Raw genomic sequence first — 72089 nt, 5'->3', positions numbered from 1 at the left:
AGTTGTCAAGTACAATCTGTCAAATTAACCCACATCTCTTCTGGGTGATAGGTCTTGGGAGTAAGGAAGAAACAGAAGCTATGCATCCACAATTCAGCAAGCTTTCCTCTGTCTTGTATGATGTTTTCACTGGCAGAACAGGGAAACACGGACGAGATGAAACTATGACTACAAGGTGCAAAAATAATTAGATTATGTACCAGACTGCAATTATCAAGGATTAACTCAGCAAATGAGAGTATATATTGACTGGAGTACATCTGCTGCCTGTCCTGAGCTTAAGTCCATCGTGTACTTCTGTTAGTAACCCGACAGCGGCACTGAGCACTCACCCAGCAAACCTGTCTGGTACAAAAGGCAGGTTGCAGTTGTTTGATGCCTGTCAGGGTGTGGCATCAGTACTGCTGATCCTGCCATTCCTGGAGTGGGGAGATGAGCTAGACCTGCTCTTGGGTAACTACAATAGCTCACCTCTTTGTTAATGGTTCTTTCCCAATGCTTGTGTTCTCTGCAGCGAGCGCTGGCTGTGTCAGTTTTTCTTTGCTTTTACCAGTGGTAAAGCTGTCAATGACTTCAAGGGGAGTGATGGTGCACTGCTCTTGTCACCATTGCTGGTGGAGATCCTGGGCTCAATTCAGAGGTCAAAACATAGAGATCATAGGGCATGTGAGATATGTGGAGTTGGCAGATGTTACACAGCACTCAAAATCCTTCTGCAGGAGCAGCTAGACACTAACTGGGGTGCTCAGGTGTGTGAGCTGACACAGGCAGGATGCAGGAACAACCACAAAACTATGGATGAAATGCAAAGAGTAAATATATTCTCACTACCTCATAACCTGGGAGATTTCCTCAGCAGCACCCAGGCAGGGGGATGCAAGTGGGGACACAGGCACTGCAGAGCATGGTCCTTGCTAGCCAGAAAGAAGAGAAGAAAGAAAAGATCTCAAACCTGCTGCTTTTGCCTGTATATATCAGGATTTTTACAGGCGTAGTTTTCCACTGTGCTTTGATCTTGCCAACAGCAGGGCAGGAATCTCAAGGATGTTCGATAAGGTGCCTCTGAGTCTACCACAGGCCTGTGTTATCTAAACGCAGACATTCTACTTGTCAAGCACACAAAGCTAAACAACAATTAGTATGATATATGTTTTTCAACACCCCAGCTGCAAGTCACTTGAGGGTGTTTATAATCCTCCTTGCCAATCTTCTGTTGTATTCCCACACCAGGGCATCTCAAACAGCACTGGATGCCTATGTTGAGGCGACACATCCAGTGGGTCCTAGGCAGGCACCTCCATTTGATCAGTTGCATCACTCTCTAGACTATGCTGATGGTACCAAATAACCTCCATTGACTGTAATAATAACTGAGATTCCTGTCTCACATATAGACCCCTACATTTTTTCTTAGTCAACAGCTGAATTGTACTTCAACTACTTTTTATAGAAGTTTTGTTGGACATTCAGTAGTGTAGGTCCAATACCAAACCATTAAAGAGAGTAAGAGTTTTGCCCATAAATGTAAGAAGCCATCAAGTCTTGGGCATGAAGTTCCTTCATTGACTTCATTTTATGTTTCTACTGTTATTGACAAATGGAGAAAATTAGATTCTATTAACAGTTTTCTCCCCATTATCACCAAGCACTTTACAGACAGGGATGGGTAATCCTGCCTTTCTCCAGACACAGAAATAGAGACACAAGACTTGCTCCCAGATACATGGAAAATCAATGCAAAACTGAGAACAAGATCGTATGATTCTCAGCATATCCACCCACTAAGTCTTGCTGACCTGTGACAAATTTTAATTGCAAATTAAACTTTTTGCTGATCTAATAGAAATCTGCATTAAATTTCCATACACCAAAACCCAGAAGCAATAAAGAAAAAAAGATGGAGAAAAAGGAGAAGTTTTAACCTACTGCATATGTATTCGAAGTATCATTGCTGTCTTGTGCTTCTCATCAAGGATTCCAGCTCTGGACACCACTCACATATGTTTGTGATCATATCATGTTAAATGGAAAACCCTTGGTGTCTCCTTTCCCTCTTTCATTACGTGAGATTTGATCACATTGTGCGAATGTTTGACCTCCAAGTGGAGCAGAATCAAGCAAGAAGAAACCAGTCCTTCATCCATGCTTAAAGCATTCATGTTCATTAAGATCACAGTGGGGCAAAAGTACAGAAGTGGAGACTTCCAGCCAAGAAAAATATATTATAGAATATTGAGAAATTTTGAGTAATGAGATGTATGATCCAGCATCACTCAGCTTTCTCATTTCCAAATTGCAATGAGATCTGAAATTGCCCACTTTCACGTCATTTACCGAGGGTTAACAAAAAGATCCATTCTTTCCCACACTGTGCTCCCTAGAGAATTTCTAAATCATGTGATTTTGTCATTGTGGTCCTTTTCTGCTTTCAGAAGTGTCTCTGTAAAAATGTCTATTGTCCCCAAATGTCTGTTAATTGTGCTCAGTTTACTATGAAATGATTGTTTTTTCTTCTAATGGCTTATCCTGCAAATCAAACAGAGATCAGCTCATCTGTCTGAGTTCACACTTTCTTGCACATTAACAACAGTGCAGAAGAAAGCTAAATTATGCCCACAGTTATTGCAGGCAGTCATGGTCTTCCAGCTGATCTCAGAGTAATGTCACTGGAATCCCGTTATCTTCAGCAGTAGAGATTAGACTGAATTAAGTGGCTATTTTCCACAAAGTTCCTCCTCCACCATTTACTGAATTTGCAGGCCTAATATACAGTCTTAACAACTTTCCAACAGTCTGAATTTAGTGCTTCAATGAAGCACACATTTGCTTGGCTACATTTACAGTGTACATGTGTATTCAAAAAGTGGGGTGTTGAGGGCAGTGCAAGCAGACAAAATTCATCTGCATGTAACTTCAGCAGTACAGAACTTTTTGGTTTAAAGATGGCAAATATAAGCCATCACTGAACAGATCAAAAATGATCATGAACAAGGGCAGAAGTTTGAGCTCTTACCATCAGAACAATGAGGTCTTGGAACAGTTTTCTTCTAGAAATAGTAGGTGTTAAGGTGGGAGTAGCCCAAATGTAACCCTGGTCCTTCATGAGGGCTGCAAGAGTGCAGTGCTCCAGCCTGCCCAGCAGCGGACAACCTCTGGAGGTGACTCCAGATACAAAGGATGCCTGTGCACACACGGAGACTGCAGGCTTCCCACCCACCCACCACCTGCCTGCAACTCCCAGCCTCTGGGCACAGGGCTCCTGGGACAGTGTTCGAGCTGCCACAGGGAAACATATGCTGCTCATCACTAGATAGAATCACAGAACCATAGAATGGTTTGGGTTGGAAGGGACCTTCAAGATCATCTAGATCCAACCCCCCTGCCACAGGCAGGGACACCTTCCACTAGACCAGGTTGCTCAAAGCCCCGTACAACCTGGCCTTGAACACTTCCAGGGAGGGAGCAGCCACAGCTTCTCTGGACAACCTGTTCCAGTGCCTCACCACCCTCAGAGTGAAGAACTTCTTCTTTATATCTAATCTGAATCTACCCTCTTCCAGTTTAAAACTGTTACCCCTTGTCCTGTCACTACACTCCCTGACAGAGTCCCTCTCCATCTTTCCTGTAGGCCCCCTTTAAGTACTGGAAGGCTGCTATAAGGTCTCCCTGGAGCCTTCTTTTCTCTGGGCTGAACAACCCCAACTCTCTCAACCTGTCCTCATAAGGGAGGTGCTCCAGCCCCATGATCATCTTCGTGGCCTCCTCTGGACTCACTCAAGCAGGTCCATGTCTGTCTTATGCTGGACTGAGCTGGACACAGCATTCCAGGTGGGGTCTTACGAGAGCAGAGTAGAGGGGGACAATCACCTCCCTCCAGCTGCTAACCACACTTCTCTTGATGCAGCCCAGGATACAGCTGGCTTTCTGGGCTGCGAGCACACATTGTTGGGTCATGCTGAGCTTCTTATCAACCAGCACCTCCAAGTCCTCCTTCACAGGCCGGCTCTCAATCCACTCATCGCCCAGCCTGTATTTGTGTTTGGGATTGCCCTGACCCATGTGCAGGACCTTGCACTTGGCCTCGTTGAATTTCATGAGATTTGCATGGGCCCACCTCTCAAGCCTATCAAGGTCCCTCTGGATGACATCCCTTCCCTCCAGTGTATCGACTGCACCACACATCTTGGCGTTGTTGGCAAACTCCTTTTTTGATTAAACTGCTGTTTGATCTGAGCTGATAATCTGCACTCCTCGAATATAGATTCCAATTAAATTAAAAAGGAAAACTAAAATAACTACAAATTGATGTGAAAACAAAAAGGATCTGATCAGTGGAACCCAAAACATATGATACGTTTTTAACATTTCAGCATGCACACAAAACATGTAAAAGTATCTAAAAAACTCCAACTGCTGCTGTAACAGAAACATGTTCGTAAATGATCAAGAAAGCTGTAATTGGGTATTTAGGCATTTGCAGACTAATTTTCCCCCAGAGCACTCCATTTCCTCTCCTTTTCCCATAATTTTCTTTAACTGTAATTTCATTTCAGTTCCTACTGACTGTAAGACCCACCAGGTTGTATGGCATTAGCTATAGTTGTACTCAGGGCACCTGCCAGTTTGCTAAAGGCTCTTCTGAAGTTGGTTACAACACGCTTTGTGCTAAGGCATGTTCAATAGCTCAGTTAATCTCTCAGTCATATTAAATTGAAGTACCTGAGCACAAATGGTTGGATGTTTCAAGAACAGCACTGGCACTTCTGTATCTGAATAAATATAACCATAATTTAGTTTTCCTGAAGTTAAAATTCTCCATTTGTTCTTATTACATATGGAAAAACTCAAATGTATTCTGAGTTTAAAATGTCACCTCTGCTACTGTTATCACAGATCAAAATTGCACTTGCTTGAATAGTACATGGGAAACCTCTGGCATCAGGGAGGTTGTGTGAAAGGGAAGAAAAAAACCTGAAAGGCTCCAAGACGGCAGAAGTTTGTAAGCTGGGAAATCCATGTCTCTGTGAAAGCTCAGAAAGCTCCTTCTCAAATTAATTTTGCATACTTCTAGAGGCCACTAAAGGATGTGAACAGTGATGTTTTGTCTGGCAATTGCAAATAGAGGATCATGCATGAAGTCCTACTGGAGCCGGCTACAGGCCATGTGGTCTAGCTGAGCAATTAAAATACCTGGATGGTGCGCTCAGTGCAGTGTGTACAATTACCGCATCTTCTTACCAGCTCGTAATCTTGAGACTTTCCAACAACAGAACCTTTGTTCTGGCTTTTGAACACAACCAAATAGCAGCAATTCATTAAAAACTTGTTAAGTTGCCTAGAATAGCTTCAGTGTTGTGGTATTGCTTTCACGCTGAGAGATCAATGAAGGCTTTCCAAATACCCATAAATCGCCTTGAAATATTTCTTAATAATTTAAATTCCTGCCCAACCCTGCTGAAGTGAACAGCATTAAACAGGCCTGGTTGTATGACAGAGCTCAGCAAAGAAGGAGTCAGACAAGGGGGAGATTTGGGAAGAATGACAGAGGTCTGAGTAGGGTTCCCAAGCAAAGTAGCGCACAGTGGCCCTGGGACTCCTCCAGCAGAAGAGAAACATTTTTTAAAAATCACTTGAAATTTTACCAGTAGAGGGAAACAGAGCACCTTGGCTGCGACCTGCTCAGAGATGCAGGGCTGTCACTGGTATCATGAGTGTCCCTCTTCTTTGATGATGAGCTGTTCTCCTGTCTCTTTTCCTGGTGAGCATGCAGGTTGACCCCTTGCTTCCTGCAGCCATATACTTGCATGAGGCAGCCCCATGGCTAGGAGCAGGCGAGGGCCCTGCAGGGGCCACCTCATCCGCTCAGCTCAGGGAATGAGCAATATCTTCAATGTCTTGCTGTACAGGCTTGTCTCTTCCCGTAAATGGGATAGCATTTGCCCCTGGTATGTAAATCTTCAAAGTTGGTTTCACGAAGCTAGGCTGCTAAATCTCCCTTAAAGCTCTTAAATACAAGTAGCTTAATCTTCAAAGCTGTTACATACCTCTGACTTAATGGAATTTGTGGCTTCTTCACACTTTGAAAATCAGGCCCCTAAAGATGTGCTTCAGCACTTATGCTTGGCATTAAGATCCTGGCTAGAGGGATGGAGTTGTTGTTGGAGGGGTTTGATTTGTTTTCCTCAATCTGTTAAGAAATATCTGAACACTTTTATGTGCAACCTCAGACTCTGCCTTTTTCATAGATGCGACTTTGGTGTACAAGTTCAGATAAAGACGGTATATCTGTATCTTGCATGGTACAAATACAGCACCAGTTCCTTGAAAGCAGTAAGATCATAAACTTTTGAAGGAAAAAAAAAATCCTTGCTTTCCCTGGGGTGGATCCTATCTTTGGCAGCTGGAGAGCAATAGCATGGTGGGAGAGATTTTCTACTCATGCAAACATATGTGCAACTTGTCCTTCATCACCCATCCAAGCTTTCTCTTCTCTGTCCCACATCTTTCAGTGACACCTTCATGTTCCAAAAAATTACTCCTGTTAGCAGTGGTAAAGGAGGGAGGCTGGCAGGCTGTGTTTTAAATCTGCCATTATTAGTCCAGCAGACATACAGAGTGGTACCAGGCCCGTGGTTGTCACTGACAACAATGAATGAGCAGTAACTTTTTAAATGGATTTAATTCCCAGAAGTCATGTCGTGGGGAGGAAGAGTGCTCTGAGATCTGGGTCTCCCATCATCAAAGTCAAGGACTTGTGGTGAGGTGCCATGGTGCCTTCGGCCAGGACTTGTGGGCAGGCAACAGGACTCGCTCCAGCATGGAGCCAGAATGCAATTGCGATGGGCACCTGAGCCTGAAAGGCACTCCTGGATCCTGCAGCTGAGAGCATCCCTTGAACAGACCTAAACATGCAACCTATTATCTGCTCATACAGATGCAACAGTTTAAATTGATATTTTAATTCCAGAAAACCACAGACTCACAGCAAAGTAGCCAAGAAGTGTGAACTATAATTAGTGGAGTTTTTACAGGCTCAGTTTCCCTGTTGAGTAGCCCCATACCCATTAATATGCTCTTCTTAAAGCAGTCAATAGATTCATTCAAAAGTAATTTAAAAAAAAAAAAGTGTGTCTCATCAAGAGGGTTATCCTTCCCTACATGAGATCAATAGGCAAAGCTAATTTTTCCAAGAATCAAGGTTATTTTTAGGTTTAGTCTTGCCACTGAAAAATTTTCTTGCATTGGAAAATTGGTCTTACAGAGAAATGATGGAGAATTACTGAAAATGAGACAGTCTGAAAGTGTTGCACAGGAAGTGTGTATCTTTTCGGTTGTACTTTTACAAGTTTATCAATGAAAGGTGTAGATGTAGCACCACATCTGTATTTTATGGGTAAGAATCTTTATTTTACCTCTTTCATATAAACCATACCATTATAATAATCACTGCTTATCATGAAAAGTTTGTACATGGATGGAAAAACGTTGAACAAATGATACAGGATAATAAATTTTCATTATCATTTGTTTCAAAGTGAGAGCACACAGAACATTATAGAAGTGACATTTTTTACAAGCTTTCTCCGTGTTTTTGTTCCATTTGGTTTTAATACCAGTCTGTGAAGGAGTGATAGAGATAAATTGTTACAAGATTTTTTCAGAGTGGACATAAGCTACAAGTAAAATGCAACAGAGAGTATTATATTAAATTGCCTCAGTCATCAGGCATTTTCTTCTTCCTGTTATCTTTTACGGTAACAACATTGCTTTCTTGACTCATTTTTGCACCTTGTTTGTGGGGAGGGGGAAAAGAGAAAGTTTTCTTATGCTTTACTCATTTCAGCTGATTTTCTTTTTTGCAAAGAATGATAGGATTATCTAAAAATAAATCTGATATTGACATTGTTAGCTGTTCCATAACATAAATTAGCTTCCAAAAATCATAATATTGGATCAAAAATAATTTCTTCTAAATCATTGAATCTGAAAATCTATTTCCTTCTTAAATAATCTGGATCATGCTTTCAGGTTTTTCCTTGTAAGTACAAGGACAAGGCACTTGCTTTCTAATGAAAGAAGAATTTTTTCCATTTTCCTTTGACTCTAGAGGATAAATAACTAATACATTACATCTCAATAAGATCCTGAGATTGGGAACACAAATTAACAGTATTGTCAAGATTTTCAGAGGCTGGTGAATAAAGCTGGACAATAGCTTCATCAAATGTCTTTTATTCAGCTACCTAGCTCTTGTAATGAAAGCTGGAAAGAATCGTGCTGTATCCTTAAATGATTTCTTAAGTCTCTCCATTTCTGTGTAACTTTGGCTGAAGGATGGATTGAGTAACAGAAACTCAATTATATGTTGTTTTCCTTCTCATAAAATATGCTCCCCTTGTTTAAAAAAAACACTCAAAACCAGAAAAAATATTCTGTTCCAAAATAATAACTGAAAGCAGTACTAATGATGTTTTGTTTAATAGGGCTCTAATACTCACCACCCATGGTGATATGAAGTCTACAGAGAATTCAACTTAAGCCGACCATCAGTATTCTCTACAAAGTTCAAAATAAACAAATGTCTCCTTAAGCAATATGTATTTTCTATTCTGTCTTTTTTCTCCTCGTATTTAAAACTCTTTCGATTAAAATTAAAGAGCTCAGTTGGTGCTGTCCCAGTAAGAGTGTGTTGTGTTGATCATCTGGCTGCAGTAATGCGTTCCCCTCCAATGCTAGAGCCATTTGCTGGTAGTTGACGTGAATGCTGACTGCTTGACCTGAAATTATTTTACACAGTTTTTGCTAACTAGTTTTCCTGTGTTCTTAAGATCTAAGTAAATCTTAAGTAAAATTTGGAGATCCAAATAAAACATAAAAATACACTTCATATTTCATTAAACTGATTTATATTTGAAGTAGCTGTTCATTGGAGGATGTACTTTCCCACAGAAATAAGCTTCAACAGAAAAGTACCTTGCAATGGCCTAGTGAAACACATCTTTGCATCTGCATCTTTGTAAATGTTGTCATACCCTTGTTGAGTGCTTTTAGTTTGTAAATTATTCAGATGGAAACATTATGCTGCATATGATCACACTGAAAAGCTGTGAAATGAAGAGTGATGCACAGGGACTGAAGGAAAGTGTGTAGAAGAGACTTTGTATGTAGCCTCTATTCCTCAATAACCAAAATCTGCGAGGACTTCTGATGTCTACAAGAGAAGAAATTGCTTTCAGGTGCTTTAGCAGTCCCATTATTGCTATACAAAGCAATGTCTTATTGTACTGAAATCTCTTTCTTCCTCTATTTGCTGCTATAGTAATTCATGTGATTTTATTATAATCTGAATTTTAGCAAAAATTGGATATTTGATGATTTCTCCTAAAAACCAGTTCCGGACAGTTTGAGGCTGGCCTCTTCACTAATACTGCCTAACCCATGATCACTCTTGGAGCTAATTTCCAGCTCTTTTTCCAGTAATGTTTTCTTTGTCAGTAGTCAGGTTTCTTACAAGTGAAACATGAAGCCCAGGCCTGATCCTTGCAAAGACTTCAGTGAGTAAGCATTTAGAGATAATGTGCACCATGTCCCAGGCTGACTTCTAAGAAGAAAGCTCCTTATAAAGACGGTAGAAAGTTAGGAAGTAGGTTTGTTCATCATCTGCACCAAGTTAACTTGATTTTTTGGAAGCTCATCAAAGTTTGCCTACTCGTAATTTGTATTATTTGCTGAGACACCTGACAAGGGACTCTATCCCGTTCTTGGTTCAGTTGAAAGTTAAACAAGCTACCATCAGTAAGGATTATAAGGAAATTACCTGCACTATACTTGAGTCTTATATGAATGGGGTGATCTGACAAAGGCAGCTAAATGATCTTCTACTAACAAGAGGAAGGCTTAAGTTTGTATGATGGAGGTTGTTCTTAGTCATAGTTACATCGTACAGCCAAAGAGCAGTTAAATGGGTGTTACCTGCATTATAAGGGCATAAATGAAAAAGGATTTCACCCTGGAATGCCTGGTCTTATTCTGGTGCCCCTAAGGCTTCAGAGAGGATGCTATCAAGGCTGTGAACTGTAAAGCAGGTAAATGTGCCCGAAAAGCACTCCTCTCTCCCCTTTATGTGCTGCTGCCCCAGCTTCCCTATGGCACAGCACGCATGGAGGGACCCCTGAAATGCACAGGTGGCCTGACCAGGAGATCCAGCCCCACAGGGCCACATGAGGCTGCTGGTCTGCTCTTGCCCTCAGCCCATGGTAACAGAGTAATTAGTGATGACATTTTAAGAAAAGTCTTCTCCAGAAGCCATCCGGTTTGGGAATAACCAAATGATGGCTGGGGCTAATTCAACAAAGAGGTGTTTCTGAGCCAACAGCAAAATAATAGTCTTTTCAGATACCCTCCATGCAGAGGCTTTCTGGAGCCTCTAGCTCTTTCCTGATCAATGAATTATGGGAGATGTAATAATACAGCTAGCAGTCACAGAGGAACTAGGCCAGGCTTGAATTTAGCGCCGATAACTTAAAGGAAGAATTTTGAAAATAAAATAATAATTTTTTCATTTCGTGGTGAGAGAAGTAAAACTCTGCTCAAGTTATATGCGGTTACTGAAAACTGAAAACCCCTATTCCTTCACTTGCATTTATGTGCTAAAGGCAGAGGTCATGAAATTGCACCCTATATGTTGTCACCAGAAAGAGGAGCCACCATTCAGTTTATGCAGAGCAGAGTCCTCTTCCTGATCCAGAAACTGCTACAATACATTTCGGTTTACTTTTTTCTTTTGTGGAAAGAAAATTTTACATATCTGCTCTTCCTTAATTGAAATAAATCACCCTGAATAAACATACTGTCTGCTTCTGCATACAGCAACACGCAAGTTTACAGCAAGTTTAGCTCTCGATTCCCTAAACTAGCAACCCTCACAACTTGTGTCTTTTCTATTTTTATTTTGCTATTTATTCAGTTAAAATAAATTATCTCCCCCAGGTTATAACTTTAAAATAAAATAAAATCATAGAAGTATGCATGTTGGAAGGGGCCTCTGGAGGTCATCCAGTTTGATCCCTGATCAGAGCAGGTCCAATTACGGCAAGTTGATCAGGGACGCATTCTGTCAAGTATTGAGTATCTCCAAGAACAGCAATTCTACAGCTTTTTTGAGCAACCTGTACCAGTGTTTGGCCACCTTCAGGGTGAAATATTCTTCCATATAACTAAAGTAGTTCATGAAGTATTTTGCAGCAAAAAAGCACAGTTGCTCATTAACAGTATAAATGGTCCTGCACCAGACTAAGTCACACATTAAAACAGAAATGTTTGATAACCATCAGCAAATGAGTGATGACAGCATATAGTAGAATAAATGTTAAGTATAAGGTAGTGAATCTGTTTTGAAGATTTTTGTAGTTATTCTTTTAACAAAGAAAATAGTTAAACCATAGGTAGTCAACACACTTGCAAACTCAGGCTGGGATTTATCAAGGCACAAAAACTCTCTGAATGCAGAATGATTATATTAAAAGTTGAAGAATTCAAGCAAATAAACATATATTTGTATATAGAGAAGTATATATTAATAGAAAACACCAGGCAACTCTCTAGAGCACTTGCACTGCTTTCCCATCTAGACTAGACACATGAATAAGTAGCTACAGAATATCCTTTTAACACAGTCGCTCTGTTACAGGTCCCCTAGAGAATTTAACACACCCCACCCCCCCACCCACCCCCCCATTAATTCCCATGAGAGCAAGTTGTACTCAGTTTCTTTTGCAATTTGTGTTCCCTGGCATAGATCTGTGGGTTACAGCTTTTCTTTTGTTATACTGAGAGCGTCAGAGCTGCAAGAAGAGCCTTGTACTCCTTCACACCATGTTCCCCAATCCCAGGATCAGAAATGCTCAGCCCCACAGCAGGATTGGGGTGCCATGCCGGAGGCAGAGAGATGTCCGTGGTTGGGTGGTGCTGCCCTGCCACCTGCGTCCTCTGTACCCCATGCATCTCCACCTTCCTGCGAGATGCCAAGAGAGGAGGGAGGTGCGGGGAGATGCACGGTTGGAGCTGTGGCAAAGACCTGCACCACACGTTTACCTCCACCTGCTAGAGCTGGAGGCCTAGCAGGCAGCACCTGCAGCCTCAAATTTCCAGAGACTGGCAGCTCAGGTCTTAAAGTTGCTCAGGGACATTTCAGGACACCATATCTCTAAGGAAGAAAGTGAGACCTTGCATGTTCACCTCTCAGTATGTGTATTTTTGCACATAAATGCAGATTCTGTATCAAATTACATTTTTGGATTGTTTTTTTTTTTTTTTTAGACCAGCTGTTGCTTTGGAGCTCCTTTTCTTGCAATTAGTCTCTCCCTGGAGCATTGGTTGCAACATCAAAGTTTATTCTGGTTTCTAATAAAAAGTACTGAAAAGTTGCACACTGCTCATGGCCAAGGGAGGAGATTTTAAAGGAAGGAGTAAACACTTGGCAAGGATAAGTGGTGGCAAGTAGTTTACAGAGCCTGAATTCGTCCTTGTGACCGATTCCTCATCTGTGGTACCAGTTCCTTATAGAAGGCTTGTCCAATTTTGCATATTCAGAAAAATTCTAAATGTTAGAATAATTCATGCTAGCAACATTCAAATAAGAGATTAATGCTTGTTTGGTAATAATTGTAAACTCTGGTCACCCTTAGTAATTAGAAGCACTTGGAGAATTGTGTCCTTATCCAAAACCTCATCCATGGGCAATGTGCTGCCATGTGCCCCCACTACCTTTGTGTTCATCGGAACCTGACCAAGATCAGTCGAGCTGTGACAGGCTCCATGCCACAGATCATATCCTGTGTCACCCAAGTGCCATGTTCCTCTGACTGTGACACTCACCAGAGGTGATTGGTTACAGAGAGGCCAACATGTATTGGTGCATAATGTTCTTCCCTCTTCCATACCATGGCCATTCGTTCCTGTCACGGCCGGAAATGGAGCAGGTTTCTACTGCTTGTGACCAAACTGATCTTGCATCATTCAGCAGTATGTGTCCCTGCATCCACTGGGCTGTCCTGGACCAGCTGTGACACAGTGTAGCTCAGGAAGGATATTTCTGCTAGAAAAGTTGTGACTGGCAAGCCACTGTTTCTTCCTCCCAAACATGCTATTTTTCACTGGGCAACAGAAACAGCCAAGAAAGGAGTTTTAGAGGTCAGAACTGCACAACTTCTTTGAAAGCAGAAGAAACCAATGACAAACATTTTAAATATGTTTTGTTGTTGATTTGTTTGTTCTCCATGTGTCTGAACAGGCTTAGCGAAATGTATCTGCTGGAGATGCAGGAAGGGCTGCCTGCCTCCTGATTCTGCAACATCTGGTTGCATCCATGTTGCAAAATGAGACCGTTAGAGCACCTGACCATCTGCAGCAGTGAATGATAGCTTATACCCTGGCTCTCTTTGGGACTACTCCAGCTACCCCTTTCCAAGAAGAATCTGTAGATAGAGCTAGCCCTAAGCCAGAGTGGCCAAAAACCAAACTGTGTCACCTAGTCTCAGGGCTAGGGGTTGGGTTTTGGTCCTTTATCATGCAGTTGTCTTGAGAAATCTTTGGCTGAGAAGTCCAACTCTTCATGAGGGAGTGAAGAAGATAAGGAAGTCTTTATAAATCCGTAATAGCCTGTCAAGCAGGACAGTACATGTAGTTCCTAAGTGAAGAAGTTCCCCACTACACAACATCTGGAACAAGGAAGACTTCTTGGACAGCCACACTGTGGCTATGGTTTCCAGGGAAGTGAACAGAATCAAAACAAAAGAAACATCTAAACTGTGAGTGAGAAAAATGGGAAGAGGAACCAAAAGCTTTGGACTGAAGTAGGAATAGATAGTGTGGGTGTGTTTGTGTGTCCTAAATGGGCAGAGATTAGATAGGATTGAAAACATCATAGAAAATGTAAACTGATGTAAGTTAGAAGCTCTCAAGTGAAGGGAATTGATAAATACAGTAAAAAGAACTGTGGTTCAGTGGCTCAGGGACATAAGGAAGAGTATAGAAACAAAAGCACTGTAATAACAGTGTAGGTTAGTAGCTAGTTAGTAAGATAAAATTGTTGAAAATGATATGGTGGTGGTACAGGCATCATTTTGTCCCAGAAGTTACTTAATCTCTGGCTCGCTGGGTCTCAGTAATGTCATATGGTGACACGACAAACAGAAATGTTTTGCCATTTTGCCATCCATCACAAGCCAGTTGTTTATCTGAACAGCACTGTGATTGCCCAGGAATGCAGCTCCATGGCAGGGAGGGACAGCTCTTCAGGACAATTGCAGTGTCACAAAACCAGGGTGTCAACATGCCTTGAGAAGTTGGGTCTTCCCTTGAACTATGGAGAGCAGACCTAGTTATGAACATGCATGGTTGCTAATGTATTTTTTTTATAGTGGGCATATTTATTTAAGTCTTTCTTTAATCAAATATTGACCTTTTAATGAAGAGTTCAAAACTAGACATGAAATACCAGGAAGAAAAAATCAACTTCACAAGAACAGGTCTTTGTTTTGGTTCTTTCTTCTTTGTAGATCAGATGGAGACTCAAGTAATGGCAATTTAACAAATTACAAGCCATTAACTAATATGTTGTAGCTGTGCATTTCCATTCTCATAGCCTATTCCACATGTGTTCAGATGTCTCGCTGAGAGTGGCTTAGGCTAAGTTACCTTGTCTAGCAATTGGGGAGTGTAAACAGGGGGAATTCAGCTCCACAGTCCCACAAGTGGAGTTGGGCTTGAATGGTTGAGTGCAGGTGACTCCATGTGAGCTGGATGTTGAAGCTCTCTTTACAGCCCTTGGAGACCGCCTCGATCTAACCAGCCCTGTCTGAAGGGGGCTCAGCTGGTCAGCAGGGGTGCCCACTTTGGGGCAAGCTGAATCGTTCCTTGGTTTCACTGCCTGCACTGACAGGGACTTGATTCAGGTCTGCTGTTACACCTACCTTCCCAAACAAATGTCTGGGATACCCCAGGGGATCTCAGGTGGCGTTAGGGACCTGTAACTGGGCACATGATAAACCCTACAGGAAGTGGAGTGATGCACTGGGTACAGGGCATGGTGGTATTGACTAAGCTGTAGGAGGAGGTCAGACACCCAGCTCATATTGTACATCCACAAAACCAAAGTGTCCAAATCTGGAGCTGAATTTGGCCCTATCCAACTGCTTCTGTGACTTGACTGACTTACCAAGCCACAGTGGCTGGATTGTGTGGCCAAACTGTCCTTAGCAGCTGCCAGCAGAGATTTTCCCTGTTCTCCTGTTTTTATCTTTCTCATCCACAGCAAGGCACTTGTCCATACTCTCTTGCTTTGTTTTTATCTTGTAAGCTCTTTGTAGCACTAAGGCAGTGGAATAATACAGACTGTCAAAGATAAAATACAAACACCTGTGTCATGGTTTAACTCCAGCCAGCAACTCAGCACCTTGCAGCCACTTGCTCACTCCTCCCCTCTGCAGTGGGATGGGGAGGAGAATCAAAAAAAAAGGAAAACTTGTGAATTGAGATAAGAACAGTTTAATAATTGAAATAAAATAAAATATAACAACAATAATAATAATAGTAGCAATGAAAAGGGAGATAACAAAAAGAGAAAGAAATAAAAACCTAAGAAAGACAAATGATGCACCATGTAATTTCTCAGCACCTGCAGACCAATGCCTAGCCAGTTCCCCAGCAATCATCAGTCCCTCCTAGCCAACTCCTCTCAGTTTATATACTGAGCAAGATGTCCTATGGTATGGAATATGCCTTTGGCTAGTTCAGGCCAGCTGTCAGTCCTCTCTGTGTTCCCTGCCAGCTTCTTGTGCACCTCCTTGCTGTCAGAGCATGGGAACCTGCAAAGTCCTTGACTTAGGATAAGCAACTAAAACATCAGTGTATTATCAACATTATTCTCATACTAAATCCAAAACACAGCACTGTGCCAGCTGCTAGGAAGAAAATTAACTCTATCCCAGCTGAATCCAGGACAACCTGGAACCACTCATTTGTGATTACAGCAGTCTCTGGTAACTGACTTCTGCATGAACATGACACAAATTCCACCCTGATGTGAAAAGAGCTTAGGCTTCAATAATTTTTGGCCTTCTTGCAGCTTTATGCATTCATTTCATGCTAACAGCTCAATGTGGCAGTCACGTACAGCCTTCCCCCACCTCCTCCCCCGCTGCTGTTGTGTTAGGAGAAATAATTCTCGCTCTGTGGCTGCAAAAGATAACAAAAAAATCTCAGTAATGCATGAACCAGGCACCCGCTTATCATTTAAAGCTCAGCTATGCTAACAAGCCATGACATTGTGCTGCAGGATGGTCTCACAGGTGTCCTGGAGCACCACTTGCCATATGGACCACTGCTCCATCGCACGATTTCATAAGGATGCTCACAGGAGGCAGGGATCGTTAGTGTTCTGCCAGTTGAAATCTCTGCTCAAGTGTGTATCAGTGATGGGGAGTTTTTTTCTGCATGCTGAAGCCTGGAAGAAACAAGCTGGTTTCTGATTACAGGGATCTGAGCTACATGCATATTGTTCTCAGTTACGCAGCATGTTTGATTATAGCATTTGGGAAATCGCAGGCTCTTCTTCTGGCAAAACCGATTCTTTTCTGCAATCTCACAGCATGAGCATCATTGTCACTTGAAAATCACTTTTTCAGGATTGTGTTTTATACTGCAGTTTTCTTCTTCCCTTAAATTAGCTTTCATCTGTGTTTTCCACATATGTAGCTAGAGCACGTGCTGGAAAGCACCAACCAGGGCATCATTTGGTTGCTTTCAGTATTAAGCATGTTCCTGTTAACAGTAGCTGCTGTGATAGGTGGAAGCCCTGACTCTAGAGCAAGTTCCCACTGAGCTAGTGACTCCACAAACCCAGAAAGTGATGAGCTACACCATGGGAGTTTTACAGCTGAAGTATATATAATAGATATATATGAAGGACATGAGTACAAGGAAGTCTGTGTAATACAGTAAAGGAGGAAATACAATCTTAGTGAACATGGCAGAGAGTGTTCTTGGAACACGAGCAGCCTAATGTTTTTGGTCAAGGTTTTTTAAGTGGGGCAAGGCCATAGTGGGAAGGTAATATTGATTTGTAAAGCTGAGCAAAAAGATGTGAGCTCTTTGGACATACTGACTTTTTTTGTGCCTGTGTTGTATAGCCACATTTGCTAACAAGTGGAAAGAAAAGCATGGAAGTAGTTCCACAGATGGTAACAGGGAGCTTCCCTCCCATGACAAGGGCAGCAAAGAGGAGGTAGATGGATGAAGACAGTTGGTATCTAAGTAACAGCTGCAGGATAATGTTCAGTATTATCCAATTTGAGGCCTCCCAGTTCAGAAGAGCTATGGAACAACTGGAGAAAGTCCAGCAGAGGGTTGCCAAGGTGGTCGGGACCTAAAGTACACAACCCAGGAGGACAGCTTGAACAACCTGAACTGATTTACTCTAGAGAAGGGGAGGCTAAGGGCTGATTTAACAGCTGTCTAGTACTGCCTGAAGGGCTACTGCAAAGGCCTTGGAGTCAAACTCTTCCTAGTAATGCCAGTCAAACTCTTCCTAGTAATGACAGACAATAAAACAGGGGCAACAGCCATGAGTTGTGGCCCAAGAATTTTAGGTAAGATATAAAAGGTTTACCAGAAGAGTAAGCTTTTTACTGGAGCAGTTACCCAGAGAGGGGACTCCCCATCCTTGGAAATCTTCAAGACTTGGCTAGATGACACAAAGCTGGCCTGATCTAGCTTTGGTAATAGTCTTGCTTTGAGCAGGAGGTTGGACCAGACACCTTCAGATGTCCTTTCCAGCCAGCATCTCCAGACCTTCAGCCATGCTCTGCTTGCATCCAGAGATTCTAAGTAACTTTGTTGTCGAAACATGACCACAGCACAGCAGCACCTGCTGCTCATGTGAGGTATGATCTGCCCCACCATACCCTTCCCAAAGAGGTGTGTTCACATTTTCTATCTCTTCTCTCAGATTATATCTCTATTGCTAAATAAAGGAAGGGTAGGTGTCCTGGTTTAACCAGGATAGGGTTAAGTTTCCCCAGCAGTGGGGGGGAGCTCTAGCCGGGTTATTCAGATACCATGTGGACATCACATCCTGGCAGGTCACATTTTCCTGGCTCGGAGCGCGGTGCACTCGTGGTTTTGTACATCGTGCTTCAAACTGCTGTATTTGGTAGCTATTTTGCTCTTTCATTGCTATCACTATTACTGTTATTGTTATTGCTATTGTTTGTTGTGTTGCTATTGCACTGTTGTATTAAACCTTTCCTTATTTCAGTCTTGGGGCTTTGTATTTCACTCCCTTTGTGGGGGAGGGGCAGCGGCCGCGTGGTCTCAGACCCCGGCAGGGGCTAAACCACCACAGTAGGGACCGAGCCACACGCTCTCCTGCAGCCAACTCTGGCAGGGTGCTGATCAAGCTCCATGCGCCACTGGCCACAGGCCACCCTGCGCCTCAAAGTGCCCCTGCTTGGCTAGGAGTCCTTGGGCTGCAAGCTGCATCTCCTTCTGCCAGCATCTTCCCAGAAGCAGCCCAGGAGGATGGCTCTCCCCTCCCCAAATGGCTATCAAAGGAGGTGTGGAGAGGGCAGCGAAGGGATAACTCTCTCAGGTTTATGGTAAAGGTATCAGACAGTGCAAGTGCTCAGCATCACTTCAACCCTGCAAAGAGCCTCTGGAAAGAAAAGGTGTGAAGAACACCACAGACTGCATCTCTCAACTTCTAAATGTCTCTTCTGTGACTAGGTTTTGGCAAAGAGGAGCCAGGCAGCCAGACACAGAGCTGTCAGTAGTGGTTTGGGAGACCCTAATTATCCAGTAATGTGGAAAAAAACCCTGTTTATGGCATGCTGAATTACACAGGTAGCTGTTCAGGTGGAAGGTAGAGTATGAGCCAGCCAAAACCAAATCTGAGTGGCTATGCAATTCAAACTTCTAATAATCCTAGCTACTGGCTCTGCAACAAGCAGCTCTGATCTGGCAGAGAAATCCAACCTTTCGTCTTCATAGCGTGAGCTGCCCAAACCTAAGTTTGCTGCTCAGGCAAGCCATTCCCAGCCACCTGTCTGTGTTATCTGGGCCACAAGCAGACAGTCAACCCTACCAAGTGTGGAGGTGAGGGAAAACTCTGTTTTTTCAGACTGAGCTCAGCCTCCAAGTGATGGAAGAGAAAATAAAAGAATACGTGGGTGGGAGACAACACTTTGAGAAGGAGAAGTTGGGATGCTGGACCCTACAGGACTGCCTGAAGAAAAGAAAAGCTAATGGGATGTGAAACCTCTGGCAGCAGATACAGATAGACAGGCATAGGATAAACACAGGATTCAATTAACTGGAGGAAATTTCTGTCTGTGAATATTGACTGATTTGTCTTCTGACTAGGGCTGGGTCTCTGAGAGGACACAGCAACATGAACTGCTTCTTGGGGAATGACATTGCTGAGGCTGTGTGCAGGACCTGAGCATGCATGGCGTGAATAACAGATTTCCATAAGCCAAATCACTCTGAATAAAGAAATGCCTTCTTTCTCATCAGCCAGTTATTTATTCACTTTCAGGAAGGCAGGATGGGGAGAGAGAGAGACTAGCAGCAGATATTGGTATTCAAGAGCAGAATTAGAATTTTAATCTATGTCTGCTTCTAGGGAGGCAAAATTCTCAATATAAATGCTAAGTATTGCATGCTTTTATTATGATGACTGCATGAATATGCATTGTCGCTGCTGGTGTGGGGAGTCTGTCTGGTTGTCCTTTGGCTTTGCCCTGGGTGTGCAAGAAAGAGCAGTAAGGAAGCCAGCCAGCGGCTCCACCTGAGCGCATTAGCAAGAGAAGGAGCCAAGGCTGGAATGGCTATAACATGGGGTTAAAATGGATTTAAAGTCAAGTCTGGCTGAGATCTCCCACTGCAGGGGAGATTCCTATCCCTGCCCATGCTCTGGGAAATGGAAACCCAGGGATCACCTCCTTCCTCTCTCCTCACATGCAGTGGTGGGGATAAAAACAGGAAGCCAGCTAGAGATCCCCACTAACTGGAGCAGCAGCTGGAGCTGCCAGGGCTGGGCTCCCCGGTCACTCAGAGATGTCTGTACAACCCTGCCTGGGACAGCCTCGGGAAGGGGGACAGCTGGTAACAGAATTGCACCACTTCCAGTATTACCCCTCTTACCTCCTGCTCTCCTCAACTCCCTTCCCAAAGTTTTCCTGTGCTTAATACAAACACGTCTGCTGTGGCTGTCCATCTGCTGCTCTCTCACTACTGCTTCTCTTGTAGGATCTGCCCAGTGTCCAGTTCAGCAGTCAAACCTTGATTCTAGGCTGTTTGTACAGTGCTAATAGTGGGACAGCATGGCTCTGGATCGATCCCTGGCTGATACCATCAGGAGTACGTATACTGATAAGGAAGCGAAGTGCTGCTCTGTCCCATCGCTTACCATCTCAGGATCTTGTTAATTACTGCTGCTGAAGGACCATTATTTATGCAGTAAATTATTGATGATGCAGCTCTCTGAAAATTTGATACTGTTGTCTGTCATTCTGCTGAATGAATAATAGTGCTCAGAGCACTCACAGCAAACATTGTGTCTCCCTGATCAGAGGAAACGGAGGGGAAAAATAGACAAATGCAATTTCCTTGGATGACTGCAAAGGTACAGAAAATATTTTACTTCTCCATCACCATATTCGATTTTACTAGGGACTATATGCGAACTAAGCAACATAGTGAGCTCCCAGCTTGCATGAGAAGAAATGTGTCTGCTAATTAATCGAGACCTGCCCCTTCTAGAATCATGCACTCCAGGCACCTAGGCAATTCACTGCACAGAATTACTGTGAGTGTGACTAATAGCACTGTGGGTGACTTTTCTTTAACACCTGCTTTCTTTTGTTACTTTGCCACATTGAACAACAAATTACTCTTGAAGAACTTCAGAGGCTGAATTCTGCATTTCAGGTATGGGTTTGCCAGGAAAATTGTATCTACACACAAGCATGGGAAAAAATGCCCAGAGTGAGCCAAAAGCGATGTTCTCAGTGACTGGATCGACTAAGCCAACAGGACTGTGCCACGTGGTTGCAAGAGACGTGACCCCTTGATCTCCTTAACAGGCACAAAGTTTAGGTGGAGGGAGAAAAGGGTCCCCAGCACAGAGCAGTTGCCCAGCCTGTGGGTGCTGGGAGCATGTGCACTTTGCTGGTGATAAATTTACTCTCTTTCAGTCTGATTTCCTGCTTTCTGGCTCTGGAGGAGGAAACAGTTTAGGAAGAGGAAGAGAAAAGGGACCTGTGCTCTGGGATTAGTCCCCAGCTGCTTTTGGGAGCTTGCAATAGGGAAGGAGCCAAGAGATGTCAGAAGAGAAAGATCTTTTCTGCCTGAAGAGAAAACCTGGTGCCCACTTAGAAAGACAGCTGTAGACTGGGCAGCCTACACAAAGGGGGCTGCAGCACAGTGAAAGAGGCAGCGCAATTCCTTTGCTCACCCTCCAAAATGTTTGTAATCAGGCAGCTAAATACATCCTTTCTCCTGCTGCTGTTCATGAGATGAGAGGCTGGAGTCATGCCAGGAGGTGCTCGGCACAGCCACAGGTGGTGGGGAGCAGGGGCGACTGAGGTCTCTGCCCGTGGTCCCGGCTGGGCTCCAGCTCAGGATGCTGATCCAGCATGGGAATTTTGGCAGTAGTGAAAAGAGCAGGTGTTTTAGGTTGGCAAATTGCTTGCTGTGGAGTCAAGGGTGCAGCTGCAGAAGGAGGGAGACTCTGCAGATTTATCACCCTGCCAGCAGTGCAAAACTTCCTGGCTGGGTTCAAGTCCTGGAAACAGTGCTGCAACCCTTTAATAATAAATAGGCAGCCCTGGTTTCTAGATGACCTGACGTGATCATACCTCCCAAAACTGGCCCACTGAGTCATGGCTCAGACTGCCCTGATGGACACAAGGGACAGCAAAGAAAGGAGGAGACAAGGGATGTGTGAGGACATGACATGGTTTGGGCAGAGGGCAGGGCTGTGGGAAGGGGAAGCAGCACTTGCCCAGCTTCTCCACTTTTTCCATGGGAATTGCTCTGTGGGCTGGAGTCTGCAACAGGCTGAGCCTCAGGAAGGAGAAGAGAGGGCAAATGAGGACCTGAACAGGAAAAAAGTGGAACAGAGGGGTCAGGGAAAGGAGCAAGCCCAAACAGCCAGGGAAAAGGAGGTGTCAGAGGCCAGGGAAGATGTGCAAGAAGGAAGAAAATCAGCTCAGCTCAGACAGCAAGCTTCAGAGTTGGCAGGAGAGAGAGAAAAAGCATGAACAAGTTGGCCACTCTCAGGTTAGAATCTCCTGGCAAGCACATTTTCACATTTTCAAAGGAGTGGGGGGGCTGCAGTGGGGACACTGGTCTGCCCTCCCAGATGGCTTACCTGCCAGCCACTGCATGAAAACTGCTTTCCACCTTCACCTTGCAAGCCCCAGGATGCCAAAGGGGATATCCATCTCTGCAGAGGCTTCAGGGGAATTTCTGTCCTGCCACCCCATCCACTGCCCAGGCAGGTGGTAAATACCACCAGCCACCTCCGTCCTGGTCCCCTTTGCCATCCTCTGCTGTTCAGACAGGCCACCCAAACATGTTATACTTTTCTCAAGACCAGGGAATGGATGATCAGTATGTCTTAATCCAACTCTATAGCAAAAATCTTGACCTTCTGGGCCTGAGTGCTGTTCAGATAGATCCACTCTGGCCCGTCAGAAAGGAGTGATGGAGGTCTCCGTTCTGGAGATGGCAAGAGAACCTCTTTTGGGTATCCAGAAAAAATAGTTCAACAGCTGTACTTGGTATATACAAGATCCATGATTTAACCTGATCCATAACATATTTAAAGCACTTTCCCATACTTACACAGACTTTTCACAAGCTGCAATTATGCTTTTCTCAACAACGTATTTCTAAGAAGCTTGAAATTACCATAATTTGTTTTGTAGTGCAGAGAAAGCCCTGGGCTTATTTCCTGGCTCTTGTTTTCCTTCATTATTTAACAATAATTATACCACTGTATCCAGGTGGCTAAGAAGTAGTCAAACAGGTTTTCATTTTATTAAATAGTATAGCCAGGCTGCAAAAAAACACAAGAGATTTAAGCCCAGTTGTCATGATTTGCTGGAGTCAGGTGACATGATCCATCCCAAGGTGCTAATGCAAAGCTAGATTTTCTCTACTGCTGGAATAATGAACTCATGCTAGATTTAAGAAAATAATTGTACTGCTAGACAAAATTGTCCAGAAGTGTAGGCTCATATTAACACACTCAGTAATTAATGATCTTTAAGCAAACCAAATATAATCTTTCTCAGCAATGTTATGTTGTTTCTTCCACTTCCAAGAGCTGGAAAAGAAGGGCTATAAAACAGTGTGTGCAGATAATGAAGAAGTGCATGAGTCCACATAGCACAGTACGTGAACTTTGAAAGCAAGACTATATTTTGTTAAAGCGTAGTTCTGCTCTGTGGACCTAATCCTGCAGACAAGAGATCCTTCAACAGCCTCTGTGCTATTGTAGCCACTGAATTTCCCAGAATATTCTGAAACTCAGAATATTACAAATTTTAAAATATGTAATATGGAAAAGCTGTATTTTAAACAGTGTGGTTCTTGTTTATGGTTATGGAAAGAGGGAGGAAGGGTTGTTTGCCTTAAGTGAAAACTGTAGGATTGTAGGATAACTCTGCAAACAGAACTGAGCAATATTTGGGCCACATTCATTTTTGCTTAGTCATGATAGGTTTGGCATTTTTATGTAAAATGAACCCTTAATTGGATTAATCTTATCTGTATTTGGAAAAAAAAGTTATTCCTGAAGTTCTGATACTTGCCCAGAAACCAATGTAGAAACCAACACTGCAAAACGTTATTATTTCCAGTTGAGTAAAAATCTGTTGTGAAAATAAAGCATACTAATTCAGTTACTCTTCATATAACATGTTTGTCTCAAAGTCATATCATACACACTTTTCAGAGTCATGAGCAAGTTGAAAAACTTTTCATGAAAAAAGTGTGTGTTGCAACAGGTAGAATTCAGTGGGTGAGGGTGCATGGGGGACAGGTTTGGGGTCTTTTAATTTGTTTTGTCTCACTTGGAGAACAAGCCTTCTGGCCAAAAACAGGAGTAAGAACTGCAGCCTCAGAAGTTCATCAATAGGATTTAAGTCATGGTTTATGTTATATTAAAGAGAGGAAGTATTAAATGAGATTAAAATTTTCACATTAAAATTCTTCTGTAAAATGCACTTTTTTTGTTCTATTTTAGACAACGGTTTGCTTGCTACAGGATCCAGGCTTCCTTCTTGGGTTTTGTACAAATTGAGCAAGAAGCTAGGAAAACAATCCTAATATCCTAACTCTGTTGAAGCTGACCCAAAGGCAGACTCCACACTGCTGTCCCTGCTCCTCTCCCTGCGCAGCAGTAAGCACGTGCTGGACACTCTTCCAAAAACCACCTGAGCCTCACCATGCCACTCCCAAATGCGGCCATACATTGTGAAGACATGAGGCAAGGGCCAGCCCCACAGACAAAAAAGGGTGTTCTGGCATAAGTGATTTATCAGTGCTATAGGTGATGAGCAAGGGCCTCATCCTGGGTGGGATTTGATGGTTCTTCATTCTCCATTATATTTAATGGAATGCAATCTACACTGCACTCAGTCTGGTGAGAGTCACATAATATCTGCCTTCGATCTCTGCAAGGTGTCTGAGGTCCTTGGAGGCATCAGAGGGTAGCCATGCATGGAGACCAAACCTGACAGCAGCACCTTATCTTCTCGAGGAGTGTGGGGATGGCAACGTCCTTGCTTGCTTTTTAGAAGTTGATCAAGGAGAAGCCTAAATTTCACTGTCATGACACAGTACAACAAAATTCCCCTGGGAAGAGCATGAGTGGTTCCTGCTTGCACTGTTGGATCCCTCTGGCCTTGAAAGCAATTAGAGTCTCATGTGATGTTTCTCCACAATATCCTGTTGGATGTACAAAATGATATCATTAAATAGGTCACTTTGTCTCTCTTCATTATAATCTTAATTTTATATCTCTACCCACTACCCCCTATGTGCCTGGGTGTTTATTTGGCTTGAAGTCAGACATAAATAGTAGTATATGGGTGCATCCTACCCTTGATGGTGAGTGAATGTGAAGGGCAGCTAATGCCTGTTGAGGATCTGCCTCTGAAATATTTGGTATTAAGAAATGTTCAGTACAAATGGGAGATGACGCTGACTGATAATGCCATGCAGTCACCAGCTTAGCCAGTGACCCCAACTCTTCCTCATACCTAGCCATTCCCTGCTTTAGACTGGAGATGGGGGGAAATATATTAACCTCCCAGAGAAAGGCATTTTGCCTTCTGCTACAGGAGTTAGGGCCTGTTTGCCCGAGGAAAGCACTCGGCGAACAGTTTTCATCCTGCTCCCTTCCAAGTCACAAAATGCAGGGTTGGACCCAATGCAGCAAAATGTCCTTGTTAACTACTGTGTAGCGTACCAAACAGCCTGCTGTTGCAATGAAATATTTATAACTAATCATTTTGTTAAATGAAACATGTACTTTAGGGCACCTTTTATAATTAACAAGCCATGTTCCAGTTAATTTTGCACATGATGTTTCACAGTTTATTACCAGGTACTACAAGGATACATAATAAGTACCTACAAATAACTGCCCGTTTTAAGCAGTAGCATTGCAAACAAAAGCAATTAAGCTCCTGGGAAGCTTAGTATTATCTGTTTGTAAACAAGTATAAGGGTAGGACCTTTGCCAAATAAAAGGTCGGGTTAGTGGGATGATAAAGCAATAAACCTTGCAATGCATGAACATGTTATTGTGGAGCTACAGTAATGGAGTAATGAGGATGTTTTAGCAGAGATTTTGGTGAAGGTGGCCTTTGCTGACAGATAATGTTCAAAGATACTGGTAGGGTCAAGCTGTACTTAATGATGCATTTAGATGATCTGAGTGCTGGCATTAACATTGAAATAACAGCTCATGATCTGAGTAAAGTATTCCCAGTGGATTATGGCAACATGAACTTACCCAGCATTTACCATTAGGTTGTCTAAATTGCAGATTAGAGACTAAAAGAAGATGTTTGAGGGATTTGTGCTGAAGTGAAACCTCCAGCACCTGCCATTCCTCTTGTTCTCAACAATCCAGAGGTTGTGGGTGTATGGAACGCTTAGAGATTTGTTCTAATCTAACCAGAGAGCAGAGATGTTGCACTCTTAGTTCACTGACTTGATCACACCAATGCAGAGTGCTAAGCCATCTCCTATTTGTTTCTGCTGTACAAGCATAGAAGAGCCACTACCACCATTTCCCATGGATGTCTGGCAGGGCAAACCTAGTCAGGAAGAGGTTACTCACTGGGTTTCATCTTGCAGTCAAAATCAAGAGTAGGCTTAAAACAACTAAACCTCAGCATTTTCCTATTGTAGATGTAGTCTGAGGAGACAGCTCCAAATGCTTATTGAAGCATCTTTTGAGGGAGAATTATCCCTTCATTAGAGCTAGCAAAAGGGTATCTTGCCCCTTTTATCCCTGCCTGAAAGAACAAGCAGGGTTTACAGTGCTCAGGCTGATCAAGGGAGGAGGAAGCCTGGTCTGGTGCAGCTGAGCAAGCCTCCGTCCCTCCATCAGTTCTTCCTAGCACAAATCCCAGTGCTCCCTGGGGAGGGATGGAGTGGGAAATTCCTCTGATGCACACAGATGCTCTTCATCTCCCCTGAGCCATTGTATACTGGCCTGGCTGGTCCATGCAGACCCCGTGGCAAGATGACAAGGTGCCTTGAACAGAGGAGACACCGCTGCCACGTGGGTCAAGCCAAGGAAGGGCCAGGAGCTCCACACAGCCACTGCTGGGGACACGCCCAAGTCTCGGGCCCCAGCACTGCAGGATTAGGCCTTCCCATGAATTCACTGTGAATGTGGCATTTTCTGTCTTACTCTGAATGCAAAAGGCTGGGGCCTGGGTCTAGCTCTGCTGGTTATTTGGGAGCTGGCAATTCTCACATATTCGTTACTTTTATTGGTGCTCTGGGTTCAATTTTTGCAAGTTGCTGTGCAGCTTTACAAAGCTGATGTGTGTCTTCAGCTCTCGCTGGCTTAATCGCTGGTCCTTTGGTAGCCAGTATCTACAACATGAATTAGCCGTCTGCAAAATGCTGCCCTGCTGTATTTGTGCCAAACCCCTACATCCTTATTTGAGATCAGGGACCAAGGGGGAAGATGAGTCTGTGCATACAATTTTCTTGCAAAACATTTCTTGGCTGTTTCTTTTTTTAAGGTTGTGTCAATATTTGGCTCATGTTCTCTGTGGAGGTAAGCATTTGTTTCAAACATAATGCAAAACCAGGTGATAAATTAAGGTCTTTAATGATGCTCAGTTTGAACACTGACAAAATTATTGTGAATTTTCACTGCATTTAACTTTCTTCTTTTTGTCCTACATTATCCTGGTCTGTCTGCAGGATAACTGATGTTCCCCAGGCAGTCTAGCTCTGGTTAGGAATAACCATCCTGGTTGCTCCATTTTGATGTTGTTGCACCAGTTTCTTTGAGTTTACCCTAAAACTAGAGGCAGAACAGCTGAAGAAACAGGCAACCAGATGAAAAATTCCTGGTTTCCTTTTTTTCATGCTGAAGCCAGCAGATGGTGCTTACTGCCTTTTACATGCTTCTCGGAGAAACCCCACACTATTCCCTAGTTTATTTATGGTATTTACCAGGGAACAACTATAAGGCTCACAACTACTTGTCACTTTTCAGAGAGCTGAAGGATTGGGCTCTGAAAGCAAAACACATCCCACAGTGTTGAGAGCTTTAGGATTTCAAACCCCTACGAGTTTGGTTGTTTTCATGGACTGTTTTCTCAAAATGCTGCTTTCCTTCCATCATAATTGTTTGGGGGTTTTTTTCTTTAAAATTGAAAGGTGGGAGGAGGAGAGCAAGTTGTACCATCTCCTTGGACAGGTTTCAAAGTGGAGCTTGCAGAAGCAGTTTGTAAGAGACAGCTTATGCCACTGGTACGGGGTTGCTGAGGCCCGAGGGAGCCTGTGTGAGTCGAGATGATTTGCAGGGAATTCTGAGTAGTGTGTGCTTCCAGGAGGGATGCTCTGAGACTGCTTCAGCTCAGAGGAGAAAGGTGATAAGCTCTCAGAAAAGCATCTTCGCAATCCATTCCCAGCACTGGTAAAGAAGTGCTATCCATCCTCACTGCCAAGGGGAAAGGCTGTCGAGCTCCCGCGTGTGCTTTGGGAGACCTTTACACTCTGAATATTTTCCCAGAACAACATCTGTTCTCTCTCCCAGTGTGACTTACATCTGCTGGAAGGTGCACAGAGACTGGGTTACATGGATTTAAAAAAATAAAAATAAAAAAATACATAGAGCTGCTCTCTCATTTGATGATGGAGAGTGTGAGCAGCAGTGCGCTGAGGATAAAAGGCTCAACCACACATTTACACCATTCACTGCCATGCAAAGGGCTTACCTTGTTCTTATTTATATACTATGTGTTTCCTTTCTATAGACACAAAACCAGAATAAAAACTCGCCCAGCAGACTGCACCTTCCCGTGAGCACATTTTTTATTCAATATTATGCTCTTTCTCTCGTTCTTTGTAGCTGAATTATTATGACTTGGTTAAAGCAGTGATTTCTACCTCCAGCCATGAGTTGACAGCTTTAGTAATAGGTAACAATTTTGCTTATCTTTAAAACCAGTTGGAATTCCTTTCAAGATAATGTGTACCCAACCAGCTCTCCCTGCTTCCAGCCCCATCATAGTGTCAGTCCTACCTGCGTTTCTAGGAGTAGCCTGAGGTTTCAACTTTTCCTTTGATGATGGATGCAGAAGCTGTATTCTCTTTTGGGGTTCTTTTTTTAAAAAATTATTTTTATTTTAATGGATTACCTGTGCTGCAAGCATGGCTATATCTTCTACATGGGAGGGCAATTTCTACACCCACCAAGGCTGGTTGGAAAAGGCAGCAGCCTTGCAACTGGGCTGGCCTAATTTCCTGGCCACTCTTACCAGCTTTGGCAACTAACCCAGGGGAGTGAGAGTTGCAAGGAACCCATGCTGCTTGGTACTCCACTAGTCCTGCAGTCCGGACTTGCATCCTCAGGTTTTCTTCTGACAACATTGTTTTCTCCTATCTGCATGTTTACACTGGAAACTTGGTGAAATCTCAGAAACATCGGTGTTTTCCTGAGACTGCCAACTAGTTCTTTTTACCTCACTGGAAATAACGCAAGATAAAAATCTCTGATGATTAATATCTGTATGATTTGATCGTGTGTGGGTAGTGTGAATCAAAGATTCTCTAAAGGATACAGGAGAAGAGTATGTCTAGTATGTCTTGGCAGAGGAACTGGGGGGGGTCTGGCCCAGTTTGAACCCTTACTGGGGAATTAGTGTATTTCAAATACCCGGAGCTGGTATCCACAGCATTAACACTTTGCATTAATCAAGATAATAAGATAAAAGTAGACACATGGAATAACTTTTTAGTTTTCAGCTGTGTCCAGGAGAGCTGAGCACCTGTCATTCAACCTAACTTTCTCTTAGTAACTTAAAAAATGGATATTGAAAACCAATGTTAAGTGGTTACTGAGATATCACCAAGATACTTAGTTTTTGGGTTATGTCATGTGCAGACTGATTAACTTTGATCCTTAAATAACCAATCTACAAGGAAAAGGCTTGCATATTCAGTTCACTTTCTGTCCTATTTCTGGGACCATGGTGCAAGCACAGGTCTTGTTCCTGAAGGTGAAAAGTGCTCAGCAACTTTGCAGCCCCATTTCAACAAAGCACAGGCAGCTGCCAAACACTGAGCTCCATGGGTGACATGCAAATGGGCTTCCTTGCTTCTCCCAAAGAAGTCAACTACAGAGCTCCTATTGATTTCAGTGAGAGAACAACCCTCTTTCAAGAGTAAGTAAATAAATGTATTTCATTGATATAGAGATCAGCACTCACACAGCTTTGAAATGTGAAATGCTGAGCATCTCTAGCATCACGGTGAGCACTGTGCTGCCTTGCTACAGGGTGCTTTATCACCCAGCCCAGACCTTCCCCCACCCAGGCTGTATTCATCTGCTCACAGGAGCAGAGCACAAGGAGTCACGTCTCCTCCAGGTCACCTTGGGTTTCCATAGTGACTATTTGAATGCGATTGTCTTATCAATCAGAACCTCCTTTACTCTCATAAGCAACTATAAAACCTCTTCTGGTTTCTATAGTAACCATCTTTAAATCCATACATTTGTTTTCTCTAGGCTTAGCTGAATTGTTGGAAATAGTACAAATTAACTGCTGGTGCAATATTTCTTATATTTTTTCCCTTAAGCTATCCTTTACTGTCACCCAGAACAGCAGTTACGGTGAGACTACTGTCCTTTTGTTTCAGTTGCTTAAAGATCCTCTTTGCTGCCTAACCACATGAACAATGCCTCTTAAAAATCATTTTCATAAGGAACATGAAGCCTCTGGAGTTCAGTCTTTCCCTTCCCAATTCAGGCCCCTATGTCATTCTGTCCCCAGGCACTTAGAAGAAAAAATGGTGCAGTTTTGTTACCCTAAATCACTTCTTGTAATAATATGCAAGAATAATACCTTCCCTCCAGTAACCTCAATGAAAAGTACAGTCATTACTTAACAGCAACACTGTGAGTTAATCAAATATTATTATCTGTGCAGTATGAAGAATGTGCACAAGGTTAATGTTCCATCCACACTGCAGACCAAATAAATGTCAAGAAGGTTATTTTTTTTTCTGCCTAAATCTGGTAACCGCAGACAAGGCCGCTATCACACTGTTTATGGTCTCCTTTCACCAAACAGCAGGCAGACATAAAGTTATCTAAAAGAGCTGACACTGGCACAACCACAATTACGCTCTTACTTCATGGTCTGTCTATAAACACACATTGTTTTTCAGTCTCAAAGTTCATTTTTCCATATCATAAGTAGAGAATGTAGATCATAAGTAGAGAATGTGCTTAATTCAAGGTTATAAAGTTAGTAATAGACAATTATTCTGCTCTGAAACTGTGTGGCAGCATTTTTTGGGATCCTCTTGGTAGCAGCAGACTGCGGCCATACCAGATCTACCTCTGTGCAACTTCCAGGCTGCATGGAAAGGTAGATGGACTGTTAAAGGGGAAGAGAGGACCTCAGCTCCGTCTGTGGTGCTGGTTTCTAGCTGTCCTGGGCTCTTCTTACTCCTCTTCCTCTGTATTAGGAAAACAATTTTGGTTTTGGAGCAAGATAACAGAACTGTTTGCTTTTCTCTTAATTTCTAACTTTTCTTAGAAACCTTGGTCCCTGCTATGTTTTCATTTGCTTCCCCTTGCCCAGAGCTGCCCGGGTGCCAGCACAAGGTGTGTTTGTGCCTGTACAATGGGACAAGCAGCACGTGCAGAGACACCAGCAAAGCTGCAGTCAATCCACCCTGTTTCTTAGGAAAATGGCTGCTAACAAACTGGAAGAAGTTCAAGGAAAGGTGAAAAAATAGCCAGGGAGCTGGGTTATGGTCACATATTAGGGAAGAGCAAAAGAGCTGTGTCAGTTAATGGGAAACTCAATAACTGTCATAGAGGATTAGGAAATCTTATGGGTATGGGAGGTGGAATAGATTGAGATGATAAAAAGGAGAGGAGTTAACCACTTCTAAAATTAAAAAAGAGGAAAATGTAGTGACTTTGGATCATAATGCTGAATTCATGAAAGGTGGTTGGTACTAAAGGGGCTTGGACCCCCCCAGCTGCCTGGTTCCGTGTTTTTCCAGGGTGCACCATTGGTGCTGCTCAGGTTGAGCTGCAGGTGAAGGAGAGGAGGGGTCAGGGGGAAGCCTTGAGGGGAAGGACAGGGTGGCTGCCCATGGGAGCTCCTCCAAGGAGAGCTGGAGGGGACCAGACAGTGTTCAGAGCACACAAGGGAGTAAAAGCTTTTACGTTCAGTAAGAAGCATGGCCCACTTGTGACAGGCAGAGGGGATGGGACAGTCTGGCTGTGGATCCCTGACCTGCTGTGGGAGCCCTTGCTGCGGTGTGCCGGTGCAGAGCTGGTGCAGAGGGCGAGCAGCTCCCACCAGCTAACAGTGTCCCAGCTGTCGGTGCGGGAAGCAACTTGCTGGTGTCTTTGCTGACAGTGGGCTGAGGCCAACGGCTCTGTTGCATTGCTTCAGGTACGGCCGGACACCCAGAGCGCAGCACGGCAGCTCATTGCTCTTAATATTTCAATCCCTTTGCTCATACAAACCCCAGAAAAAAATCACTTCTATAAATAAATGCTTTGCAGAAACATAAACTGTTTTCAACAGGAGCTTGGCTGGAGCTGTTCCTCATCCCCCAACTCCCAATCCCACAGTGGTTTCTGCCCAAACAGATGCCCTCCAGATGAGCAGGGCTTTCAGCTCTGTGCAGGGTCCTGCCGCGTCACTGCACGCTACCAAGGCTCTTGCAAACCTGCTTGCAAAGCTGCTGGGTACTGCTCAGACAGGGGATGCCAGGAACCCAGCTAACTTACAGTGTGCAGAGGAGATGTCAGCAGGCAGAGAAGGGGAACAGGGAAGCCATGGAGCAATACTAACTAGTAGGAAAAGATGCTTTCTTCAGACAAACACTTGCAGTACCTTTCCACTTGCAGTGAAGAGTTGCTGCTGCTGGCTAAACCTTCTTGAGAAAACTCGCACAGCTTTGGTCTCCAAAACACAAATGTTAATAAAATTGGGCCCAATACATTTGACTTGGCATAATAAGAAACTCACAGATGGAAACTGCTTAACATGGAGCTGTTCTTATGTAAATTTCAGCTAATGCTCAGGCATGCTCAGAAGCCATACAGCACCAATCTTTTACCTTCACGTATCTGAAGAAGATGATAAAATATTTTCTGTGATGTCCACTATTGAGGTCTATAGAAGTTACTGATGCAATACTCTGATTCTATGCAAATTTGCTGAAATTGTCTAATTTCTGAATGTGTAACTCATACATAATCTGTGCTAAATAAACATGTGCCCTTTGTTGTCATTTGAAGAACATCTACAAATCTGAAGTCAAATACTCAGGAACTGGAAAATGCCAGAGCTGAAGCTATCTCTGTAATTGCACATTGGGTCCTTTCAGTGTAACGCTCTGAAGACACAGAGCACTTCTTGCTTGACTTCCCACCCCCCTCCTCAGGCAGGCTGAGTTTTCCTTCTCTTTTCCCCATGGGTTTGGAATACTGAGGACCAGAGCTGTTGGTTTTGAGCTTGCTCAAGGGCACCCAGGAGCATGCTCTCTGCTTGCCCTTGTGTACCCAGCCTGCAACCCGTTTATGTTACTGTGGATATACTTACACGTCTCTACCTAAAATTGAGGAAAGGGGCAGCTGGGGAGAAGGGGTGAGAGAGGGTGTTTTACATTGCTGTTTTCTTCCTGAAGCCCGTGGTCAGTGGGTGTGAGGCCTGTGAGAGCCCAGCTCAGTAAGGACCGCAGGAGTGCTGTAATGGGGGCAGATAAGCAGCTCATTGCTTGCAAGGACTAAAAGCCTCGTTCTCCTTATCTGTTTTCAGAGCCACTTAAGCCTTGCATCTTTCCTTCCCCTGTGTAGCTGATGTATTGGGAAACTGGTGCAGAGCAGCTCCACGTGTTCCTGCCTTTCCTGGGGCTTGCACAGCGTGACTGGCTGTCCCTCCCTCCCTTGGGAGCGTGGGGGACACGGGCTGTGCATGTGTAACACCCCACTCTCTACACAGTATGTAGCTGCACATTCTGGTTGTCTTCTCAGCAGCTGCCCCCAGGAACATGACTTTGTTATTTATGCTGCTCCCTCTCCTGCTCCCACTCTCATCACATTCTGTGGGTCCAGAGCCTGCAGTGGGTCAATGGCTTAAGTGGCAATAAGATCCAACAGCTGTGCTGGACACTGCCCCAGCAATTCCCACTAGATTAACCCTGGAGGACAGCCAGTAAGGAAGACCAGTACTGGGGTTTGGCATGCTGCTCACTGGGCTCTCATGTCCCTGCAGGGTAGCCTCAGTCCTTTCCCTGAGACCATCTGACTTCCAGGCCTCCTCTGAAGTACCTGAGCATCTCTTCCAGAAACAGGAGCAGCTTCTGTAGGAGGGACTGTAGGTAATCACTGGTTATGCACTTAAAACATGGCTGGCAAAACTACTATCTCCATCCCTCATTTGAAGAGGGTGGGATGTGCTTTGAGCACAGTCATGGGACAGGTCCTGCAAACGAGGTGGTGGTTGTCCTCTCCTGTGACTCCCACCAGTGTGCAGGGTGATGCAGCTTTGACCTGGGCAGCTGTGTGCTCACCCAGCAGTGGCTGCTTAAATGCAGCTTCTAGACACCCAGATCCAAGGTCGTTCAAAGGGACTTTAAGTACTAATGTTGTCCCAAAATCTGGGTTCTTTTACTTACTGTGCAATGAGCCAAAAGACACAAAGTCAAGATATTTGTTTAATCCATAACCATCCATATCCACCCATCCAAATGGGTGCTAGGAGGTAGTTCCACAAAGCTATCACACCACACACAAGCAAGTGACATATTTATATACTTCAAACTACACAAATACCTGTTTACTGTAATGACCATTGGTTAGTTTCTTATCACTTTGTTCCTCATTGATTAACAACATGCCTTGTCTTGATTTAAAGTTACAGTGTCTTTTTATTATTCTGCACAAACTCAAAGGGTGGGGGTGTTATCTGAGTAGGGGGCTTTTTCTCCTCAAGAGGTGTGGTTTTCACATTATAATGAGCTAAATTCATCTAAAGGACACAACTTGGGCAGTCTTTATGGTATCTCTGAGCACATAATCAAGGGAGGTTTCTTTCTTCCTCAATTCAAGGTTCCGTCTGTTCTTTTATTTTATTCGTTTTGCAAGGCTCTACTATCTTTGAGCCTCCCAAGGCCTTGTCCTGTGAAATGTTTCTTTTTATTTTAATCTTTAATCTTTCATCACTAAAGCCCACTCAAACTCATCCTCTGGTCCCCATTGTAGTATTGGTGAGATACCTGAGATCTCAGCAAAGGTGAGCTAAAAACATGCCTTTTCATGATGTTCAGCAGAAAAGAAAGCTAGGGCATGAAGATGGGAACAAGGGGTGGGAATTTAAGTGGAAAGTTTGAGCTACTTTTCAGAGTCCGAACTTCCTTTGTCTTTTTTTTTTTTTTTTCTTTTTTTCCCCCTTTAAAGACAGCTGAAGTGTGGGATTTTGAAATGGGAAAGCAGTTATTTGAGTTCACCAATGCTCACGGAGAGACAGCAATCACCTGTTTGACTTTTGATAGCAGTGGAAGAAGCTACATTTCTTTTTATAGTGGTTACATCTCTGTAGGCATTATTACTGGTGCCTGCAGCAAAGAGCACTGCTTCTGAGTCCTGTGCTAGGCTGGCTACAGGAGACAGAGACGGATGCTTGAAGATAAGGAGTTACAGCAACAGGCATTGTCTGCATGCTCTGAAGAGAGGTTAGTGGTTTGCAAATTTCTGGAAGACTGGAAAATATTTAAAAGACATAAATGAGAGTGGATTGGGCTTTTTTTTTACCTGCAGAAAGAAAGTGTGACTGTACTTATGAGGAGGTGAACAGGAGCATGTAAGGTCTTCCCTGACATTGTGTGAGCCTTGTCCCAGGGCCAGATGTATTGGGTGGGAGTTTATGCTGCAAATAAGCGTGCTTTTCTGTGGGAAGTTCCTCCACTGAGACATTCCTGAGGGATTAGTCAGATGCGTATGCCTCCAAAAGAAACGTGTACTACAGCTTCTAGAAAGAAAAGATCAAAAATAAACCCAAGCAGAGCTGTAGTGTAAGCAGATGGAGCTGCCCAGCCTGGTCAAGCAGGCTCAGGCTGTCCATGGCTGGGTCTGCATACCTGCAGAGTGTGTGCAAGTCAGATGGTGCTTTAAAAAACAAGTTATCTGTGTCCCTGCTCTGTTACACCATAGACAACACAGGTGCTATTTGTAATATAGCAACACACGCAAGCAGGAGCCTATTGCACTAATCATAAGACCAAGTACATTGATGAAAGGTTCTGTAATTTCCAAGAGGAATAGTAATTCTAGAGCAGAAAATTATAATTATTCCATCCTTTTGGAGACCAGTGGGTAAATTTGCCCATGTTTGAATATTTGAACTAATCATGTGTAAATACCACATCTCTTTCTAATTTTGGAAAAAAGTGTTGATAAATGAAAGCCATCCTGAACAGTGTCCTGAATGTTCTAGGTATACTGTGGCTGTCAGGTGGGACAGAAGAATAAATATGTGCTTTGTAAGTAGAAAGACTGCATCTAAAAGAGATGGTCTATTAGCATAAAATAATAGGAAATTGTTTTAAAAGAAAACCCAAAGTCAGTGTTTAGATCTTGGTAAAAAATAAAACAGAGCAAAAATCACTTTGCCACCACTAGAACCTGCTGTCTGGGATGAAACCAAAACTACGACCAAAATACATAAATCTTTGGGGATCTTTCCCTGGGTGAAGTGGTGTTACCCTAGCTGCCCACCCCCTCTTCCCCCTCTGGAGAAACACCCAGTTGCTTGGCTGTGGGCTGACTTTGGGAACTGGGAGCAGTTTCCTTGAGTTCAGCTTGACTAATCAGCCCAGAGAGCCAAGTATGTCTGTATGTCATTGCAGAAGTGCCGCAAGGTTTTATTGTCCTCTGAACACAGTCTTGGACCATTCATTGGGAAAAAAAAAAAAAAAATCTGTGTAAAGCTGCATTTGCCAGTGATCAGAGAAGCATCCAGCGGCCTCTTGTTGGGTAGCCAAATATTGGTGGCAATGTCTGAGGTTGGGTTTAAAATGTGGAGAGGAAGCATTTTTGTTACTTCTGCGGACCTGAATGATCTTCTCTTTCCTTAAAAGGTCCAGTATTCTCTTTGGATGCCCAGGCATGCACCAGCAGACATCTTCCCACAAAAGAGTTTTTCATCATCATCATCAAATGGTCATTTTTTGGAACCAAATGGTTTCAACAAACTGGACAATGTTGGGAATGAGACAATGGGAAAGAAAAAACTTGTAACTAGCTGCTGGCTGTTCGGGGATACTCCTCTTGCTTACTTTCTCTTTAAAAGGAAAAATAGTTAATTTTATCCAAAATCGAGGGAAAAAAAAGTCAGAAACTTCTCCCCATTTTCTGGCCAGCTCCTTTTGCTGGTAGGGCAGCATAGCTTGTGTAGCACTGACCTTCCCATACCCTGAGCTGGGAGCACATGGCTGGGGCCAACAAGGACAAACCTCGTCTGACAGCGGCCAAACCAGCCTCCCCTTTGTCAGTCTCCTTGGTCCAGGACTCAGCAGATGAGGTCCTTCATGCTCAGAAATGTCAGCCCTTTGGCAGGATAACATAGAAAGGATCCACCTTGAGTCTGCATTTTGAATACATTATTTAATGCAAGCAGTAAGTTATGGCACAATGTAAATCAGCATGGCACAACCGATAAATACTTGGTCTTGATTTAATTCAGGCAAACGAGCTTTTCACATTAAGCTGTTAATTCAATTTTAGCATCACGTAGTCCTTCATCACTAGTTTTCATAGAGTGTAAGAGGAGAAGTCAGAGACAGAAATAATCTGAACTTGGGGAGGGCTAGGCTGCATGGTTGTGAACTGAGGTGGGAGGTGGAAAGCAGGTGCCACCAAGCTTGTGGCAGGGTCAGGCTTATGTGTATGGTCTGACCAAGCCGAAGAACCTGCTAAATGAAAGGGAAGGATGAACACTTTTTCCTTCATGGCTTTCTCTCCTTCCATCCATCCCCGTGGCCACAAAGATGTCCTGTGCGTTGGCCACTGTCCACCGACTCTCCTCACCTCAGCTGGTTACAGAGGTGACACTGTAGTTTGGAGCATGCCCTCTGGCTGCGTCTGCCGCAAGCTCTGAGATGCTTCCCACTGCACAGGCAGAGGCAATGCTGCTTGGGAAAACCACAATGAGTGACAATGAGTATACCCCAGCGTTCCAAAATCTTTGCAAAAGGAACATCAGGAAAGTATTTAAGATAGATTGAAATGATTGGCTTTGACTTTTATGGGGTTACTTCTGCCATATACTTATCTTACAGATTATAAACATAATTTGAAGTGTTTTTCTAAAGGAAAACAAAAACTGTTTTTGTTCTGAAAACGCTAGAACAGCCTCTTTTAGAGACTTGCTGGACTTCTTTACTGAAGTGTCACCCCAAAGTGAAACCTTAGTAAAAGCCATCATCATTCAGCAGCCTGCTTTGCATTTCAGTAGGCTCAAGTTTTCCAGTGTAAAACGTTTCCATCTTTTGTTGACTAGCTGTACTGAAAGCCATCAGTGGTGATATCTGATACCAGTAGTGGCCTTGTGAGGCTGTGAGGGGGCAGCTCTAATAAATGCATATCAGTACATTACAGCTGCTTCAGAAAAAAGCAAAGATGGGGCGTTTATTACTATAATTTCAACACAGGAACAGGGGGATATTACACAATATGATTGTGTAATTTAAGTAATTCTTAAATTCTTTTGCATTTAAGCAGGCTTGCAGTGAATACACAATTTTTTTTTTCTTCCTTCTGCTTTCCAAGCTGCAGCCACAAGCGGTACCCAAGTGATATTTCTACTCACATGGCTGGTCTGGAGTCTGGAGCAGCAACGCTCATTTCCAGTGGGCATCAAGGCAGGAGTTAAACTGCAAAATATCATGCACATCCCAGCATGTGTCACAACTCTGTGCTGTATGGGGTGGTTTTTAAAACAATCTGTACAATGTTGGTTTTTTTTAAAAAAGAAGGCTATGTTTATGTGGTTTTGGAAAACCATGAATTAGATGTTTCTCAGTTTGTAGTCATAACTAATCTTCCCTCTCCCTCGGCTTTTAATCTGTGAGCATGTAGATGCAGATTATTGATTTTTCAGCATCTTAAATCCCTTAAATCGGTGACAACACAACACACCTCTCCTGTAGGGTGAAAGCTGCAGGAATTCTGGCCCTTGCATGAATGACGTGGTGATCCATCCTGTGGGAGAGCTCTGATTTTCCCTGATAGCAGAATTTGCCCTAATCTTTTTGAACTGTTTTGGGGTTGGTTTTTTTTCATCGAAGGTGGATATTTTATTGATCCCTCCCTTTATGTTAAAGTTTTGAGTGACAGTAATCATTTGCTCAGAAGACAAATTCCCGGAGAATACTTGAGGTGAATAATAAAAATGAGAAAACCAGTGTGTTACAGAGCGCTAGCAAATAAATACCTTGTAGCAAAAGATGATCGGTGGATGAAGGTTTGGGATTGCGGCTTCTAACTCTAATTTCATCCTCTGTGTGCTCCTCTCCCAACAGGCTCTCATTCCACCATTACTAAGAAATGTTTTTGTCATCACCATTTGTTTTTCTGTGGGTTCTTTCTACTCCTGGAGCCTGCTTGACTTCGCACCTGTAAGCTTGCCTGCCAGCACATACTCGCCACGCAGACCCAAGCTTGGCACTGTTTGTGCAGCTCCAGACAAACCACGGGTGAAGAGGAGGGAGAAAAAGTGTGTTCTCACTGACAAGGTGCTGCAGACATGCATCCTCTCTTTGGGTTTGTTACAGGCACCCCACATGACACAGCATATGGCCATTAAAACAGCCCATGCTGCATTATCATGGACTGTAAATTACCGGTTAATCACACAACTGGCCTAGATGTCCGTCTCGGTCTGGAGCATGATGACAGCTCAGCTGTCACTCCTCAGAGCCGGTTCTGAGGTTCACGCGGTTCAGCCGGTTCATGCGGCTGATGGCAAGGGGTGTATGTGTGCTGACAGCACCAGGGATGATACCCTTGGGAATCCAGAGTGGGAGCCACCACATTGTACGTGATATGGAGTATTCTTACCTAGATAAACTGTTTGAGGTGTTGTGTGTATGCGTGCACATCTGAACAAACATGATAAGAGAAAGTAAGGATTTAAATGAGCAAAGTCCTGCTATAAAAAAACCCCAAACAAACCAACCAAACAAAAAAATCCTCTCTCCTGCCCCACGTTAATCTCTTTTCTTCTCTTGTACATTCTCATCAATCTGTCCTTGGTAGTGCAGTGGCTTATTTTCAGCACGGCTAAGTTTGCCCCTGTGTAGCATTTCAAGTAAAACAATTTAATGGCCCATTGGCTAAACGCTGACAAACCTACTTTGAATTCAGTAGGAGGTAAAGACTGAGCAAAATCTCAGCAAGGACTTTGGCATAGCATCCTGTGACACTCACATCCTTGCAGTTTAGTGGGAGCTATTTACCCACATGGGTCTGTTCCACACTCTGCCTGAAAACTGTTTTAACATTTTGCTGCATTGAAACAGCATTACTTAGTTTTCATTTTTAGGCTTTGTGCTTGGCCCTGCACAAAGCATGGCCTCTGTGCAACATCATTTAGTGACACATTCTTCTCTATTGACCTATATCTGTGTATTACTACAAATCACATGGGATGTTACAGATTTATTCTTTATTTTGCTGTAGATCTGTATCATTGGCAAGCACACATAAACACAGTTGTATTTTAAGTATGGTCTTATACAGCTCAGTTTGGGCTGTGAAAATATCCACAAACTACACAGGCCTATAGCCGGCTGCTTTTCAATGACAATGTGATTAGGTTACTTAATTACCATCCCCCCAGCAACACAGGAAACCTCAGCTCTGCCCTCTGCATGGTCCAGAGGTTGCCAGCAGCAATCACTTCTCAAATCACATGAAGTACCATTTCATGGTACCATTTCTACTTCAGACATGTCTGACCCTCCTGAGAACCTCAGCTCCTCAAAACAAAAGGCTGGGTTACTGCATTAGCACTGGGCACTGGTACCATGTGTGCAGTCAGAACTCCTCGCTTGGAAAAGGCTCATGCTCCCAGCCCCTATGTAGTCCAGTCCCTTGCTTCCCTTTCTGAATCTCTCTTTGGGGGAATCCTTCTTCTCCCCCTTCTATTGAGCTTTTTTTCTATTTTCCCATATGCATCCTACATTCCAAGGAGGAAGAACATGATCAAACTATATTTAAAATCGACTGCCTTCAGCCAGAACTGGAGATCAACTTTTAAGACACTTCAAAATCTGAAAACACAGATGTTAAACGAGGTTTTATTATGCCTGTTATGTTTTTAATTAAAAAAAACCCAAAACACTGTGGAAGTGTTAAACTTAAATCCCATTTTCTTCTGTGCAGTTTTGTATCCTTCACCACTTTTGAAAGTCAGCTGAAAACTATCTGAATTAGCATCCACAGAAATCAATACCACTTTGGGTGATTGATCAAGGTCCATGGAATAAATAACATCTGATTTGGAAGATTACATAAACATGTATCTATTTTGGAATATTTTCAAAGAGCTGTGCTGTGGCTTAATCACAGGGAGATACAGAAATATATGCAGAGGACACAAACATTCTGTACCAGAGCAGCAGATACTCTGCAATCAGGTGCTCAGCTGTAACAGAGAAGTTAAAACCTCCACTCAAATTCAGTAACTCACATGGCAATCCAGTATCATCACCTACAGAGTTAAAAGAACCAGTAGCCCTAATTCATATGAATAAAGAGCCAGGAACGAAAGATGGTCAAAGCAAAGCTTCAAAAGTCCCTCCTTCCTTCAGAGCTTGTTTAAAACAGGGACACTTTTTTTTTTTTCTGTTTGAGCTTTCTGTTACATGTATGTTGTGATCCTGCTTTCTGCTCTTCCTCTCCCCAGAAAGTAACTGAAGACTTCCTACCAGCTTTACGGCTGGTATTACCCTGAGCTTTGAGATGAGTCCTCCTTGTGCACCTCTTCACAGGTTTACCTTCCCTCCCTCCCACCCAGCCCCAGGACCTTTGGCCAAGCTGAGCCTTGGGGGGTTTCCACTCATGCTTCCTGGAAACACCAGGAACAAAAAGGATGAAATTCAGCATGAGATGTCTTAGACTACCATCTGACAAATGAAAACTTCATTACATATGCAGCATGCTTATTTGGTATTCCAGAGAGATCTTATCCTGGCTCCATCATTTTCATCACGTACATCCATGAAGAAAGTAAAACCTATCACAAAAATTGGAGAAGCAGTAAAGAATAAAAGGAACATTTCACTGAGGGGCAAGATACCTGACCGAGTGTTAAAATGCATCATTTGAACTTTAATAGTAGTCAGTCTATCCACTGCTAGTCTATCAAAACATTCTAGATCAAACCTGTATGAGAGAGGTTATACAGTAGATAAAAGTAAATTTAAGATTTTACCTTTTTTATTATTTATTTTGTCCCTATCTTTTTGTGGTTCTAAGCTCTTAGTGGCTTAAAATACTTAAAAATTAGATTTTAAAAAATAATTTCTCAGACTGTGCATAACTTCTCAATTTTTAGTTCCAACTAAACCTTTTGTAAAAAACCTAACAGTACAGTAAAATACAACAGTTCTGGCAAGTGTCATGTATTTTACATAACTTTGAATTATCTAAGATTCAGAATTACAGAAAGATTGAATTTCAGGCAATTTGATGTGTGTTGTAAGCTTACAAACTATTTTTAAAGACAGAGTTAATTCACAACTCTTATGTCAGGAAGATAACAACAGTTAAGGAATATTTATATAGGTAACTAAGGTTAATATAATGACCCAATAAGGCAGCCTGAGTAAGTGCTTTTTGAGTGTCTTCCACTCATATCCTTAAACATTTTTAGTGGGGATTTGGCCTCCTGGTATACTTCACACAGATTTCTGGATAAGAAATAAGTGTTTGTATTTATTAGACCCTCTTCAAGGATCTTTGAAAGAAGTGGAGTCCAAAGAATCTCAGAACACAGCTTGAAAAAAAACATACCTCAAAAATAAAAAGACATTGAATAGCAATGCAAATTCTCCCTATTAGTAATGGCATTATAGCAAAACATTTGTAAAGACTTAGGTAAAATTGGGAACTTCGAGAAGCGTGCTGTAAGTAAACATAAAAACTTAACTCACACTATCCAAAATATTCCATCAAAAGAATTTCAAAAGCTGTTTTAGAGTAATCAAGTTCTCTTCTTTTGGAAGGAAAAAAAAAAATTTCAAACTTTTGTGCAATATTAAGTCAGTAACACAGCAAGGCTACTACACCCCCATGCCACTAAGATTAAACTGGCCAGCAGTCCGTGCCTTGTGCTGCTGAGTGCTCTTCTGGTATGCTGCAGCATGAAGGAAACTGCCATCCTGAACATCCTCACCTCCCCATGACTGATGTTGAGATCAAAGTGGAAACATACACACGTGATTTTCACATGTGTCTGGTAAAAGGCAAATTAGAAAGCAAGAAATTCATTAAATTGGGGGGAGGGGAGAAGAGGAAAAGTTGAACCACTAACTTCTGCTTTCATCCTGCCCCCCCCCCCCCCCCCCCCCCCCGGTTACAGCACAAGCACTGTAAGAATTTAAATAAGCCACTTAATCATAAGGGATCAATCACTTACCACGCGATTATCTGTTATGAAATAGCTAATGTTCCAGAAATCTAAAAAAAACCCAAACCTAACAGACTTGTCTGTTCTCTGTGCAGACTTCTTTTATGACAGTTCATTACAGGAAAATTAGAGCAGTACCTTCTATAGAGGTAACTGAACATATGATAGTCCATCACTCTAGGGCCAGCAAAGCTTCTTTTTGTGGATCCAGGACTAGATGTTCTGACAGAATTCTACTTTAAATGTCTCTACAAAGTTTTACTCTGATCAAGCTAAGCTTCCTGCTATGGTATTTGATTTTGCAATGTAAAGTCCTATCTTCTATGGTACTAGAACCATAATTTCCATTTCATCAATAACCTAAGCAAGCAATAGTCTTGTTACAAAAACTTAACCCTTGATGCTACCACTCTACTGATACCAACACAGAAGTATTCTTCCACACTCCAAACATGGTTTTGAAGTCTGGTCTGGCTTCCTATTCTTTACCTCTAGGAAAAGGATGGGTAACAATCAAAGTATTCTTAGTGTTGCCTACTGTACACAGTTTGCTAACGTATCAGCAGAGGTAAAGAACAGGCAGCTCAGAGCAGCCAGTAACAGGGATCTGCATTTTGATAATCCTATTGCTTGCAGTTAATGAAAAAAAATTGGGCACTACCGTGGAAAGCTGCACACACTGCTAGTATTGCTCCTGCCCCAGGCTGTGAGAAGACTTGAGTGCTGCTAAAAGTAGTAACACTTGCCATGAGTAGGATTAGTTGGCCCTGGAAAGCACCAGTCCTCTCACCCATAATCCCTCTTCAGTAGCTCTAGCAGGACTAATTTCTCTTTTCTCCTTTTGGTTTTGTTGCTGACAAGATACCGCTGGATCCACACTATTCTATAAAAACATTTTGCATTTAGTGACACAGCACCTGTGTCACATGCTTACATATGGGGTCTGTGCTCCAATGCAGGAGTAGAGGTAACACCCTTTGAAATACGCTTCCAAGAAAAATCCTTCCCTCAGTATACTTCAGGTGCCCAATTCCCTAGTGTAATTTGATGTCTAAAGCAGAGGATACCAACAGTCTTTCAGTATCCTCCCCTGCTCCAAGTACCTAAAAATAAGCTTCTTCAATAAACTACAGAAATTTGAGAGGAATTCTTAATTTTTAAAACCTTTATCAAGGTCTAACCAGAGCCACTTCTGCTCAACACAAGGGGCCGAAATCTCATTTTATCATTTCAGTTTAGTCTGTAACAAAAGGTAGCAGAGCCTGGCCTAAGTATTCAGTCAGGTTTTAACATCTTATTCTGAACTGCAGATTATTGTCTCTAAACTATAGTGTTCTGTGTGTCACAAATTTTGTCCTATGCCTTAACATCTGTTAAGTTTCCAGGGTCTGTCAGGTTCAACCCTTGGGGCAAAGAAGAGAGGCATAACTCATTAAGCAGCTGAGTTACTTTCAACTCACTGCACAACTGTTCTGTGCTAAGTGTGAGAGTTTTAAGACTTTTGACTCTTGTGCACGGGAACACAAAGTAGTGGTCTGTCACAAACCATGAAAAGGGCAACACTTACACCAGAAGTACTGAAAACAGCTAAACCCAAGTAGTCAGGAGATACCAGTAAAATGAACTTTATTTTAAAGCTCATTAGATAAGCTTCACAGTAACACTAACAGAATTAGCATTTCCTTCATTTTATGTACCCCACATGAAAAATGTATTGTTTAGCAAGAGATGAAACATAAGTGTTTCTGCATGCTACTAACACATTTCACCATCTTATTATCTGATAAGTGCTTTGGATTGCAATAATCAAAAACTTCAGAACGGAAGGATTTCTTCTGGGAAGCCCTTATGAACGGGACAGACACTGGCTTTTTATTGACATACCCAATTAGATGTCCAGACGAAAGAAAACTACCTTGGCATCTACAAATGCCTACGAAGGTTTCGATTACAACCTTTTGAAGGAGCAGTATATTTCAGAGCAAGAGCTTCTTTTCATCTTTAGTGATGCAAATGGTTAAATACTGCACAGAAGCTTAGTATGAACTCACAATTCCACAGGAATCTGAAAGTTACCAAGGCAATTTTCCTTTTAGGATAGTCATGACCAACACTATTACTGTTCTTCCTCCCATAACACAACATACCCCAGACAAGTCTTAAGAAAAAAATATAAATAGTTCCCAAAACAATGCATTCCCACCCCCACCACATACGACAGCAAAAATATCTTCTGTCATGGGATGAAATAACTTGCTGGAAGTGCAGTGGTTTAGTCCAAGTCCATGCTAATGGTGTTTTGATCACTCGGATGACATTCACCATTCTGTTGAGGCATTTCAGAATTTTTGTCATCATCTCCCATATCTTCAGTTTTATAATCACTCTGTTCATTTAATGGGTTTTCCTCCTTAGGAGAGTCAACTTTTGGTTTTGGTTGTGTCACAACAGGCTCACAGACATTGTTTAGCTCCTAAAAGAAAGGGAAAAGATGTGGTCAAAATATGTATCAAGGACATACCAGCTTCACTAGTGTGAAGAGTCCTGTGCCCAAAACTGTTTGAAACTTGCTTCTGTATTTATTTCCCTGAGTCTGGACTGACAAGTACTTAGTGTACCCTGAAATAAATGAACCAGTCTACTTTCTGAAGTTTGGTGGGCAAAGTTCTTGAACTTAGTATTTTGGATTTCACATGGGTTTTTCAGGACTATTTTGTGCCTACCAGTAACACCAAAAAACAACCTGAGTTTAAGGTGACTGAAAGACATAAAATGTCAATAAGCTGCACAGAATTGTATACAGTATAGTACAGCTCCTCTGCTTTCTACTGAATCTCCTTCTGTCCATACATTCTAACTACCTTTTAGAGAACTCTGGAACAGTAAGATGAAATTGGGGGAGGGAGGGGGACAGATATCAGTCTAGCTTTAGCACCAGCCTCTAAAATTAGTTTCTTACTGTACTTACCTGTAGTTTTCCCTTAATTTCACTGGAATGCACAGCCGGATCCTGATCTAAGCTCTTCTTAGCCTGTGCACTCACAGCATTATTCATCCACTCTACCACTTCACTAACACACTTCTCTACTTTCATCATTTCCATTTCATCGATATGGATGTACTTCTCATCCTGTCCAAATACAAACATTTTGTATTAGTTAATAATGTCAAGTTTACTGTCATCAAGTTATGCCAACAAGACTATCCCAGTTATTTACAACTTCTAATCTTGACTGATTTTTCAAAGTAGATGGCAACAAGCCAGATCTTGTTGCAGCAAGACGCAACAAGAAATACAGATGTCATAATAAAGCTTTCTTTGCCCAATAGTCAAACAAGAAACCTAGTTCACAGAGGGAATAAAGGCTTCAAACAGGTCATGCAATGAAATATAACATTAAGAGGGCTGATAAAAAAAACCTGTCCCCTTCCTCCTGGAGAGCCCAAGGTAGTATAGACAGTGCAATTCTGCTGCACACAGGAAGGGAAAGGATCAGAGCTGTTCAACTTTAGCAGCATTCCCTACAATGCCAGCTACACCAATAGCTGATACCAGGAGAAGGACCTACCCAGCAACACAACCTATGATTTTAGCTAAGAATTCTAAATATGGATTCAAGTCTTAAATGTACTACTTTCAATCATGCTAGTTATTTCAAGACTGTAATACTACTGAATGACTTCACAATAATTGTTTCTGATGCAAGTCTCAAACTGGATTAGCATGAGTGTTGTGAACTGCCCTATTAAAGCTCATTAAGTTGAAACCTAAAGAGTAAATTTTCAAAGGCAGGAATGCTTACCAAGAAAGTAATCTTCAAGTACCAATACAAAAAAAAAACCCCACCAAACACCCATATATATCAAAGCTGAATGTTTTAAGTTTATCCTGAGTAGCTTTTACACTAATGCTTCTCACCATAGCACAATTCTTGTTCCCAACAGAACTGGAAGAGCACACTTCCAAAAAAGATTAGCTTTTAAAAGATCAAGAATCAGACCACAGTCTAACCCTCACTCTTTATAAAAATGTCCTTTTTGGCCTGAAAACATCCAGAAGTACCAAGCAACTGAAGAAATTATATACTGTGAGAGATTTTTTTGAGCACTGGGAAACATTTGCAGTGTTAAATTTGTGACCTATATAACAGTAGATTGCAGCTCATCTGAGAGCGAATTTGAAGCCTCTGCCAGCTGGTGAGCCTGAGTGAAACACTATGTGGTAAAAAGAAAGGTTCTCTGAGGCCACTTACTTTATTCCTGAATTCCCCAGCTATTGTAGCATAATACTGGAGCCTGTGTTCCAATTCTTCTAACAGCTTTGGTCGTTCTTCTGCTTCTTGATAGCGCATTTCAATTGGAGTACCTAATTTCTAGAAAAAGCAATTCCTATGTGTTATGCAATTCATTAATATTCATTAACATTGTTTTGTGTGGTATTCTGGAAATTGTGCAGTTTGGGCATACTACAGACCTACCTTTAAATCCTCTAACTTGTCTACATACACCTGCTTAGCTTCATCCTCACCCTCTTCATACAGCCAGCCTTCTGTCTCTGTTAGGAGTGCAGAGAATCCCTGCAGATCCTACATGTCAATAATTCAACATGTCAAACACCAAAATATGCACCAATTGACTGTGTCTTGCAGTGACAGGACACTGGTAAATATGCAGATTAATTCTTAGACTCCTACATAAAAATTACATTTCTCTACTGCAGCTTTTACCTAAATAAGTCACTTAAACCACACCAGCTTCTGAACTGAGAAACACACAGGCAGCATTTACAACCTTTTGCCCTTGATTAGGCCAGTGCTTGGGGTGCAGCTTTAATTCATGTTTGCTGTTATGAACACAGCAACACCGCTTCCCCTCCTAGTCACCAACTTTATCTGGAAACAAAACTTTACTCCCTTTGTGACAAGATTTATTTTCAGGGATATGTACTATTTTCTAAACCCGAACCTAATTCTGGATCAGTGCCAGCCGTCATTCAAATGAGTTAGTTTTCAGCTATTTCCAGGGTGGCTACGAGAAAGCTTGACCAAGGAATACAAAATAGATATTTGGTATCAGTATTTTCAGAGAAGCTCCAGAAATGATAACTTACCTTTTCACAAACAAACTTTTCGTATGGTCCAGACAACTTGTCCCTGAACTCGTACACATATTCCTCCACTGCATTCTTTGCATCATTTCTTTCTTTCTCCAGTTTATCTTGCATAATCATCTTTCCCTACATAAGCACAGAAAACAATTAAAAAATGCCTATGCTCAAACAGCATGCTACATAGCACAGCTCCTGTAAAATATGGTAATCTTCCAGAGGCCTTGACTCACTTAACTGTTGAAATTCTCATGGGTACACAGTGGACTCACCTGAAGAAATGGGTTGCACTTCTCTAGATTACAACAGCTTGAACCAATCTGTGATGTCATTCCATAGATCAGTGCTCTGATACCATTGCTATAAACAGCACTTCAATCTTTCTGATTAACATCTGTCAGTTATGTGTTAAAGTTGGACTGTGTATTAGCTCACTTAAATTAAGTCCACACTCCAGAGTTACAGTAAAATATCAGAGGTTGCCTTTAAAAAGCAGATCAACGGTTAACAACTGCAATCAAGAAAGCAGTCTAAACCACACTCTAACTCACCTCTGTTTCAATATACATATTGAGGAGATCTTTTCCTAACTGCCAAACCAAGTTAGCTTCAATAGGTAGTTCCACATTCTTCACTTTTATCTTGGGTTTTTTAGCTTCTGGGGGCTGATCACCTTTCTTCTCATTTGTCTGAGTTGGAGAGAAGAAAAAGATCATTTTCCTGACCTCTTCCTGATGAAGTAGCACTATGATGAAAGAAACATTCACAGGAAGAACATGCAGAGATTTTCTGTGTTCTTTCAGAATCTTCAAAATATACATATGAGTCACTTTCAGGGATTCCACCTCCTATTGTAGTCTTCTTACAGCCTATTTCATGGACAGTAAGTACTGAGCTGCAGGAATAACGTTTCTCAGATATATGGTATATTTGCAGGTTTCTCAAAAATGCCTATCTGTAGCTTAGCACTTCACTAGTGATGGTGACAGTGGTAAGACTTTAACCCAACACATTTTTCATCTTATACAGATGAAAGAGCAAACTTCTGGCAATATCATGCAGGCATATGTTTTTCACATAGATTATTTCCTCTTAGGTTTATGAATTCCTGATCCCAACTTCTTTCAGCAGACCGAAGAAGCTTGGCCTCTAACAGCTGTTAAGCAAATTGAAACGTCTGCAACCCAAACAAATTAGCTGTACAACACTGCATAAAGACAGGGAAGTGGTAGATCAAGACTTCTTTCAGGAATTCTTTTGAAAACTCTGTATAAAAATAATCACACAAAGGCATAAAAATTAAAACTGGTTCTGAGAACCAAGTTCCTTCCTTTTTCCTGGAATATGCTACCATTTTAAAAGCCACCATTATAGAGCACAACATTTTCAGAGTTAAAGGGTCACTCACTTTCTTGACATCTGGGATTTTGTTTTCTTCAGAGGGAGGTTCTGATGAAGGGGGAGACTGTGATGCTTGCTGACCATCAGTTTGTACCTGGGACTGCGTTCCAGCCTCACTGTTCTCTTGCTCGATATTTTTCTGAAATGAAAGCCCCGGCACAAAGGACGTAGAAGGCCTATGTTCTTGTTGTATTTAATAAAAGTTATAGGGCACTTCACCTCTGACACACATACTGTACTAAGTGCCCTACAAAGCATTCTGTATATATGCAGAAACACACATGCTTTAACAGATACAGATTAGGTGTCAGTTCAGAAAGACTTGGTGAAAATGCTACCAGTGCCAGGCTTGCCATATAATACTCACGCGTGTGTGTGAGCATGCTAACACTTTCTCACAAGAAGTGGCTTTTAATTTATTGAGTCATAGCTTTTAAGTTTTTTCTCCCCTCAGAATACTATTAAAACACTAAGTACACCATATCAATGCTGCATTATTCCCCAGTTCCCCCCGCCCTTCAATGCTGTAGAACACAATCCAGCTTTCCCTCTCACAAAAAGTTCCAAAAAAACTCTACTAATACAAAGGATTACACACAAATCCTTTCAACACAGAGAACATGGATGACTAATAATCCAAACCAAGTTTTCTCATTTGGAACACTCTGATAACTATGGCAGCTGTAAGAAACCCATCCTCAAGCAACCCACCTGCTGCTATTTGGCACTTCACCCAATAACTGATTTTGAAATCCACACAGTTTTGAGATAGCACAAGTTTTCTCCTGTTCTTATAAAGACTTTGTATTTCCTGACAGCTATACATATCTCAAAATTAACCTCATTTTGCTTCCTTAGAAGGCATTTTTCTTCCAGAGTATGTAACTGCAGAACACACTTTCATCAGTAAGCACGTTCACACAAGAAAGGTCAACTTACATCACTTGAGTTTTCAATAGGCCTCTGGTCCTGAGACTCCACTTCAGTCTCAACACCAACATCTTCACTCTCTTCACTTTTAACTGGTTCTACCATGGATGCAGTGGACACGCTGAAAATGCCATGAGTATTGACACGGACTTTCACTTTGACTTTAGACTTCTCTCCATCTTTTTGGGCTGCCACATTCTGGATAACATACCTACCTAAAAACAAAAGAATTACTACTCACACAGTGGAATTAAATAGGTGATATTACAGAGCCAGTAGAACACCTCCCTTTCTCAGAGGACACATTATGTCAATGTTAAGTGGTATGTCTTTTTAATACAAGCTACTGCCCAACATAGAAACAAACAGTAGTTGTACAAGTGTTCTTTTCAGCTTCTAACGTCCATGTAAATCTGCCATTACCTTTTACCCTAGAGCAGAACGTAATTGTTTTCTAACTCCTGTAATACCCAAAACAAGCATTGTGAAACTAAGAAACAGACAGACAACTAGTTTAACAGTAAATGAATAATCAGATCTCCTTCACATTAAGAGCATACATATTTTTCCTACCTACTACATGGTTATATGTGTATCACCAAAACAGTGACTTGGAGATTACAACGCTTGTATAGTTACAGAGTACAAGTTCACTGATTTCATCACAGGCTGGATACACATGTTCACACACCCTCCCCCCCGACACCCACACACCATTCCTTCATCAATAGATCTGAACAACAAGCATACAAGCTTTTACCTGCTTAGTTCACAGGCTAGAGAATGTAATTCCCCCTCTCTTGTAAATCCAGTAATAGTAGAGTTGTGACCTGTCCTCCCTTTTGGTAGTCTCATCAGAACTACTGACTCACCCATTAGTACTACTAACAGTTCTGTTCTGAGCAGAGTTAATCAATGAGTGAACTGAAACCAGTCTGATTTTCAGTTCTGTTCTTACCAGTTTGTGGAACAGCAGTTAAACACTTTCTCATTTGTTAAAGCTATATAAATTGAACACTCAACAAATCCCACTATCAGTCTTTATGGTAAGAGTTAACAAGAAAGGAAGTCTGCTGTTTCTGTAACTACAAAATACTGTGCTGGTTTCTAAGGCATATGGTATTTGAACTCTGACTCTCAGTGAAACAACCACATAATTTGCTTCAGAGTAGAGAAAGTAACTGATGTTTCCTGTTAGAGTAACAGTTTTTGGTACCTTTGTAGTGCATTATATATTAGCCGAAATATTGGCAAATCAGATGGAGATGTTTTTGTCCTATATATTCTCCCACCCATTTTAAAGAATATTTATAAAGCTTAACTTTAACACTACAATTCTGGTGATACTGTATTTTAAGTGCATTGTTAACCAACAGGACAGCTTATTGTCAAATACTTAACCAAGATTTGTCATTTCTTCTACCACTCTGGAAAAAAAAAGTTGAGCTTTCTAACAAAACCAAGAAATTACTTGACAACTAGTAATAGCTTTATCTTAATTTTATATGCAAACATACAACATTTAACTGCATGATTAGAACTCAAGAGCAATTATTTAATTGGCCTGTCTTTACCATCACAATCTTTTTCTAACTAACCACACTGTATATTCTTTGTGTCAACACTGTCAATGTTGTAATTTGTCAAAAAGGATGAAAGAGCTGCTTATAAATGTTACCTAGACAATTCAAATCAATACTGTAGTCTTGTAGCTGCCACTATTTCAGGCTGCCTTGATTAAAACTCATTCAGCATTACATCAAACACAAAAGTATAGGAAAACACAGCAACAGCTACTCAAAAGGTGTTTTAAGTTTTTTATATGCAGGAGATATTTATTTTTTAAGTATTCCTAGCTTGCTTTAGTGATAAGCAGGAAAAATATAAAAGTTAAGAAGTTATCTTTTGCAGTGATAGCCCCAATTCTAGTCCTGGGCATTTGGCTATAGTTTCCCCCCATTTCTTCACTGGACTGAAGCAACTTTAGAAGCTAGAAAAATTTTAAAAAATCCAAATTCAGTTACCTATGAAATGGGAGAACTGAAAGTTGAGTCCTTCAGACACAAAAACCTAAGTATATACATCATAACCATGCTGTAACACAACAGTTACAGAACTGATTTAAGACCAAACAATGTGAGACACCACCATTTCCAGGACAAATACTTACCAATTCTTGACTCGGGATATGGGACTCCATTAGGATCAGAATAAAAAGCTTCTAGCTCAAATGGACCTTTCCTATAGAAGGTAAGAACCTTGGAGAAAGGTGTTGCATGATTTTTGCTGAAGACCTCATGAACCCTATAATTAAGAGAAAAATATCACTTTTAGCAGAGTATTTGAGCTGAAAGGCTTTGATCTAGGGTCAGAACTCTTCAGAGAAACATCACCATGTTTTGACACATTTACCCTTCTGAACAATTCCAAGAAAGATACCTCACTACTGTACTGCAAAGAAAAAAAAATACTGTTGTCTACTGTAATGGGAAATTGTCCTATTCCACTAATTTTGAGTCTCAGAAGCAAATAAGTTTAGGTGTAGGCGGCAATTCAGTGACAGACTATCAGCAGACCTCCAAAATTTGTTTCCTGCAAAGACATTATTCTGAGCTTGGAATAGCATAATTTAAATCATAATTTGCACCCTTCCTCAGTTAGTCTCAAAAGGCTAATTATAGCCCTGTTAATTCCTTACTCATTTACTTTCTGTGGCTCAGTTGAGAACCCTGACACCAGATTATTATTCATTCCTTGATATGACAGAAAGACAACCAGCTTTATTTTATGTTCTTCCTCTAGGGTCTGTCCGCTATTATGCCAGACTGATCCTAATTTCCAACTAAGTTTTGTCTCCTAACTATGTAAGGATCTCATCTAATAACCCAAATGTGAGAAAATAAGAGCTTCACCTAGAATGTGAACCCATAGGTTGCTCTCAGAAGCATGTGACAGAACAATTAGGTTTTACATCTCCACGGAAGACAGACTGAAAAAGAAAAGGCTGAATTATAAAGAATGAGAAAGGTATGAACAGGTCCCTCTAGAACCTAAAACTTTCCGAAAGTTAAACTAGGACCTCTGTACATCCTAGACAGCAACTGCATTTCCCACAGACGTGGCACAGTTAATAGTAGATAGAGTCTTAGGACACTGCAATTGCAAGAAATTTCTCTTACAAAACCCTAAGAGTTAAATCCTTGCTTCTGTTTTCAGCCAGACAAATGGCATCCATGTAAACTCGTGATATTTACATAGTGCATAATGTTCCTACTAAAACAAGAAACCAGATAGGTGTTAGGAACACCTTGAATTAAAAAAAGCTAGCAAGGAAAGTGGAATCTGGATCCAGCAGTTCTAGTTCATTTTGTATTCCAAAACCTGACAACAGATAAGGGCAATGCAAGACAAGATATTGGTTGTTAACTCATTCAATCACAACTATTTTTTTAATCTTTATTTTTTAACATATGAGGAGTTACAGTTAAAATTTCAACGCATGCCTTTACACAACCTCCACTGTCAACCATCTCTGGTACATGGCCTATGGGTTTTCTGCATCAGAATGCCAAGATCCTAATTTAAATGCAACTGAGAACATTATCCTTGAATTACGAAGGCCAAAAGCTTCACAGAACTGTAGTTTGAGCTACATACCCTTCAGTGTCCTCTGCTTCTGTGTTCCACAACAAAGATATGGGGAATGGTGTAGCATCTGTCACAGAAAACTCTCGCACTTTAAAAGCTGGAGAAAGAATTGCGCACTAAAAAAAACAGACATGCATTAAAGTTGGTTAACTGTTCTACTCCACCTGCCAAGACTGCTAAACATTTTTAACTAAGAATGAACTGTGTTGACTTTACTAAAACAGAGCTAGGCAAAATGCTTGATTTCAATAGAGTATAAGAAAACAGAAATCTCATATAGAAGTGGGACTTTTGGCCTTATTCTTACCGTAGCTTGTGAAAAAAGGTAACAGTCTAAACAAACACCAGGACTGTAAAGAATGGAAGTGCTGCATTACTTAGTCCTAAAAGAAGTGGTTTTATCTTACAGGTCCTGCTTCTTTCCCTGGAGACAACTGATTGCTAGTGATGGAAAGCAATTAGCGAGATAGGGTAAAGAAACAGGTCAAAGAAGAGAGGGTGACTAAGAAAATAGCTAAAGGGAGAAAAGGAAGAAGGTAAAACGAGTGGTTTGCTTGTAAAATATAGTTCACTAGTTGGAAAGTGTAAAAATGTGGAGGGGAAATAGAATAAAAGTCTGTTTCACATTGATGGAAAGTTGGATAACAAAAAAGCAAGTTTTGGGCTCTCCATAGATACTTCTCATACACTTTGTTGATTAAAAATATCTCTTCCCTCAGCTTGACAGCTACTTAAATTTTTCTCTTTAAAGATCCCTAGATCCTGCCCTTTTGAAGACTGAGCTGCTTACAGAATACACCCAACATCAGCACTTCTAGTAAAGTACTGCACCATAAAGGAGTACTCTGAACTTTTTAAACAGCATAGTTCCATAAAAAGACCCAGTGAACATGTATGTTCCCTTGTGTAATTTAAAATGGACCACTTCTATCATTTCTCATAAATTAGCTTGGCTAATTCTTCACAGAAGTGCTCTCAAGCTATGTAACTTCTAAGTTTATCAAGTGTTGCCAGTACTATACCTGCAGAGCACAGCCCCTAGCTATGGCTTCATCTGCATTCAGTGTTGTACTGACATCCTTGCCAAAGAATTTAGCAATCCTCTCTTTGACAGCAGGAATGCGGGTTGCTCCTCCCACAATCTCTACAGCAGTTACATCTTCCACTTTCAGTTGTGTTTGTTCCATTAATGAAAGCAGAGGCATCTCTATCCTTTGCAGCAGGTCAGCACACAGTTCTTCAAATTGTGACCTAAGGAAAGAAACAGAATTAACTAAAGAACGCCTGTCCCACCACTAGGATTTCCTGGTATTCTTGTTTCTAAACCGATGCTGACCAGGTTTGTTAACTACACTGCAAAGAGACTTAAAGCCAAGGCCCTGTGAGTAGGCTGAAGTGACAACCATAGACAAGGTAGCACATGAACAGCTGCTTACAGATTTTCCTATGCTGATATCAATGTAGTTAAATAGGATAAAAGGTATTATTTGGGCAGGTGCTATATATTTGCCTCTCAGCAGAGAGTACAGATAAGAATACAGAAGACATTGATACTTCCTTTACAATGAAAAAATGTTGCCTAAATATTGAAGGGAGGAAAAAAGCCACCCCACCACCCTCTTGACAGTACTTACAGAACTAACAGTGACTGCAAACTAAGTTCTGCCTCTGAGTGTGTGCAAGACAGAGACACACACATTCATTTATACTCAGGCCATAATCAAGTCATGCCCCATAAACACCTTCTCTGTCCTCTGTTTCTCTCAATATCCACAGTACAGTAAGAACAAAGGAACAAAGTTCCAATTGTTGCTATCTTAAGAGTAGTATGGGATTTAGGTTACCTAAAATAAGCAGGAGGCCTAAATATGCAGCCAACCCCCCGCCCCCCGGTCTGGTTTGCATGCATCAGTCCATGGTTTTAAGAATGTGTCATTCTACAAAAAGAATCCAAGCTTCTTATGCATGTATTATTACACTGAAATGTTGCTCAGGTATCTGAACAGTATATTTCACAGCCTTAGTTATTCTAACATTACAAAAATGCCACACCTATTCAGCACTTTTAGCACAGCAAGTTTCTTTCAAACATGGACAGAGACACTTGTTTAAGAAATACAGCCACCAAAGCAACAGCCTGTCTTGTACAAACTCACCTGTTCATTTTTCCAGATACATCAGTATCATTCATGAAACACTCAATATTTAGGGGAATGTCTGTGCTATTTGAACTCATTAGTTTCTTCAGCTTCTCACATTCCTGATACAGACGAAGAAGAGCTCGAACTTTTGCTTTTGGATCCAGTTTGTACTTTGATTTTATTTCTGCACAAAAGTAATCTACTAGCTTTCCATCAAAGTTCCTTCCACCTAGGAAAGGGTCAAATGCTGTGCCAAGTACCTGGTTTGAAAGAACACAATTATTCAGTCTTACACTCAGTAAAGATCAAATGGAATAGCAGTCTTCCAATATCAGCAAGTCTTTTCTTCAAAAAAGGCTGGAGACAAGTCAGCCTATCTTCCAATGCACAGGCCTAAGTACTTCAATCAGCCAAAAATTGCTCTTCACTATTCAATTCACATCAGACAAAAAATTGCTCTTAACTTTCACAGTGGAAGTGAAACTACATAACTAGGTGACAATCCTAAGCATTCACAATTTTAATCCATACACACAATCATTTAGATAAAACAAACTAAGCGATAGCAGTTGTATTATATATCTTATATTGGTCTAACACAGAAAATTTACAGCCTCTATTTGAAACTATCCTAATGAAATTAAGGACACTGATAAAAATCTTCACCTTTTGACTCACTGCCACTTCCCATGCATTAAATTATTTCAGAATTTTAAAAATAAGCCAGATTCACAGGCTATTCGATTCATGTCTGATCAACCTTTTTATTTTCATTTAATCTTACTACCTTTAGTTTACTCTTGTTGAATGCACAGGCAGATACTTGAAATGCAGAATGTCCCATATCAACAAACACAACTATCCGTGGCTTCTCTTCAGGAGCTGGAAGGTCTTGTTTATAAATTCCATAATTCAGAGCCACTGCAAAAATAAAGTGTCATATTATCAATTCACTCTCTAGTGATTCTCCAATTGCATGCCATCACATCCCTGTGAATATTAAGCTGCAGGATCAAGAGCAGCAAGACAAATCAAGACATACATCTATGCAAGGTCTTACCTACATGAAACCTTTATTCTATTAATAGATGCTGTAGGATCCAAGAAGCAAAACATCCTCCCTCCGTCATGTATATGCTCTCTAAGTGTTTAAGCACACAAAACTAAGAAGCAACAACCCTGTTCAGGGATTTTGTACTTTGGTCTGTTTATTAAGAACTCATTTTTTTGCTTTGCATAGTAATCAAAAGCACAGAGCATCTTTATGACAAAACCCAAACCCAGTTTTGTATTTACAAGGAGTATCTCCCAGGCATGAAGGCTTTGTCTGAGAATAGTGTAAATGGTCAGCAGAGGCTGCAAAAGGGAATAATCTCAGTCTATATAGAGTATCAGGCAGGGACAGTTTGTGAAGTGCATCGAAAGTGTAGAACAGAAGCCAGTGGGGCATGTAAACACAGAATGATGAAGTCAAAGGAGACAACACAGTTTTGCAGCAGCCTTCATTCTGGATGGGTAGCAGTGTCAAAGCTAGGCAAGATGCTGATACCGTAATTGAAGATAAATAAAATCCCAGAGAGTCTTGGCTACATGGTTACATAGCAAAGGCTGAGATTTTGGCATGAGATAGAACATGCAAGAACGTACATTTGCATATGATGAAAAAATCCCAAGATGAAGATAACAGCCAGGATACTAGACAGATTATCAGGCAAGAGAATTAGAGCATTAGAGAAGGTGGTAAGGAAGGCTAGGAATATGTGCTCTGAAGAACAATGTTTTATAGTCACACTGACATTCTCTCACTTTGAGAGAAAGGGACACCGACTCCCTCTCCCACATCAAAAGCAGAAGTTCCAGACCATCTGAAACAAGGACAGCCAAGTTTTCCAGTGACCAGAAACTTGAGATTTATGGATTCTGGTATCTAATGAAGTTCCCCTGCAGCTGGTGCACTCACTCTCATCTGTGTGGATTCTTTGGGGTCTATAAAAACCCAATAACAGCACTCAATCCCTCCCACAAGCAGTCATTAAGAGGTGGTTAATTAAAACAAAAAACTCTATTTCACAAAATGTATCTGTGATATCCTTGAGATCTAGGTTTGACTGAAATAGTGTATTGATGTGTTCATTCACATAACATTTGTATTTGAACAGACTGAACACATTGGCCTTGTTTCCAAGCTAAAAATAAATCTATGAACAAAACTTGATAAATCACAACAGAATTTGCCTTGTTTAAGAAAACCTAAACCATTATTTTTCTTTTCTGCACTACACCTCAGGACCCCTTCCCCAAAGATACAGTAAAAGGTTCTTACATTTAAAATATTAGGAAAACTTGGGTAGTACTTATCAGGCCTTGCAAGGTAAAGAAAACAAAATTAGAAATGCTATGTGCTACACAGTAAACAAAGGCTGCTGGTCTGCTAAGGGGATGAAAGAGCTATCTGCTTTTCTGGGGACTGTTCATCCAATGACAAAGCTTCCAAAGATCCTTGCTAAAAAGTCCTGAAAAGCTCTCAAGGTTCTTGCATGGCCAAAGACTGGCCTGATACGTTTTGCCATACAAAAAGGAAGTGACAGTGCCTTTTTTGGCAAGGCCTTTAGTTGGCTTCTATCACCCCATCATGAGAGGATATCTCTGAATTGGGTGTGAAGGATTACTTTTGCTTTGATACAGAAGGGGGTTGAAGAGGCACTCTTTTTTGACTGTTAAGGTTGGAAAACACTTTTTTTTGAGTGCTAACCTAACTTTTTTTCTTTCTGATACAGTTTCTTCATAAATATTTTGAAAATGGAATTTGAAGGTTAAAAATAGAGGGTTGGATATTTATACTTCCTCCTCCTCTCTCCACAGTCACCCTAAAGATGTACAAGCCTTGTAACTCAGAAGAACCCAGGCACATGGGACAGTGTACCTACTGTGGGGTCCACACTCACCCAGTTTAAGAATTCACACTACCACACCTTCTCTGTAGCACTCTGCCATATAAACAAAGAATTAAGCTAAAGCTAGATGACAGAAACATGCACCTATGGCTTTTGCAATGATACTGTCAGATTTGCTCTTCATTAGGTGCAAATACATAGTGTTCAATGTAAAGATCATAATACTAATGGAACAGCTACGTTTACTAGAAATCCTATACATTACCATGTAGATACTCATCTGAAACTGATTCTGGAAAAACATTTTAAGATATCACTCCATCAATGCATATTTAAGACTGCTTTACTCCTTTAAAAAAATAAAATAAAATATAAAATTCAAAAGCATGAATCCAGCCGGTGTACACTAAACATGCTCACGTGGAACATTCTCCCAAAGTAAACTCTTCCCTACTTATCTAACTAGTAATTACCTTCTGGTACAGACCTCTACTCCCCAACCCTTCCCCCATGAAATAAGTACTAATTATTATGTCATTTAAAAAACGTGGAACAAATGCTCTCAAACACAAACAGAAAAATGCAGGAAGACAGGGTAACAGTGTTTGTTCTAAGAAAGACCAAATAAACTCTTCGTTCTACCAATGTGTTTTTAGAGTTCCAAACAGATTAGCAAAGGAGATAGTACTCAGGGAGATAACTATCACTAAATCTTCATCTCTTCTACCCCTTCACACAGAAGACATTAAAATGAAAGACTGCAGATCAAGAGAAGAGCAACAAGTTTTTAGAACATTTATGTCTCATGTCTGATTTTTCAAGTCAGCCCTGTTTCTTAGAGTAACTAAATTCACCCTCTATCACACCTTTCACTTGCAGAAACTGCTGTTTTAGTCTACTTACCTGCTGTCATGTCATTCATTAATCTAAGACAATTTAGTCCAACAATCTGAGCTGCATCCAGAAGGGACCTCCTTTCAGCATCCGTGAAAAATGATGGAACCTGAAGAAAGCAGGTGAGAATGGGAATTTATATCCAGACAATAAGACACTATTTGAAATCACACTATTTGAAAGTATTAATTTAAAAATGGTACCTATTCTTCCTCTTTGAGAAAGACACTTGCTCACTGCAAGTCTTCTAACATGCAACTACTGTACTGAATCAAGGTTTCAAACATTCTGTTCAATCAAGCCAAGATGGAATTAAACAAGCATCAGCTACCTTACATGAGCACACACTAGCAAGAAACAAATGAGCTATTTGTATACAAACGCTAGGAACCTTAGTTATTGGTGCAAAATATGGAACTGGGTATTATGGAGACAGAGACATGGAATAACCTTAATCAGAATTAGTAGATGTACTCCTGTCCAATAAAGAGCAAAAAAAAGGTACAGCAATATTATAGATGTGAGAGATGCAAAGAAATAAACGATAACGAATAAAGAGAATCTGTTTTTATCCAAAATTACTTTGGGCAAGAAGTGGTAAGAGATTCTGAAGGAATATGTTGTTGAAAATTTGTTACAGATCTCTAGCATTGGTGTTAGACAGTGAGCTCTGATGTCCTCAGGGACAGAAATTACATCATAAGGCGACACTAACTTTCCAGGTATCGACTGGAAAACAAACTCTTCTAATAACAGAACTAAATATACCTAGATGTAATGTGAGACAGACTTGTTCAGAGTCATTGAGAACACGGAGACAGATGTTATTTTATACTCAGGCTTTGCAATGGAATGACTGTTCTTATCTGAGGTCATTTTCTGTGCAGTCATAAATTGAAAAAAGTTAACTGACTGAGAGGACGAACATAAACAGGACAGAAACTAAGGTTCTCAGCAGCCAGAGGGCAAACTGTGATAAACAAAGGTGTCTTTAATGAATAATTAGTGCACTTAGTCATGGAAACAAGATGCAGCAGAAGGGTATATACCTGGATCCCAGAAGCGTTCTGGGTTCAAAAGTTCAGACATCTCCAAAAGAATGAATTCATGAAGTGGGTCAGGGTCTGGAATATGGAAGCAGCCCTGAAATGTCTCTGAAGCCAAAAGTTCTAAAGCTAGTTAGGAATAATCCCTTTGTAAGTGCTTATGCAGTGTTCTTTTTCACTCTACACGAATAGAAACAAAATGCCCTCAATAGCTGAAGTTAAAAGACATAATGTTCCTGTGCACTACAATTACTTACAGAAATAACACAGTCTGTTACTGGCTTTTTCAGGTTGCTCTCTGCAGTCTCCTTTAATTTAGTCAATAACATGGCTGATATCTGTTCCACACTGAAGATGTGCTCCTCATCCATGTACATGACCTGGATAGAAGAAATAGGTAAAATAATTCCATTATTTCAACTGAAGGAAAAATTACTTACATTTAATGTTTTTTAATACACTGGTGATTAATACTCTCTCAATCATGACATGCTTAATCATTTCATTATAGAACTTCACTTTACAATTTAATTTTCCAGTTCAGTATCTACAAAGCAATAATTCCATTTTCACAGACTTAACACATCAATAACTGTATCAACTCTATAAATGAAGTGGCTAGGAAGTGATTTAAAAAGTGACACAAGTCTAAAATGTGACTAAAGCTAGACATGGTCACACAGCATTATGCCAAAAAAGTAAAAGTAGCCATCAACTTTCAAACTGTTGCCAACTGCAAAAGAGTCCAGAATTACTTGCTGACTATTTTCCCCCTAACGTTTTTATGCTTCTGCTCAAATATGTGAAGAGTCTCCAAAAGAATGAACTGTGCAACAATAGTTCACCTATGCACATAAAACAACTAAAAACTTAAGATGAAGCTCGGCAAAAGGTTTATTTGTTGCTCCTTTACCAAGAAATTATTCTTGAGCCACCATTTTCCCGTGCAATAGAATAAATGGCAATGATGAAGTGAAAACAGCACCCACCTTTTATTCACATTGTCCAATTTGGGGAAAAATTAAACATTTCAGTTTTAATAGAAAAATTGTTCTCAAAACATCCCAGTCTTACTGAATGTTACTTACTAAACCAATTCTTAAAACTTTTAAATGACAGTTAAATAGAAAAAACCCACTAATTTGTTCTCCAAACAGCCTGAGAACAAATGAGAAATACAAAGTAGCACTGTTCTCCCAATACTACACTTTCTCATACAGTAAGACTCCTACACACACTGTAATTAAAAGAAAACATTAATTTGTCTGAATTTATCCGTTAAATTTCACAAGTCACAAATATAATCAAAAAAATCATCTCCTCTTTTGTAATGCTTAACTACTCTTCAAGTCAGAATCCTTTCTAATGAATAATCTCTTCTGTAATCTAATTATTACCTACACCTGATCTATACTGAAGTTCTGAGGCACCAGTTCAAGGTATGGAGAAAAGCAGGAAACTAAACGCAGAGCCGCAAGCTAGGGTCTTCATTAGTGAAGCACCAGCATCCGTTATGCCAGCAAGGCTTCATGATCAGTATTTTTATATACTTCTGTAAATGAATACAAAGTTATTAACTGCAGGTATTCTAGGAAAAGCTGACATTGTATCAGCAAACCCCATGAAATGTAAGCAAGAGACAAACCTGCAATGTGGTGCGAACTGGTTTTGAACATCTGTTGAAAGTAGCTTATACTGGGCAGTTCACTAAAGACAAGCATGTCACTCATTTATAGCAATTATTCTAAAGAGTTCCTACTACTTTATAAAGAATTTGTAACCTTGTAATTAAGACTGTTGCAACGCATTCCACACAAGAGTGACAGAAAGGTTAATCCTTTGAAATAAAACCATATGACCTCGTAGTTATCTTAACAGTTTTTCTGGTATGTTTGAGCTGGATGTGCAATTTGCCAACAGGGAAGATCACATTTCAGCAATTACTTGCAAATGAACCTTAATTTGATAGTTAACATCCACTATTTAAAGATGAAGCTGTCTATTAATACAAGAGCTCTACTTAACTGAAAGGTTAAAAGAAAACCTTTAGGGTAATTCAGTTATTTTCATGACTAGGTGCTGCAATGTAAACTTATACATTTAGCTATAAAACCCAGAAAGATACACCATAAGTTTACCTTTACTCCAACTCCACCATTCTTCATAGGAACCAAATCATAGCTCAACTTTTCTTTTTCCTTCTGAACAAAAGAATCATTAAATGCACGGCCATGGAATCTCTTGAAGTTCGATACCGTGTTGTGGGCATGAGTAATTTGCTGTAAAGAAAGACAGGATATTTAGAAACCCACTCTTGATTGATCTGCAATGCTCAGTGCTGTTCTGTATGTCCCCAAGCATCAGTCAGGTTTTAAGACAACTGCTCACTCGTCACATCTGTTTCTGTAATACCTCTAATTACTATCTGGTACTTTATATCAGTTCATTACTCCAGAAGATTATATGAGTCAGGGACATAGATACTTACAGACCATTATATTTTAAGCATTCTAAGGATTATAAAAGTATCGCCAAAATCTTGAAGCAATAACGTGAGCAATAACAGGAACTATAGTGCCCAGTACTTTAGTCAGCTAATTTAGACAGAATTCAAACAAAGATAGGAGCCAGCTTCACAAGTAGTTGCATGCTTGTAAACTGGCACTCCAATCCCAGCCACCTCACCTCCAGCTGTTCACTTTAAACCCCATTACATTAAGTGCAACAACTGTTTTCACAGCTACTAAGTTTCAAGCTGGTAAGTCTCCCCATTCATTTCAGTACTTACTTTTTTTCCAGAGCTACTTTTAACCCACGTCATTTCCCTGTTCATGTTCACTTATCAGCCACACAAAATCTTCCTCCAGAACAGAAAAAGTTACACAACTAGACCGGCCTAAAAGAGATACTGCAAGTATCTCAGAGTAGAATGAATCCTATTCTATTGGAGAGAAACCACAGAAGTGCATTGTTCTCTCCAGAATAGATTTAAGCAGGCACCAACAGACTGCATGATACTAACTCAAATGACAAGCATACTGAGGAAGATTTCTAGCATTCACTACCCTCAAAGGAAATCATCAGTTTCTTATTGTATGCAAAATTTTCCATCATGGATTTGAAGAACTTGAGCTACATCTTACACTAGAAAACTATGCAACTATGACAGTTCTCCAACAGAAAAGCTCCCTGACAAAGAAGTAGGCCATATTAAACAGTAACTTTCATAAAGCTCTGTGTGTGGAGAGAAAGATGTCACACCCAAATTCCCCACTGGGAATCACTCTTGGTTTATTCTAAATCGCCAGACAGGGCTCAGTAATTATTAGTAAGACCATGAGTTAGTACAGTCCAAAAATCATGCCAGGAACTATTCTAGTACTTTAATGCAATAGAGTATTTAGGTTCCTGTGTCCAAGATCGTTTCCCGACATGGTCTCATTTATTTGTACAGCCATAACTTCAGAGTACTTGAATGCTACGTAATTCACAGCTGTACTGCTGAAGAACGTAGAAGCAAAAATTATTACCATGCAGTGGGCAGAGAAGCACAAACGCTCTGGTAGCTTTATAGCCTAATTTAGAATTAACCTCAGAGCCTTTTCTAAAGGAACAATCTTAAGATATTTTTAGAGTAATTGTATGCCATTAGGTCTGTAGCATGTTTTAATATCTTCCTGCTTAGTCACAATTAAGAAAGCTGAGAATTATGGTCTGTTAACTAACACACTGCTCTCATCTCCAGTGCTACTAGACTTACCTAAAAGAAACGCGAAGTCTCCGAAAATTCCTTTCAACAGCAGCTCAAGTGTTAAAGATAGCACTTCTGAGTATTATGTGCTCTCACACACATTATCATGTTGTTGAAGTCACCAGCCAAAACCTTTTTTTTTTAATTTTGTTTTGGGGGGGTGGTGGCGGTGTTATTTTTGCTTGGGGGTTTTTGGGGTTTTTTTTTGATTTTTCTAAACTAAGAAACTAATGCGAATGGAAGGGATCATTTTACTCCTTGATTTAAGTAGCTACTACACCCTAGGACACTGAAAATATAATTCAGTTGTCCATGTCAAGAAACTTCTACATTTACAAAAGAAACCCAATTTACACCTCAGGTAGTCAGCCAAACTGGACCACTTACAGCAAGAGAAATAAAATGATAAAAGATTTCAGAGCATTTAAGCATCACATTATTTTCTTCCAGCAAAAATACTTAGTTTCAACTGCTACAACAACCAAACATGAAGGATTCAATATAGTAACATACTATAAATGTTATTCTGAAGGCAACTAAAGTCACAGGTGTTCATCACTGCAAATATATGCTTTTAAATGTAATTCAAGAGACAGAATCTACTTCACTTCCAGCTTACTTCACATTTTCAAGAACGTTTACTAACACATGTGAGACTACATAGGATTCAGATCACTTGCTGTTTTGAGTAACAACTCATTTCTGCACACTGATAATCATACCAGTTTCTGACTTGAAACAGTGGAAGCAGTCAAATAAACAGAAGCAATGCTAAAATGAAATTTAAGGAAAAAACACAAACATATGTACTTTATTACTCCAACTGTTAGCCTGTAACTGAAAGTGTATGTGTGTTTGTGAACATGTAACCTATTTGTATCGCCTTGGCTGTTCAAAATTAAGAGGGGAGCTATTACAGTAAGAAAAAAAAGTCTTCTTTAGTGCTCTCTCCATGGAAACCCACTGCAGTCCTTTTACTACATGGGAGATCCGCACAGGCCAGCGGAGGCTGCACGCTTGGTCTCCACCAGCACCAGTTATGTAACAACCTACAACACAATAATTCCAAGATTTGTCAAAATTAAGCTCTCCTTCTAAGTTGAAAAATACTACTTTAACAAAGAAAACATTCAATCTTTCAGAGCACTTCAATAAAAAAAAAACAAAACCAAACAAAAATCACAGGCATTTATCTTTCGGTGAAACCAAAGTAGTAAGGTACCTAAAAAGCTTTAAGAATCTGAGCCAAGACTCTCCCTTTACATCTAATTTTAAGAAACTCTACACAGCATTTAAATTGTTTTCCTTCAAGTGCAAGGAAAATTCTATATGCAACCATTAGGAAAAGAAACCCCATGACCTAAAGTTGTCAGAAAAAGAACATGTTCAACTGGAAAGCATTACAATTAATGAAAGAGAGAGCAGTAACGTTCTAACAAAAACATCCTGCATTTCTCTGAAGCAAGCACGGCAGCACAGTGCAGCATTTCTAAAATAAAAGGCTTAACAAGGAAAATGAAGTTGCTCGGTTTTAACTACAGCGAGCCAACTCTTTACACCCACTGGTACCTGAACAGTTTGCACTGGCCGATTTACTGTTATGCACAAACGCCAGGAAATGACCTACCTGGTTTTTAGCCGAGACACCAATAGCTCTGTTTTTGGATCCAAACGAAACCACCGATCTGAAAAGCACAACGGGCTAATTAACTCAGTATTGACAATAAACCCGACCAAGGACTGTCACAGATTCATCTTCTACAACTGCAAATAGAACACCAAAGTCCTTCTGTTGAAGTGCCATTCTTCCAGCTTGCGGTAAAACACTGCAATAAGACTCTCATCCATCTTAAAGTCTTGGCTCGAATCCAGGACTTCTCAGGATGGTTTATCCGAACAGCTAAACACGGTAATTACAATTACGAGCTCGCATCCAGACTACATCCCACCCATCTGTGTTCAGCTTCTCATAAGTTTACAACTAACTCCTGCTTTGAGCCGGAGGCTTTCTAACCTGACTCCAGGCTAAAGAACAGCAGCCCTGGGGCAGTTACAAGAGTCCCCCCGACGGCAGAGAACGCGTGAGCCTCTGTGGTGTCCCCATGTTCCATTTAAAGCAGGCTGCCCTGACAGGGGTTCACCCCGCAGCCGCCGGTTTCCCAGCCTGCCGCACCATTAGCCGAGAAGCTCCCCGCCGCGGGCCGGCCTCCATTTCCAGCCGGTGCCCCGAGGACACGCTCCGGCCCCGTCTCGAGTGGGGGGGACACAGGAACACACAGGGGCACGCAGCAGAACACCGCCCGGCCCCGCGCCTCGCCGCCCTCGCACATCTGCCCTCCGCGCCCCCCCCCCCCCCGCGGCAGCCTCCCGGGAGCCCGTGAGGAGGCGGCGAGTGCCGGGGGCCGCGCAGGCCCCACACAGCGACACCCCCCACCCCCCCGAAGCTTGCAGCGCGGGCCCCCCGCCAGCCATGGACCGCCCCCCCGCCTGTGCGGGACCCCGGCGCTCCTCACTCACGGCGTGCACCGGTCGCTGAACTCGTTGGCGACGGTCTCGATGCCGCCGGCCCGCGCCACGGCGATGTAGCAGCTCTGGAAGCCCAGGTCAAAGCCCACCACGGCCATGGCCGCCCCGCCGCCGGGGGGAGGCCCCCGCCCTGCCCCGGCCCGGCCGCTCCCGGCACTGCAGCCGCCGGTCCCGGTACCGCGCGCGTGGCGGCTCCGTGCGCAGGCGGGAGGGGAGGGGAGGGGAAAGGAGAGGAGCCGGCACCGCCGCTTTAAATATGACAATGAGACGAAGTTTCCAGAAACTGCGACAACCACTCACCGGCTCCACGTGCGGCTTCCGCTTCCGCCTTCGGCGGCGTTCTCGAACAATTCCTGCCAATCAGCGGCGCCGGGGCCGGGTGACGCAGAACGTTCCCATGGCGACCGCGGACGCCGCCGACCCCGCGAGGGGAGGAGGCGGGGCGGGGCGGAGGCGGGGCGGGGCTGCGCCGGCCAGTGTCAGGGCCGGCGAGGCGGGGCGGGGCGGGGCGGGGCCAGGCGGGCAGGGGCGCGGCCGAGCGGAAGCCGCCGGGCGGGGAGCGCGGACAGGTCGCGTCTCTCGCCCGCCCGGCGGCGGCCGATAGCCCCAGAGCCGCCTCCTCGGCGCGGTCCCTTTACCACACCCTGGCCCCCTCGCCTTCCTTTCCCAGCCCTTCTGCTCGCCGCCTCCCCTTTGCGCCTCGGTGCGGCGCTCCTGCGCGGCCGTGCGGTTCTCCCCCCGCCCGGGAGTCGCTCGGGAGCGGTCGCGGGGCCGGGCGGCGCAGGGCTGCCGGGGAGCGGGGGCCGTGCGGGGAGCTCTGCGGCTGCTCTCTGACAAAAATAGCGTTGGGGGGCGGTGAGCTGTGTGGGGGCTGAGGCCTTCCTGAGGCGCCGCAAATGGCGGTACGCGGCTGTTGGCGGCCGCTTTGCCGGCGGCGGGGCGGAACCAGCCTGGGTCTAGCCGGGGGTGACGGGGGAAGGGCTCCAGCCATGGCGGCCTGGGCGGAGCGGCCCCGAAGCCGCGGGGCCTACCAGCCGCGGAAGGAGCGTGGTGACAGGGCTCTGAGGAAACTGTTGGGACGCAGATGAAGTGCAGTGGTGCTCTGCTGTTCAAGCAACTTGTATTTTATTGAGCCTCTGTGTGTGGGAGAACGGCATAAGCAGCTATCTGTGACAGTATCCTTACTCCTCTAATACACTGGGAAACCTCTCTGTGGAGTCGACTGTCACATTGTTACAGGTATCTTCCCCGCTGTGCTGTTTTGATGCTCTTAAGGCTAGCAAAAAGTAACAGCGCAGGTTAAATATATCAGTGCTCCAGATCACTTGCTCTCCTTAAGAGGACTTCTATCTCTGTGTCCAGTGCTGCAATCCACTATAATATAAATATCCTGTTGCCTCCTTGCTGTCTAGCTCTCACTGTTCAGGACCCCATCCCCTGCTACAGGCAGGCCTTAGCCTCATGCAATCCATATGAAGGCATGGCAGGCACACAGGTCTTGATTTTGGTTGTCAATGCTACATCTGTCACGCTGCCCTGGCTGTTATGAGGGGTGGAGAGAGATGGTAGCATTCAGAGTCCTGAGTGTCCCTGTGTAGAAGAGGCAAAATGTCAGTATTTTTCCCCTACTCTCTAGATACTGTGCTGTAGCAATCTGTCTCTGCTAAAGCTTTGTTTCAGAATTGAGTAACATTCAGCTCTGTGTTGGATCTTGAACCCTCCCAAGTATATATGGGGAGGAATTGGTCCCCTAAAATACTGCTTGCCTGTTTCAGAGGAGACACATAGCTGAAAAATCCATTGAGACCATTGTGTGACTAGCTGAGGATGCAACTTCTGACAGCTTGGCCAAACTCTAAGGTGTATTGTCTATGCTGATGAGCTTTCGTGTCCCTACTTGACATGGTAAATATTCCTGATAATGTACTTCCAATTTTAAATGAAGAGGTAGACTTCTTCAAAGTATTTAGGTGCTTAAATATCTTGCTTTTTCTCGGGTGATACAAAAATGCTTAAAATACTCCCGCTGCCTTCATGAGCATCCAGAGTCCTTGCATCCTGGATAATACTTCTCTAGAGCTAGTGAAAATCCATCCCCTTTATTGCCAGTTCATCTGTATGTCAGCCATCGACTTATCTGACAAAAAGCTGGGTGCTTAGTGCTTTCAGTGATTGTTTAGAAAATCCCGTTGTGGCAAATGATGAACATACAGCATACCCGCTAGTTCAAATGTCGCTGTAGATGATAAAAGCAGACACCAAACATTCCTTTTGCTTTTTCTCTTTTGCTGTAAATTGTTTATCCTTGACTAGAAATAAGAAAAACTTGACTGTTTGCCCAGATTTGCAGCTGGTCTCTAAAGGGAGAGAACTGTTAAGCTCAGCAGTGAATTTGGAAGTTACTCTGCTGGTACCATCTCTCTGATGGTGCAGTGCAATGTTGTGCGGTGCAGCGGTTGAGCTATGGCTCCAGTGAACTGGGATCCCAGTATAGGAATAAAGTTTTTCTTACTTGGCCTGGAGCGGAAGCACGTATTGATATGACTTACTCTCTGTGAGGTGAATTCCCACTGTGCAATTGTAGTGGTCTTGAGGGTTGGGGAGGAGTAGAGGGAAGATAGGAACTGCTGAGGGCTAAGATGCTTGAGATTGTCCCTAAGGCTGGGCCTGGGCAGCTGAAACAGCGGTGGGGGCCGTTCTGAAAGGGTGGCTGGTACTGCACACTGCCAGCGTTCTGTAGGCTGGAAACCCTGTGGCTGTGGACACGGCCCATGCACCAGCAGGAAGTGCTCTGTGGAGGAACAAGTTTGACCTTTGTGACATGAATAACACCCCCCTGTTTTTAATCACTGATGAAAGCCAACAAATACAAGATCAAAGAGCCATCAAGAAATGATATGGCATTTATTGGCTAAGGTTAACAAACTGGTGAGGCCAGACAGTGAAGACTCACATCTCTCTGGCTAGACTGATGCTTTGGATAGAGCCAGCAGGATTGGAATAATTAAAACTGTGATTTACCAAGGGCTGTAGAGATGAGATTATAAACTTTATATAAAAAGTCTAGAAGAAAACCCTTAAAACTCTTGGTTCTTTCTTTCAATGATGTGGAGGCTCTGGGTGTCACTCCTTTCTGAACTAGAGACAGTATGGGTTACATAGGGACAATTAACTGTCTCGTAAGGAGGGTGGGGAAACACTGAAAGCTTGTGAGTTTAGAAACTGAGAAAAATTGGTGTGCTGCCCTTCCCCTTGGTTGTCACATCAGCCTTTACTGGATGGCTGTATGGACAGATGCACTGGCCTGATGCAAAATTTCTGTTAATGTTATCCTTGGTACCTGTCACATAGCCTGGGATCTTAATGCTGCTGGGAAGAAGAGGAAGGTTCTGCAGTTCCTGCTTTCTCATTGTTCAGTGGGATATTGGATTCTTACACATGGATGCTCTGTTTCAACCTTAGTGGTTTTGCAATGCGCCAACTATTGCAGCTTGTTTACCAGAATATGATTGACCCATGTTTTTCAACTTTTTAAGGTTACCTTGCGCAGTTAGGTTGAGTGTTGCTTAGTATACCCACATGTACTGTGGTGTTTAGCTTATGGTAAATAAAGAGAGGGCTTGGTGACAGAAAAGTATCTGTTGTGGATTTTCCTTTATTCCTCAGCATGCATGGGGAGTTCAGCTATGTAGGCTCTCTTACTGTCTGTGACAGCTAAGGGTTTCTTTAAACATGTCCACAATCTGACTTGGAGAAAAGAGCAATCTGGCCTTCATCAGTGCAAGCAATGCTTCAAAATGGTAACTGGTCAAGCATTTAAAGAATTATTTTCATATTTGGTACTGGATGTTCTATGTTGTGGCCTCTACCAGATCATTAAAAGGGTGTTAAGAAACTAAATTTGACATGGAAATGGGAGTTATCTCATCTGTTAAACCAGTGCTAATGTTGGTAAACTGTCACGGGGTGTGGAGGTAGAATGACATTAGTGACTATACAGGGAGTATTGCCGTTATAAAACATGACCTAAGTGAATTAAAGAGGGCTGGCTAATGTCCCTGTGGAAGGTCAGGCATCCCAGAGTACTTAGGATTTCTGCTATGTTGCCAGGGGCCCAAACAGAGACATACAGGAGCTCTGCTGGGACAGTAGAGGCAGCATTCTTTGTACATAATCTTCATATTTTATTTGAAACAGAAAACAGGAGAGCCTATCCCAGCATAGGCAGGCAACATCTAAACATTGCATCACAAGTAAA

The 72089-nt window shown here is 42.0% G+C and overlaps 1 protein-coding gene across 2 annotated transcripts; it reads right to left on the bottom strand.

Moving 5' to 3' along the window:
• Positions 1-45102: 45102 nt before the first annotated feature.
• On the bottom strand, positions 45103-68059 carry HSPH1 (heat shock protein family H (Hsp110) member 1). Of its 2 annotated transcripts, XM_074859870.1 has the most exons (19): positions 67823-67840; positions 66933-66990; positions 65315-66354; positions 63693-63833; positions 61812-61934; positions 60518-60617; positions 57508-57641; positions 56736-56980; positions 55602-55830; positions 54589-54695; positions 53102-53235; positions 50941-51146; positions 50009-50140; positions 49152-49289; positions 48604-48729; positions 47972-48079; positions 47747-47866; positions 46462-46623; positions 45103-45966 (listed from the first exon to the last, which is right to left on the bottom strand). In XM_074859870.1, the coding sequence occupies exons 4-19, from the start codon at positions 63717-63719 to the stop codon at positions 45766-45768; spliced, it is 2292 nt and encodes a 763-aa protein (XP_074715971.1). In that variant the 5' UTR covers positions 63720-63833; positions 65315-66354; positions 66933-66990; positions 67823-67840; the 3' UTR covers positions 45103-45765. The 2 variants fall into 2 exon arrangements, with proteins under 2 accessions (XP_074715971.1, XP_074715970.1); XM_074859869.1 differs by lacking the exon at positions 65315-66354 and having other exon boundaries at positions 67823-68059.
• Between the last annotated feature and the right edge of the window lie 4030 nt (positions 68060-72089).

Source organism: Strix uralensis, chromosome 2 (genome assembly GCF_047716275.1).
Source record: "Strix uralensis isolate ZFMK-TIS-50842 chromosome 2, bStrUra1, whole genome shotgun sequence".
In the NCBI taxonomy this organism is placed as follows: Eukaryota; Metazoa; Chordata; class Aves; order Strigiformes; family Strigidae; genus Strix; species Strix uralensis.
The sequence above is the reverse complement of the archived record's forward strand: the minus strand, read 5'-3'. Positions and strand labels throughout refer to the sequence as shown.

Coding starts and splice junctions, on each gene's coding strand:
- HSPH1 (XM_074859869.1), bottom strand. CDS start 67,929: ATGGCCGTGGTGGGCTTTGACCTGGGCTTCCAGAGCTGCTACATCGCC. Junction 54,696..55,601: donor CTAGGGGCTGTGCTCTGCAG/GTATAGTACTGG, acceptor TGTTTTTTTTAG/TGCGCAATTCTTTCTCCAGC. Junction 46,624..47,746: donor CTGGGGAATTCAGGAATAAA/GTAAGTGGCCTC, acceptor GTATTTGGACAG/GATGAGAAGTACATCCATAT.